Here is a 72,089-nt window from a genome sequence, read left to right as displayed (position 1 = left end):
CAGGGAAATACAAATCAAAACCACACTCAGATACCACCTCACGCCAGTCAGAGTGGCTAAAATGAACAAATCAGGAGACTGTAGATGCTGGCGAGGATGTGGACAAACGGAAACCCTCTTGCACTGTTGGTGGGAATGCAAACTGGTGCAGCCGCTCTGGAAAACAGTATGGAGGTTTCTCAAAAAATTAAAAATAGATCTACCCTATGACCCAGCAGTAGCACTGCTAGGAATTTACCCAAGGGATACAGGAGTACTGATGCGTAGGGTCACTTACACCCCAATGTTTATAGCAGCACTTTCAACAATAGCCAAATTATGGAAAGAGCCTAAATGTCCATCAACTGATGAATGGATAAAGAAATTGTGGTTTATATACACAATGGAATACTATGTGGCAATGAGAAAGAATGAAATATGGCCTTTTGTGGCAACGTGGATGGAACTGGAGAGTATTATGCTAAGTGAAATAAGTCATACAGAGAAAGACAGATAAAAATAATGCTTTGTAAAAATAAATGATATTAATAAGTTTTTTTTGTTTAAATGGACGAATGTGTCCAATATGGACAAATGGTCAAGTGTATTTCGATACTCTATGAATCAGGAAAAGTTATAACACTACCTATGACTAGCTAACACAGATCTCACATTTGTCCTTTTCTTCCTAGGTTCTCATTTTACACTCAAGGACTATTGCCATTTTTCTCTCATTTCCCTTACATCTATTATACCTAACACTTTCAGAATAACGTGCCAAAATGACTATCTGCTTGTGGCTCACACTCATTCCAAAAACATTAAGGAATCTCCATTGTCAACTGAATAGAATTAATTTTTTTAAAAGGCATTTAAGCTTCTCCCTGATCTGAGCCCCTAATCTATATTCTCACACTTAATTCCAAACACTTCCCATCCAACAGCCTCACTGCAGCTTAACTCTTAGCCATCTTGGAACGTACCCCATCAAGTTCCACCTAATATCTTTGCTTGCTATTTCCTCAGCCAGCAATGCCCTTCACCTGCCTACCTGCCTTCACTTCCAACCCCACATCTAAATGATGCCTTTGCTATCAACAACTCTTCAGCTCTTAGATCAAATGGCACCATATCCACTCTGGAGGAACAGGGACATCTTAGAATGGATTCACAAAATAGCCACAATGAGGGAGAGGGGCTTTAAAAACATGGCCTTTGAGGAATGTTTGAGGAACTTGAGATGTTTGCCATAGAAGACAGATGATTTAATGTTGTAAGAACTATTATGAGAAAGTGGATTAGACTTTCCTGTACCTGCTGCTCAGGTTCAAGAGCAAACACGAGGGCCAATGTTTGGGAATTAGAGGGAGATGTTTTAGGCCAAAACAACTAAGACATGTTCTACCAGTCAAAGCTGTCAAAAAGAAAACAATTAAAAAAAAATCTCTCCCTCTCTTTTTTTTAAACATATTCTCTGTGCCAGAGGCTGTGCTGTTAGCTCTCCATGCATCATTACATTTGAGTCTCTTGATGAGTCTGAGAGCTAGGTATTACAATCCCCATTTTATAGATAATAAATCTCAAGTTTACAGAGCTTGAATAACTTATCCAAGATATGATTGGTTGAGTAGCATCCAAACTGAGTTCTGTCTGACTTCGGGGTCTATGCAATGCAGAACCCACTATGTTGTCCCAAGAAATAGCGGACTGCTCTTTTTCAGAAATATAAAAGTAAAATCTGGATGTCACTTGGGAGGACAATAGAATGAGGTTCTAAGCAGCCGGTGAATTCAATGAGACCTTTGAGAATAATTCTGGCCTTCCCAATCACATGAGATGTTGAATTTTAAACAGTTTTATAACATGCAGTGATGAATGCAACAGGACATTTAAGATGGAAGCAACAGAACTAGCAAGAGCAGAATGTGAGTACTCTCTTTCTCCTGGGTACATGAGGATTAAAATTGTATCATAGTCTACCTTATATTAAAGCTCTTTGCATTGCATATCTTTCTGAAGTGGAGAAGGCTGTGAATACATGTTTCACAGAGACTGTAAGAGAGAGTCCTGAGAGAGATGCTTATTCTCATGGAATCAACTTCCTTGAGTCTCTGACACCAGGTAGTGAGGCTCATCACAACTGCTACATGGGTACCCCTTTGGCAAGTGACCATCCTTTCCACTAGATTCTTGAAACATCCCAACCCTTATCTCTGAGCAGTATCTAACACAGAGATAGCTCTCCCTTTCATAAAGCCTCTCTTCCCTTGGTTTATGCAGCATCTAAATATCTTCTTTTTTCCCCCTGCCACTCTAGTGGCTTTTTCTTAACTTCTCCTCCAGGGCCTTCTTGCTTTGTGGAGCCCTTAAACGTGGATGTTCCTCAAGCTTCTGGTTAAGTGCTCTTCTCTTCTAATCTTCCCACTATCTTTGAATTATCCCGTTTGTTCCTGTGGCTTTATCTTTCAGTGATGACTCCCAAGCCCATATCTCATGTCAAGTCCCCTCTTCTGAGTATAGGTCAGAAAGGATTTGTTGATAAATAATTAAATGTAGCAATGGATAGATAAGTATAGGAGAAGGATCTGGGCTCCCATATTTCAGACTAGAACCCAGTAAAATGCATTCTTATCACTGGTTTTCACATCAGGTAGAGCTAAGTTCAAGTCCGATTTCTGCCCCTTACTAGTGGAGTGATTTTAGATTAAAGAATTATAATGCCCACACCTTAGTTTACTTTCTCATTGTTGCTGTTAGTTTGTTTTGTTTTGTTTTTAACAATTCACAAAATGAGGATAATTATACCCATCCTGACCTACATTTCAAGTAGGGTAATTATGAGGAATGCATGAGTTCTCACATGGGAGAAGGCCTTAGGAATGAGAATTATTCTGACTAAACAGTATTGAGCTATTCAATCAAGAGAGACAGAGAGCAGGATGCCTATCAGTGTGCAAGACAGATGTTTTCTTGTGTTTATCCTGAAGGTCTGGGTAGCTGCTGGTGGCAACTATCCATAGCTCAGCGATAAACAGTTTGCTGAAGGAAGGGCATGAAGGATAAAGGGTGGTGGCCACATTAACTCTGGCCCTAGACATCTGCAACACCCCACCTGTCATGTATGGTAATGCCTCAGGACACAGGCCCAGCCCACACCTCAGTCAAAGTGCCTGGTCTCAAAGATGGAGGGAATATAAAAGCAACCAGTGAGACTGCCTCTTTAGTCAACCCAGAATGCCAAGGCTAGAGGCATCCTAGTCATTATTCCATTCAACAATCTCATTGGAAAAATGGAGACATTTGGGCCCTGGAAAGAGGAAAAGAAGTGTCCAAAGTCACCCAGCAAGTTAGCTGCAGAGCTAGAATACACATGTAAGCTACCTGTTCACTATACATTCTAACTGCTCCTGCTACAAGGCCATTATGATTATTTTTCACCCAGAAGGCTATTATAATTATTGTTTATTTTCTGTTATCAGGGTACAATTTACATGTACTAAGATATTACAGTATAATTTACATACAGTTTAAATTTACCCCTTTTATTTTTTATTTACTTATTTTTTTTAGCGGTGCTCATCACAAGTGTACTCCTTTATCCCTATCACCTACTTCACCCATCCATCCCCTCCCCCTGCCCCATAATTAGCAGTTTGTTCTCTATAGTTAAGAGTCTGTTTCCTGGTTTGCACCCTCCCCCCTCTTTTTTTCCCTTTGCTCATTTGCTTTGTTTCTTAAATTCCACATGAGTATTCCATTGTGTATAGTGAAATCACATTAAATTTACCTTTTAAAAATATTTTTAGTGTTTATTTGTGAGAGAGAAAGAGACAGAGTGTGAGTGGGGAAGGGCAGAGAGAGAGACACACATGGAATCCGAAGCAGGCTCCAGGCTCTGAGCTGTCAGCATAGAGATTAAGGCAGGGCTCAAACCCACGAACTGCAAGATCATGACCCGAGCCAAAATCTTAACCAAGTGAGCCACCCATGCGCCCCTAACTTTTTAATATGAAGTTCTGTGTCTTTTGCCAAATAGCAAAGCATACTCATGACATACAATGTCCCTCATCCGGAACAATTCCGTCAAGCTCATTTAGAGGAAGGCATTACCTACCTGCTCAATATATAGATCTGTTTCCTGTCCCTAGAGTTTTGCCTCTTTTAGAATATCATAGAAATGAAATTAGAATTAGACAGTACGCAGCATTTTGGGTTTCACTCAGAATAATGCACTTGAAATTCATCCATGCTGCTGCATGTATCAGTAGTCTGATCCTATTAGTGCTGAGAAGTATTTCTTTTTGTGAATGCACCACATTTGTTTACCCATTCACCAGTTGCTCAAGAACTTTGTCTTTGGGGCTATTACAAGTAAGGCCACTATAAATAGGCATGTATGCTTTTTGTGTGAACATAATTATTTATTTCACTTATTATACACCTAGGAATGAGACTGCTGGGTCATATGCTTAAGGATATATTTAATTTTATAAGAAACTGCAAAACTGTTTTTCTATTTTACATTTCCTCCAGAAATCCATGAGTGTTCCAGTTTATCTGTATAGTCTCTAGCACTTACTATGGTCAGTTTGGTTTTTTTGTTTTGTAATTTTAGCCATTCAGCTAGGCGGGTGGTGATACCTCACTGTGGTTTTTAATTTGTATTTCTCTGACAACAAATGGTGCAGAATGTATCTTTTTAAGTGTTTGTCAACCACAAACCTACTTTGATGAAATATATGTTCATATCTTTTGTCCTTACCTTTTAATCATGTTATCTTCCTAGTACTTAGTTTTGAGAATAATTTATGTATTCTGGCTATAAATCCTTTAACAGATATGTGAGGTTTCTCTACTCTGTGCTTTTTATTGATAGTGTCTTTTTATTGATAGTGTCTATATGGGAGGTTTCTCTACTCTTTACTTATTGATAATGTCTTTTTGTGTCTATGGATCATGTTTTTGGTGTTATATATAAGAAATCTTTGTCTAACTCAAGGACATAAAGCCTTTCCTCTATATTTTATAGAAATTTTAGAGTTTAAGTTTTTACATGTAGTAAAAATTGAAAAGACTACTGTTTCTCCACTGAATGACTTTTCTACCTTTGATGAAAATCAGTTGATCATTTAAGTGTGAATATATTTCTAGACTCTATTCTGTTCCATCAATGTGTCTATCCTTTCTCCAATATAATACTGTCTTAATTAGTGAATTTAATAGAAGCCTTGAAATCAGGTAGAATGACTCCTCAAACTTTGTGGGTTTTTCCCCAAAATTGTTTTAGTTATTCTAGTTCTTTGTCTTTGCATATAAATTTTAAAATCACTGTCAGTTTCTATATAAAACTACTTTGGAAAGAATTGACATCTTATGCTGTTTAATTATTTTCCCTTCCACATTGGACTGGTAAGAACCTCTAGTGCAATACTGCAAAGGAGCAATGAGAAAGGATATCTTTGTGTTGTTCCTAATTTCAGTAAAAAAGCATTCATCTTCCAATATTAACATACTTTTGGCTGTGGATGTTTTACAGATATTCTCTATCAAGCTGAATTTCCCTTTTATTCCTACTTCGCTGAGAGGTATATGTATTTAATGAATATTAATTGATATATGTATTTAATGAATGAATTTTACTACATGTAAAAACTTTGTTAAACTATTTCTGTCCTTATTAGGATGATTGTATGGTTTTTCTTCTTTAGTCTAGCCATATGGTAAGCTGCATGTATTGATTTTCAAATACTGAAAAGCTATGCTTGCCAGGTATAAGCCTTACTTGATCTGCTAGTATTTTCTTTGGGATTTTCATGTTTATGTTTCTGAGGGGTATTGATCTGTAATTTTCTTGTAGTTTCTGTTTCTGATCGTGGTAGATGGGTAATGTTGGTCTCATAAAATGGCCAAGAAGCACAATGAAATGTGCTCAGTATTACTAGCTATTAGGGAAGTGCAAAACAAAATAAAAATTAGACAACACTTGACATCTGCTAGAATGGCTAGAATTAGAAAGACATAGTAAAAAGGGTTGGTTATGATATGGAGAAACTGGACCCCTCATACAGTGCTAGTGAGAATGTAAAATGGTGTAGATGTTTTGTAAAAGTCTGGCAGTTCCTCAAAACATTAAACTTAGAGTCATCATATGACATAGCAATTTCATTCCTATGTATATACTTAAGAGAAATGAAAACATACATTTATTCAACACTTGTAAGGGAATGTTCAAGAAGTATTATCCATAATAGCCAAATAGTGGAAACAACCCAAATTTCTATTAACTGATGCATTATAAAACAAGATTCAGTATATCCATACATTGTTGAATATTATTTGGCAATACAAAGGAATGAAAGATGATGAATGCTACAATATTAATGAAACTTATAAACATTATGCTAAGTGAAAGAAGCTGGACACAAAAGGCCACATATTTTAGGATTACATTTATATAAAATGTCCATAGTAGGCAAGTCTGTAGAGACCAAAAGCAGATTCATGATTGCTTAGGGCTTGAGTGGGAGAGGATTAGGGAGAGGAGAGGAGGGCTGATCATAGGGATGGGTGTCTTTTGGGGGTAATGAAAAAGCTATGAAATTGATTATGACATCTATTAATGTACTTTAAAAACACTAAAATGTACACTTTAAATGGTTGAATTGCATGGTACATGAATTCTATCTTAATAAAGCTCTTTTTTTGGGGGGGGACAGAGAGAGACAGAGCATGAACGGGGTAGGGGCAGAGAAAGAGGGAGACACAGAATCGGAAACAGGCTCCAGGCTCTGGGCCACCAGCCCAGAGCCTGACGCGGGGCTCGAACTCACGGACCGCAAGATCGTGACCTGGCTGACGTCGGACGCTTAACTGACTGCGCCACCCAGGCGCCCCTTAATAAAGCTCTTAAAACATTTAGTTGGGAACTGTCCCCTCCTCTTCCATATTCTAAATGAGTTTTCTGTAGATCTGTTATTTGTTCATGGAATGTTTGATAGATCTCATTAGTAAAACTATCTTATTAGTAAAAATATCTTATAAAACTATCTTATTCTAGAGTTTCCTCTATTGAAAATTTTTATGGATTTCATTCTTTAATAGATATAGAACTATTCAAATTACCTCTTTCTTCTTGAATGGCTTTCTTCAGTTTGTGTCAAGAAATGTCCATTTCATCAAGGCTGTCACATCTATGGACATAGAATTGTTCATATCATTACTTATTATTCTTAAAAAACTGGGATCTATAGTGATGTTCCTTCTTTGGTCATGATATTGGTAGTTTGTGTCTTCAATTTATCTGTGCCTTTCTCTTTCGCTTTCCCTCTCTCTCTCATTGACAAGTCTGTCCAGATGTTTATCAGTTTTACTATTTTTTTCAAAGGGCCAGATTGTCATTTCATTGGTTTTTCTCTATTCTAAATTTAATGGATTTGTGCTCTTATCTTTATTATGTTAATTATGTTATTTCTTCTATTTGTTTTAAGTTTAACTTGCCTATTTATTTATTTATTTATTTATTTATTTATTTATTTATTTTTTAGTTTCTTAAGGTGGAAGCTGAGCTCACTGATTTCTTTCTCTTTTAGTACAAGTCGTTAGTGTCATAAATTTATTGCTAAGCATTGTATTAGCTGCCACCCACAAATTTTCATATGTTTATTTTTGTCCAATTCAAAATACATTTTAGTATATCTTTGGACATCCTCTTTCACTCATGGATTATATAGGACTTTTCGAATTTAACTTCCAAATATTTGGAAACTTTTGACATATTTGGTTATTTGATTCCTAGTTTGATTCCCTTAGAGTAAAGCAAACAAACACAAAACCTCTGTATTATTTCAATTTTCTTAAATGCATTAAGGATTATTTAATGATCTAGCAAAATCTATCTCGAATAATGTTTCCTTTGCAAATGAAAAAATGTACATTCCACTGTTAGGAGTAGAGTATTTTATAACATAATTTAGGTCAATTTGGTTAATACTGGTATTCAGGTTTTCTGTGTCCTTCCTGATTTTCTATCTGCTTGTTCTATCTACCACTGAGAGACTAGTTTTGAAGCCTCTATCTATAACTGTCAATTTATATATTCTCCTTCTTGTCAGTTAGTCTTTGCTACATATATTTTGAGGTTCAGCTGTTACTTGTATACACTTATAGGATTGTTACTTGTATACACTTATAGGATCTTCTTAATAAATTGATCTCTTTTTGATTGCGCAATGTCTTTCTTTATCTCTGGTAATATTCCTTACTCTGAATACTATGTTGTCTGATATTAATATAACCATCCCAAGTCTCTTTTGATTAGTGTTTGATGATATATATTTTTGCATTCACTTACACTTATCTTTGTCTTTATATTTAAAGTAAGTTTCTATGTACAGCATAGTCTGACAATCTGTCTTATTGTTGATGCATTTAGATTTATACTTAATGTAATTATTAATATTATTGTATCAAAATTCACAATGTTATTAGATTTTTTTTTAATTCCATCTATTTTTTCTTTTTCCCTCTTTTGGATTGAATGAGTATTTTTTATAGATCTATTTTATCTCTATTATTGACTCAATACATATGCCTCCTTCAATTAATCAGTTTTCCTTTAATGTATAGTTTTCGATTCACAGTTTGACAATTCATAGTTTTCAAATCATTCTTTATCCACTACCTCATTTGATACCAGAAAAACCTTGTGATTTCAGTTTTATTATACTCTTATCTGGCATAGATAAATTATATGTGACTGACATAGAAATATTTACACTGTGAATTTAATGCTAGGGTCTTCATAATTTAGGGTAACATGAGTATTTCCATGTGATCAATTTGTGCTTTTTTTTTTTCTTAAGTCCCCCTCATTCTATCCCATGTGCCAAAGTGAGGCATGACCAAATACCTATTCTGGAACGTTGCTTCACCTTCAGCCACAACTCCTGCTGCTAGAAAAACAAAAGCCACTGGACTTTTAAGTACCTTCCTTATTGATACTTGATCTCTTGGCCTGAGCTTTGGCTCTCATTCCAGTGGGGCTCCAGAATTACCTCTGCCTCTAGCCCCAGCTGTCCATTCACACATTTAATTAGCATCCATTGAATACTCATGGCATTCATTCAGCACTGTCTTACCAATCATGATTGTAGGCAGAGTATTTGAGGGTAAATAAGGTATGGCCCATGCTTGAGGAGCCTGTAGCTTAATGAAGGTGTCAAATATAAAATAATAACTATGACTCAGTATAATGCATACTATAATAGAGGTGTGTGCAAATAAGCGCACAGCAGAAGGGATTAATTTTGCCATGGATTAGGTCAAGAATGTGGTCACTATGTTTTTCTGAAGGATGAGTTTGTGGGAGGTGGATATTCCAAGTGAAACTAACACAGTGATGGAATAACTAATAGTCTGGAAGTATGGTCGGTAAGGCAAAAGGAGAAGCTGTATACTTAAAGAGTTGTGGGAGGTTATAATGCAAATAGTAACATGTATTAGACACACATTGTGCTAAGGTCTTTACAGCACAATCTCATTTATGCTGATAATTTTTTTTTATTTCTTTATTTTAGAGACAGAGAGCACAAGTGGGGGAGAGGGAGAGAGAGAGAGGGAGGGAGGGAGAGAAAGGGGGAGAGAGAGAGAGACAGAGAGACAGAGAGAGAGAGAGAGAGAGAGAGAGAATCTTAAGCAGGCTCCACATTCAGCACAGAGCCCAACATGGGACTCAATCCCACGACCCTGAGATCATGACCTGAGCCGAAATCAAGAGCCGTATGCTCAACTGAATGAGCCACCTAGGCATCCCATATGCTCATAAAAATTTTATGAAGCTGACACTCCTGTTATCTTCATATTCATGATGGAGACTAAAGTTTGGAGAGTACTAGCAACTTGCCAAATTTCACTGTTAGGAACTGGTAAGATATTATGTAATAAAATAAGGAATGTACAGAGACTGACCCTCCACAGTGGATGGGATATAAACAATTAGTGTGAGCATTTCAAGTACTTTCCAGGTAAATATTAGTCTTGATGAAGCCAGAAATGAAATCCAGGCCATCGGACTGCAGACCCGTGCTGTAAGACTTATTCTACACTATGACTAAGATAAAGTAGAACGATGGAAAATAAAACATGAAGGGCTTTATCCATCTGCAGTAAGCAATCAGGAAAATTAGAGAAGAGAAATGACAGAGAATGTAAACATAATTATGTTTAGAAACATAAAAGTGGCAGCAATGTTGGGGTGCTTGGGTGGCTCCATCGGTTGAGCAACCAACTTCAGCTCAGGTCATGGTCTCACGATTCGTGGGTTCGAGCCCTGCGATGGGCTCTGTGCTGATGCTCAGAGCCTGGAGCCTGCTTAGGATTCTGTGTCCCCCTCTCTCTGCTCCTTCCTCACTCGTGCTCTGTCTCTCAAAAATAAATAAACCTTTAAAAAAATGGCAGCAATGTTGAAGGGATGGGAGAGGCATACATTAGGAAGACGGGGTTGTTACTGCAACAGCCAAGACAAAGTCCCAAACTATGACACTTAACAGTGGAAATGAAGAGAATTTGATAAATTCGAAGGCTATTTAAGAAGAGAACTGATAGAACTTTGTGAACAAGTAAGTTTCATGGTGGAAAATGAGTTAAAGAAAATTAGCATTTCTAACTCTTATAATTGAATGGATGACAATGTACTTGTCTGAGATTGTAACAGGGAAATAACAGCAGAAAAACTAACTGTGAGCTTTAATACTTAATGATCTGTGATTTCTTACTCCTCCCAACATTTTCTGTTTTTTCTTCTCCCTCCCTCCCTCTCTCTGTATTATTTAATGTTCATTAATGAAAGCAAATTTCAAGATTCATCTAGCTCACTTTAATTTTTACTTCTAATAACACTCAAGAGTCTGAAGGTTCATTCCTGGAAATATGTTATGCTCTTCAAGCCTCTTTGTTTTTGTAGATGTCATGTTTCCTACCTGAAGCGTCTTCTCCACAACTTGCTTGCATAGTAAACACCCACAAACCTATTTTTCAATGCCCCAAACAAATGATGCTTCCATGATTGCCTCCCAAGACAATGTTAAACACTACCTGATAGACTCCCATAGGAATCTGTTCATAGCTCCCACAGCATGTCTCATATTTAAATTGTAATCATTTGGTTACATATTTGCCTCCTCAACAAAGGTGAGGTCAGAGACTGGTGCTTTGCATTTTCTTGTCCTTCGTGCCTAGCAGAGCACCTGGCAAATAGCACAAGCTCAATAAATGCCCATTGAATAAGAAACTAATAAGCTGACCAGTGGCATAAGGATCAACTAAGATACAAGCTTTGTGTAGAAAGGTGACAAAGACTATGGTGACTCCTCAGTACATGGAAACCATGCACAAGGAAGCCCTTCCTGAAGCCTCATGCATCCCTTCCAGGGTGGGTCTGAACCTTTACCTAGGGTGAACCAAAAACAAGAGAGGGGCAAATAATTTCCTCATGAAGAGCACAAGGGAAAAACATGTCCTGGATGTGACAGTAAAGAGAAACTGGGTCCTTCAATAACTTCCAACTTCCATTTTCGATATGTGATTTTAACTTCTCATATACTACCTTTTAATAATTTATCTGACCCCTCCTCCCCATTCCTGTCCTTCACTCTCTGATCTGGGGTGAAATGCAAGAAAACACTCTCGAGGGCCTATCCAGGTAGGGTTATCAGATTCAGCAAATAAAAGTACAGGATGCCCAGTTAAATTTAAATTTCAACTGAATAATAGATATTTTTTAGTATAAGTATGTCCCGTGAAATATGTGGGACATACTTATATGAAAAAAATTACTCACTGTTTATCTGAAATTCACATGTAATGGAACATCCTGTGTTTTATTCTATAGCCCTATCTCCGGTTTACTTTCTTCCAACGATTAAGAAGGCACTGTATATCCTGCACCTTTGACACATCAAACTGAGCTACAACAAAGGTGAATAAGGTGGTTCAGATCTTCATTCAGCAATCAGTGGGAAATCTAGAGACTAATGGGAAAAACAAAGCAGACACAGACAGATCTGTGAGCGAGCAGGCGAGTGCAAGCTTTCTTGTTTGACCTAGGCTTTTTGCCAGTAGCAGCCCTGAGCACATTCCCATGCAACACAATGTAATAGTTAAGAATATAAACTTTGAGGGGCGCCTGGATGGCTCAGTCAGTTAAGTGTCCCACTTAGGCTCAGGTTGTGATGTCATGGTTCATGGGTTCGAGCCCCGCATCAGGTTCCATGCTGGTGGTATAGAGCCTGGTTAGGATTCTCATGGTCCCCCTTCTCTCTGCTCCTCCCCTGCTCATGCTTTCTCTGTCTCTCTCAAAATAAATAAGCTTTTTAAAAAAAGAATACAAACTCTAAATTCACACATCCTTGAGTTTGATTCCTTGCTCTAGTTCATATATAATTTTGTAACCCTGGGCAAATTACTTAATTTCTCCAAGCTTGAATTCCCTTCTATAAATTAGGATAATAATAGCCGCCTCCCACATGCTTCACTGATATGTTGCATCTAAGGTGATACCTAACCAGAGAATCAACATTGGCCTATTATTATTAACCCTAATGCTGCTTGCATGGCTAACTGTCACTACATCCTCTGGGACAACTCAAGGTAGAAGAGGATAGGACAAGACAGGAGAGAGGAGCATAGGATAGAACAGGATAGGATAGGACAGGATAGAATAATAGGATAGGAGAGGGTAGAACAGAAGGGAATGGAATAGAAGAGAATAGAAGAGAATGATTAGTCTACCACTTATGTTTTACTTAGTATGTACAAGGCACTGTGCTAACTGTATGCATGTATTTTCTCCTGTGATCCTTGTAACACCCCTGAGAGATATCATTACTCCTATTTCATAGATACTGGATCCAAAGCATAAATAAATTAGGAAATATTTCTAAGGTGGTAAGTCACACAACTTGTAAGTGGCAAATCTGAAACTCAAACCCAGTTCTGTCTGATCCCAAAGCCCATGCTTAACCTGTAGTAACACATACATCAAAATCTTTCTGTGGGATTTCCACTCTACATTGCAATTCTTTTCTGCACTAAGAACTCTGATGACTTTCATTTATGCATGGAAATGTCCATAGGAATTAAAGAATTCCATATTCCTTTCATTCTCGTATCTTCTCAGCAAGGACCAGGGGAAGGTCCTTATCTTCCTCTTCCCAGCCCGGATAAAACCATCTTTCATAATCTCAGTTTCTCCTCTACCTAAAGGCAAATTCATTTGCTTATGCCAATGAAGGATAAGTCACAGCTTCTTAATTGCTATTAATATGGCACACAATAGGGGCACCTGGGAGCTCAGTTGGTTAAGCGTCTGACGCTTGGTTGCAGCTTAGATCATGATCTCATAGCTTGTGGGTTCAAGCCCCACATTGGGCTCTGTGCTGACAGCACAGAGCCTGCTTGGGATTTTCTCTCTCTGTCTTCCCAGCTTATGTGTGTTCACTCTCTCTCTCTCAAAATAAAGAGGCAAAATTAAAAAATATATATACATGGCACACATTGAAAGCTCCTTATTTACAATAGTCAGGACATAGAAACAACCTAACTGGCCATCAGAGGATGAATGGATAAAGAGGTTGTTTTGTACACACACATGTGCGTGCGCGCACACACACACAAATATACACACAGTGGAATGTTATTCAGCCATAAAAAATAACAAGGAAATTCTACCATTTGTAACAACATGGATGGAATTTAAAGGCATTACGCTAAGTGAAGTAAGTCACACAAATTATTGTATGATCTCACTTATATGTGGAATTTAAAAAACAACACCAGCAAAAAAACCAAACTCAGAGGAAAAAGAGATCAGGCTTGTGGTTACCAGAGACAGAGGCTTGGGTGAGGGAAAATTGGAGGAAGGTGGTCAAAACATACAAACTCCCAGTTATACTAAGTACTAGGGACATAATATACAACGTGACTATGACCAACACTACTATAACACATAGGAAAGTTAAGAGAATAAGTCCTATGAGTTATCACAAGGAGAATTTTTTTTCCTTTTTTCTTTCTTTTCATTGTATCTATGAGAAGATGGATGTTGGCCAAACCTGTTGTGGAGATCATTTCACAATACATGTAAATCAAACCATCATGCTGTACATCTTAAACTTATATAGTGATGTATGTCAATTGTATCTCAATAAAACTGAGAAAACAAATAAAGTTTCTTTATGGCGTAGCAGGTATTTTATCTGTTATCTCCTATATCCTTAAATAGTGCAGACAAATAGGCACAAATTATAATATGTCCCAGTTTTACAGATGAGGAAACTGAGTGGCATCAATCATTTGCCAACATCACAGATATTAACTGATAAAACTATCACACAAGGCCAGGCTTCTTTTCTCAAAATTATTCTTTGATTCATTTCTTTTGTTGGGTATCTTCTACTTTAAGGTACTATTCTGGAAACCAGAGCTGTCTCAGTGAACAACATAGACCAGAATCCTTCCATCCTGGATTTTAACATCTCCTGGGAAGAGAGACATTAAATAATCAAACAAACGAGTGAAATGCTAAGAAGGAGGAATACAGGGGCACCTGGGTGGCTCAGTCGGTTCAGCATCCTACTTTGGCTCAGGTCATGATCTCGAGGTCTGTGGGTTTGAGCCCCGTGTTGGGCTCTGTGCTAACAGCTCTGAGCCTGGAGCCTGCTCTGGATTCTATGTCTCCTTCTCTCTCTGCCCCTCCTCTACTTGCACTCTCTCTCAAAAGTAAATAAACATTAAAAACTTTTTTTAAAAAAGAAGGAGGAATACAGAGTGTATAAAAGATTATGATAGAGGGATCTCAGATTAGAGAGTCACAGCTTTCCTCAAAAAAGAGGCATTTTAACTGAAATCTGAAGCTAAAAGGAATAAAGCAACAGAAGAGATAAAAAGCACGGCAAACTGAGTATCAGACTAAAGTCTGAGTATCAGACCAGAAGGTATTTAGTCAGGATCACACAATGAGTCACTGACAGTCATAGAATCCAGCTACCCTGACCCTGAAAGTGGTGTTATTTCCTTGACACCAGACCACTGAAAGCTGAGTCAGGAACTTGTCTGCATGCCCATTTAGATGGTATCCTTCAAAAGCTCTCTCCCAGGCCTCTCTCCCAGGTTACAATATTCAGTCTTTGCTCGCCTGTACAGTGTTCTTTTTTTTTTTTTTTAATTTTTTTTTTCAACGTTTATTTATTTTTGGGACAGAGAGAGACAGAGCATGAACGGGGGAGGGGCAGAGAGAGAGGGAGACACAGAATCGGAAACAGGCTCCAGGCTCTGAGCCATCAGCCCAGAGCCCGACGCGGGGCTCGAACTCACGGACCGCGAGATCGTGACCTGGCTGAAGTCGGACGCTTAACCGACTGCGCCACCCAGGCGCCCCTCGCCTGTACAGTGTTCTTATGGTGAATTAGAGCCCCCTGAGGGCTCAAAGCTTGTGCAAAGCAGTAGGCAATGTTAGCCCTTCCCATGTGAATACAGTCACATATCGGGGCCGATGGCATGGCTAACAGAGGAAGCTTGAGTGTTATTTTCCCACTAACACTACAGGACAAGCACAATGCTCAATCTTAAGTAGTGACTCTGAAGGCATAAATCTAACTTTTGAAACCTTCCTACTACGGACTACTATCTCTAGATCACAACCCCTTGCATAGGAGAAACAGGATCAGAGTCTTTTTAAGAAGATAGGTTGGAGAGACCTGGAAGGGTCCAAGCAGAGCCCTGATGGCTTTTAAGAGCAATGTGTTGCCTTGCAGGAAGTACTAACCTGGGAGTCAGAGGGCTATGTCCTAGCCTTGGTTCTGTGACATCAGACAAGCCTCCGGTTTCCACACCTCAATTAATATGATAGGGCCCTCTGATACTCACAGTGTATATGTTTTGGTCAATCTCTAAGTTTAGGAAGTTTATTTAGTTCCTAAACTAAGGCCTCATCCCAATTAACTAAATTTATCAGGATAAATTATCAGGATTAGCAGTTATCAGGATAACCAATGTCATATAGACTTGAACCAAATTTTACCCCATTGAGCGCTTGTATTCCATAGGGATAGTATTTTGCACCCGAAATCCATAGTAGCATCTCAATCCCAATATTCCTTTTCACTGAGTGCAAAAATTTTTCTTTTCTTTTTTTAATGTTTGCTACATGCATTGAGTGACATGTATTCAATTCTGAAGAAGATAGTCTTGACCCTAAGGAACCTACAGCGTATTGGTGGAGACGGTAAACACACACCTATCAGGCACAGAGCAGAGTGTCCACCTCTGCCGGGAAGAACCACAGCAAGCTTCCCAAGGACATGAAGTCAAAGCTGAGACCAATTAGAAAATCCATACTAAGCCCCTTGAAGACTCAGGAGTGAATAAAACACTCTGCCCTTTGATACATGGACCAAAGAAGAAGAGAACTCAAATACTTAGTTCTCAAACAACATGCCAGGGTTCTAGAAGGCAAATGATAGAGTCTGGAGTGGGGTGGAATCATCATCATCAGGAAGGTTTCCCAGGGAAGGGGGCATGTAAACCTGAGCCAGAGGAATAAGTAGAAATGCTCTAAGGGAGATGATGGGGAGGATGTCCAGGGAAAACTAAAGAACATGAGGTAAAGACATGAGGGTGTGAATGGGCGTGCCCATGTGCGGACAAGCAATTAGTTCAGAGGATGGGAAAATAAGCAGAGTGCACAGGGAGGGGGATAGGGGAGGAGGCACACCTCACCAATCTGATTTGTTGCTTCCTCCCTGGCCCTGCATTGTAACTCTGCCTGATAACTATCGAATCATCAATGCTGGCACTGGAAGTCTCTCTAAAAGAGTTACTCCAGTGCTGTTTATAAAATACACAGTAGAAAAATCAACAGGGGTTTTCTTCCCCTATATGAAAAACTTTGGTTTAAAAGACAGGGCAGGGTTCATCAGTAGAGATCCAACAGCAAGCTGCGCAGATATCTTGAGCAACAACCTAAATTCCATAGCAGGTGATGTCACCTATAAATGCCCTATAAATGGAGGAAGTCTTCGGGTGCATCTGAATGATTTATCTGCACAGATACCCAGTGCTACAAGCATGGCTGTCTCAGCACTACGGCTGACGATTGTCCTGGGACTACTGGTCTTAATCCTGACTTGCCAGGCAGGTAAGTGCTTCTGACCGCAGCTCATACCTTGTGCACTGTCAGCCAGGATTGCAGGGAGGTGGCAGCACTGCTCCAGAACATAAAGGGGAGAGGGGGGGAGGGGACTGTGGGCAATGCAGAAAGAGCACTGGACTAGGAGACAAGAGGCAGATCTTCTAGATTCTATATTGTTTATTTCTGCTCTGATCTTTATTATTTCTCTTCTTCTGCTGGATTTAGGCTGTCTTTGTTGTTCTGCTTCTATTTCCTTTAGGTGTGCTGTTAGATTTTGTATTTGGGATTTTTCTTGTTTCTTGAGATAGGCCTGGATTGCCATGTATTTTCCTCTCAGGACTGCCTTCGCTGCATCCCAAAGCTTTGGATTGTTGTGTTTTCATTTTCATTTGTTTCCATATATTTTTTAATTTCTTCTCTAATTGCCTGGTTGACCCATTCAGTCTTTAGTAGGGTGTTCTTTAACCTCCATGCTTTTGGAGGTTTTCCAGACTTTTTCCTGTGGTTGATTTCAAGCTTCATAGCATTGTGGTCTGAACGTATGCATGGTATAATTTCAATTCTTGTATACTTAAGAAGGGCTGTTTTGTGACCCAGTATGTGATCTATCTTGGAGAATGTTCCATGTGCACTGGAGAAGAAAGTATATTCTGTTTCTTTGGGATGCAGAGTTCTAAATATATCTGTCAAGTCCATCTGATCCAATGTATCATTCAGGGCCCTTGTTTTCTTTATTGACCGTGTGTCTAGATGATCTATCCATTTCTGTAAGTGGAGTGTTAAAGTCCCCCAAGAGGCAGATCTTCTAACAAAAAGAAAGGATTTTTATTCAAATGTGCTTCAATTACAGCCTCTATCCTCAGTGAATGAATGAAGTTTGGAATGACCTTTTTTCTTATGTAGTCATGTGATACCGTGACACTATCATATTATAAATTTCTTGACAGCCGGGAGGGGAATTTATTTTTTGATGATTCTAACTAATAATGTTTGGAGCGAAAAAAATGTATACTCTGGAGTAAGACTCCTAGGCCTGGTTCTACCATTAATCAGAAATCTAACTTCAGGCATGTTAGTTAACCTGTCTGGGCCTCACACGTTGAAGGGAATATCAATAGTTAACTTTCTCATAAAGTTATCATGAAAATTAGAGACAAAAACTGTAAAAACATCTGGTCCCTAATAAGCACCCAATAAATATTAACTGCCATTGTTATCACATATTATCTCATTTGATTCTCATAATAATCCTCTTAAGTAAAAATGCCAAGTTTTATCATGCTCCTTTGGCAGGCTGACAGACAAAACTTGCAGAAGGAAAGTCACTTGGGCATAGACACAGGTAGACGTGGCATGCCTGAGTCTGAAATCCCCAGTCCCTCCATTCTGTCCGTTATGATTAAGTGCCTACTTCTTATTTAAAGATTTATTTTTTTAATATTTATTTATTTATTTTGAGAGAGAGAGCAACATCAGGGAAAGGGCAGAGAGAGAGGGAGAGAGAGAATCCCAAACAGGTTCAGCACTGTCAACACAGAGCCTGACGTGGGCTTGATCTCAAACAGTGAGATCATGACCTGAGCCAAGGTCAAGACTCAGATGCTTAACAGGACTGAGCCACCCACATGCCCCATGCTTACTTCTGTTATGCCCGTTCCAAGGATATAGGGGACCACAAGGCAGCTTGCAAAATTCTCATTACTTTTGGCCTGCAGAATATGGTGAGCTCTTGACTGGTCTCAATTCAGAAGGATAGGTCAGAAAACAAAGCCAGTGTAAATATTTAGTAACAGAGCCTTTTGCTTTTCTAAATGTAACTTGGCAGAACTCAACACCCTCAGCCACCCACAGTCCACCAGCACAATATACAGACACACACTCTAATGAAATTATCACAGGGGCACCTGGGTGGGTCAGCTGGTTAAGTGTCCAACTTTGGCTCAGGTCACGATCGATCTCATGGTTCATGAGTTCAAGCCCCACGTTGGGCTTCTGTGCTGACAGCTCAGAGCCTGGAGCCAGCTTCAGATTCTGTGTCTCCTTCTCTCTCTGCCCCTTCCCCACTTGTACTCTGTCTCTCTCTCTCTCTCTCTCTCTCTCTCTCCTCTCTCCTCTCTCTGTCAAAAATAAATAAAACATTAACAAAAATTAAGAAAAAAAGATTTATAACAGAATTACCAAAGAGGTGGCCTCAGACACTACCGCGTCCATCAACTCCTTAAGTAATCAACACAGCAAAGTGAAAGGTGAGATTTATATCCTAAGGACCAGTCCCCAGCTCTGTCTCTCATAAACCCTAAAACTGGTTAAATCAGTTCACTGCTTTGAACCTCAGTTTCTTCATCTGTAAAATGGGACAACAATCAACTTCACCTGGTCAAATGAATATGCCTTTATAATCACTTTGTAAACAATAAATACTATACAAATATCAGCAGCACTGTATTTTTTTCAGAACTTTATAATTACATTGACTGAAAAACTCAACCAAGTAGTTAATGTAAATAAAGGCCAGTCCATATTATATTTGAAAAGAAAAAATATTCTGCTATTAGCTTTAATAGTTTGTTTACAGTATTTCAAATTTCTTTGATTTTTATTGTTTGTTTTTCTGTTTTTCAACATTTTCAATTTTCTTAATATTTTAACCACTTTTTTAAATTTTCATAATCTCCTAAAGCACTACAGAAAAAAGCTAATATTAATCATTTTGTTGCTACTATTATTAATATTAACATATTATTATAGTTCATAATATAGGTACCCATTATTATATATTATATATAATTTATTATATATGCACCCATTATATTATATATAATATATATTCATGATAATACAGCAAGCATTTATTGTGGACTTACCTTGGGCCTGGTACTGTGATAAGTAGTGTATGTATGTGTGTATATATATACGTATATATATACATACATATATATATACATATATATATACACATTTCATAGATATTTTACATGTGAAAGATATATAAAATATCTTTCAATATTGACAATAACACAATGAATAAATTGAGAGACAAAGTATTTAAGAATTGTGTGCAAGGTTCCATGGTGGATTTTTTTTTGTTGAAGACAAAAATCAAACTCAGGTATACAGGACTCCAAAACATATGGTCCATCATACTCTAAAACCTCCTAATATAGATGTGGTTCAAGGACTGGGGCCTATGATCCAATCTTCACACATATTCCAAACTGCTCTTTGCATATTGACAGGCTAGCATTTTGTGTCGTATTAAAATAAAAAGTCAATAAAATTAACTTATTATGCAAGTAACCATATAGCAACATGGGAAAAAGGAACTCACTTTTCATGCAAGGAATTGCTGTTTTGTACCTGGTAAATGTCTTCAGGGGAAACTGCTTGAAGATAGTATTATATCATGTAGATAATGTGCTCTGTGGAGTTAAAACAATTTAGGTTCAAACCCTGGCTCAACCACATTCTAGATGTGTGATTTTAGGTGAGTCATTTAACTTCTCTGAGCACCTGTTTTCTCTTCTATAAAACTGTTAATACCTTCACTGAACTAAATAAAGATTAAGGCACATCATGAAAACACAATCCCAGTACCTGCTCAGTTGGCATTATCTTTCCTTCTTCCAGTGATGAGAACAGAGCAATTCTGGTCACTGAGGTGGCCCTGCACTTTATGTAAGGATCATGTCTAGTATGTTCATTCATATCTCAACTCTTAGCATATGCTATGTACCTAATAGTAAGCTGAAAAAAATACTTACTGAATGAAAACATTAACAGCTGAATGAATAAGTACTTGGTAATTGGTATACTGATTTTGGTTATAGGTCCCAGTCTGGTGCTCCTACATGTTTTGACTAAGAGTTTCTATTTTAGGATACAATACAGATGCAAGCCTTCTAACATAATTTTTGACAGCCTCCACACTAAAAGCTAGTTATGTCTCCTTCACTCAGAGTCGGGAAACAGTGCCTAGATGTTGGAACTCTTTGAATCAAAACTTGTGGTGGGGTTACCATGTGAAATACAGGACACCCAGTCTAATCTGAATTTCAGATAAACAATGAATAATCTTCTAATATTTACTTATTTTTGAGAGAGAGAGAGAGAGTGAGCAGGGGAGGGGCAGAGAGAGATAAAGAGACACGGAATGTGAAGCAGGCTTCAGGCTCCAAGCTGTCAGCACAGAACCCAATGAGGGACTCAAACTCACAAACCGCGGAGATCATGACCTGAAGTCGAACGCTTAACCCACTGGCCACCCACATGCCCCACAATTTTAGTTTAAATATGACCTAAATATTGCATGGTCATTCTTATACCAAAATTAAAAAAAATTGTTGTGTATCTGACATTTAATTGGGTATCCTGTATATTTATTTACTGAATCTGGCAACACTATGTGTGAGGCTACACTAAAACTAAAAGACAAAAATCCCACTTTATCCTGGCACCAGCGTCCAGAGGGGAGTCCACTTGAAGCTACTAACTGCCACTCTTCCATTACTTTTAATCTCCTGAACCAGTGAGACCACTAAGCAAAGCCAAAACGCCCCAAAGGAACTTGCATGTCACCAACATCACTTCCTGGACCCTTGGTCCTCATTGCAAAAGGCACCTGATTAAAAGTTAAGGGTACGAAACCTGAATTTATAGTTCCATCTTCTCTTGCTATTTGCGAGGTCTCTTGCAAGTCACTTAATCCTTTCAGTTTCTTAGTCCAGTGAACTAAGAACTGCATCCCTCGTAAGACTGGTCAAGGGTAAAATCACACAGCATTTACAAAGTCATTATTAACAGAACTATAAAATGATGTACAAATGATAGAATTTCTCCTTGTCATCATCCTTATTATTCTACTTTCAATCTTACACTTGTGGTTAGATCATAGCTTTGCCGTCAAAGGCTATTCAGCTCATTTTTGTTGTTGATAACTTGTATTTTATAAGTAATCTCTGTGGTAGAAAAATTAGACAATATAAAGAAACAAAGATATTTCTATCATTAATAAGGTGGGGGGGCATTATGCAGTTCTGCACAGAGTGCTTACAAATCCAGATTTTAGTACTAGTCAGACATGGGATTGAATTCTGTTTTGGCTGCTGACTAACTCTGTGACTTTGAACCAGCTCGTAAACCTCTCTCAACTTCCACTTCTTGAACTTTAATTTGAGATAAGAGTTTTGCCTACCTCACAGGGCTGCTGTGAGAATAAAATGATGTAACAACATATTAGCTTGTCTGACATAGGTATATGCTCAACAAATGCTACCCATTATTATGCCATCATTATTCTCATTACCGCTTGCCGGGATTGCATGGAGAAAAGTACATTAAAATGGGCATTCTGTATTTCAATGCTGGAACTGGCTGCTTAACTGTGGACAAGTTACTTAACTTCCATGAGCTTCAATTTTCTCAACCAGAAAGGAAATCAATGTCTACCTAAGTATCGACACCTGTTGTTTTTAGGAACAACTGAGATGATGCATGTGATCACTTTGGCCAGGCAGGCATTAAATGTTCAACAAATATAACTGTACGAGGCTGTATAATTAATGAAAGGGGGTAAAAAGGGGTCTAAGGGTTCCCTTCAAAGAAAAGAGGCTTCCCTTTCTTGTTGCAGAAAATCACTTCTGAGATTCTGTTTTGTTTTTCAGATGACAAACCAGATGACAAGCCAGATGACTCAGACAAAAAAACAGAGCCAGATTTTCCAAAATTCCTAAACCTCTTGGGCACAGAGATCATTGAGAATGCAGTGGAGTTCATCCTCCGCTCCATGACGAGGAGCACGTAAGCACTGTGACAAACCTTGCTTTTGTCCAGTTTGCTGTTGGTAATGACCGCATTGCATTAAAATGAATGAGAAACAAAACTGTGGTGCATGACAATGTATTATTTGAGTTGAAAAGTATTGCCCTATCTTGAGATATATTTGCATCTGAATGAATTTCCCTGAACTCTTTTGGAGTGTACGCATTTCCAACAAGTGCTTCTGTAAAATATTTTTAATCTCGAGACCAAGTAGGAAGGAGGAAGTGCACTGGACCAGGGAACAGAATGCCAGGTTCTGGTCTTGACACATGTGCTACTTGGCTGGGTGACCTTGAGCAAGGCCCTCCCTCGCTGAGTGCCTCAGTTTCCTCATCTGTAAAGTTAAAGGAATAAAGGACCCACCCAGGGCAGGCACTGTAATTCTTTGGTGAAAGGTGGTGGGTAGTGATGTGTTCATTAGTGATACATGTGGTGAGTCCCGCCTTTATTTTCTAGTTTGAGAAACTCAAGAGGGTTAGAGAGACTAGCTGATCTCTCCTCAGAGACAATCTGGAGAACCTCTCATACGAGTGTTGATCATGAAGGATTGCCATGGTGGCAGCGCATACAGCCCATAATCTTCCCAATGTTCTCCACCTGCTTCCGAGCCCCTGCACACAACTCCTAACACATCTTACTCCAGTCTACACAGGCTCTGATTTTCACATCTACTTCACCCTGTTCTTATTTGCCCCACAGTAATCTCCCCACTTTCAGCTCTCTGGGATCCAGTTTGTTCTGAATTGCCAGGTGCTTTCAATCTCCACCTCATGGAGTCTCTGCCTCTAATTCTCTCCTTCCTAGATCCCTAAGCAGAGTTTGACAATGTGTGGTCTATACTCTCCTGGAGAATTTATACAAAATGAGTTTTCCTTCATCCCATTTGTGTCTTCCTAGGACAAAGCTAAGGGTACACTTGAGAACAAGCTTTCTGCTAATTCTGATATCCCATCAATTTTGAAATGCTCTGGACTACAATGCTGGGCCTTGATGGTCTGCATACCCTTTAAATTTTTATTCACATTTTGTGTAAGTGTGCATCTTTGCATTTTTCTAAGGAAAATGCTTCTGACTTTTATTAGATTCTCAAAGGGGTCTATGACCAATAACAGATTAAGAATCACTTCTCTTTAGAAATCATCAGGGGCCATGTTGTAATCTGTGATCTGCTTAGACCAATATATTATCATGTGGATGGGCAGGATTCTGCATACCATCATTATGCACAAATTTTTTTTATTCACATTTTGTGTAAGTGTGCATCTTTGCATTTTTCTAAGGAAAATGCTTCTGACTTTTATTAGATTCTCAAAGGGGTCTATGACCAATAACAGATTAAGCATCACTTCTCTTTAGAAATCATCAGGGGCCATGTTGTAATCTGTGATCTGCTTAGACCAATATATTATCATGTGGATGGGCAGGATTCTGCATACCATCCTTATGCACAAATTATTGAAACTCACAGATATTTATTTTTGCATTGTTATTTTTCTATTGTGGTTGCTTTTGCAACTGCTGAGTTACAATGACTGTTAATGTAAACAAGAAGAAACTGACAAGCAAGCAGGAGCAACGCCCACTATGTACAAAGTACATATTACACTCAAGCTGAATTCCTATTGTTGTAAATCAAAACAACAGCAAGCAAGGAGTTGAAACAATATTTCTTTTTATTCCTTCCCTGCGGAATTCCCCAGACATGAAATAATACTGCTTTTATTATTCTCTGTTAACCCCGGAAGCTCACTGTTGGAAATACTGGAGAACTGCTTGCTGTCAGCTCAGGGTTCAGGAACAGCAACTCCACTTCAACCATCTTCTCTGTTCCTCGTTGTTTTCTACGTAAATGATGTTTTTCCTGTTTCTGGAACTTAAAACCATCTCAGGCTGTCTGACCTTGCTTTCGTTTCTGCCTAAAAGGCTCTTCCCTTCTCTTGTAGCTAGTGCTTGTCCTGCAGCTCATCTAAAAGTCACCTCCTCAGAGGGGCGCCTGGGTGGCTCTGTTGGTTGAGTGTCCGACTCTTCATTTTGGCTCAGGTCGTGATCTCGGGCTCCGTGCTGGCAGCATGGAGACTGCTTGGGATTCTTTCCCTCTCTCTCTGCCCCTGCCCTGCTGGCGTTCTCTCTCTTTCTCTCTCTCTCTCAAAATTTATAAACTTAAGAAGTCACCTCCTCAGAAAACAATTCTATAATCACTCTTATTAACACTATCTTCTTTCATTCCCTAGTTTTCTATTACTTTATCTTGTGCAATTATAGTGCAATTATAACAAATATCACCACCTTTATTTTCAATCATGTGGCTATATGAAAATAGGGACCAGATCTAACTAGCTTCTGGCTCTAACACAGTACCTTATAGGTTAAGTGAGGCACTTAGTGAATAATTGTTGAATTGATTAATTAAGGAAAGGTATCTTCAGGATCAGATATAAAACCTATTACTGCAATTTGACTGAGAAATCCTGGGGGATCTTTGTTGGAAGACATAGCAGTCCTTGCTCAGGGGAAAAATCTAGCTGTCCTTTGTCTAAGGGAAGACCATAGATAGGATGGGGATGGGGAGTGGGAGGAGATCATCAAGAAGTATTTCTAAGCACTTAGTATACACAAAGTAGGGGCAGAAATTTGAAGGAAAAAACTCAAATGTAAATCCCTTCTCAAAGATTTGCAGTCCTTATGGTATGATGACCCAGCAAAAGCAGTAATGACTAATATGCTAAATAAGATAAATGTCAGCAAAACATCACAGGCAATTTCTACAGAAAGGAGCTGTAGTTGATACCAGGACGCTTAGGGGTATGTTTATAGCAAAGATGAGATGCAATTTGGGTCTTAAAAGACTCAGTGAGATTTGAGTAGAAAGACAGAATGACAGGAATGGGGTACTTGATAAAGATGAGAATTGTCTTTATTTACTCCATATCTTGATGCCTAAGTAGTGTGTCAGGCATGTAAAAATACTAGATATGTGCTTTCAGGACAGTGAATACAATAGCTCACCTTCTCCACTCTGGATTACTTTAGAGCCATGTGAACTGGATTCTGGTCACCATTGTTCTGAAAAATATACATATTCTTAATTCTTCTGACCCCCCCCCCCCAAGGCTCCAATTGTTGTGAATTTCCCTTCACCTGCTGGGTTTCCATGACATGGCATTTTCCTGTTTCTCTCCCTACCTGTAGCCACTCTTTCTCATTCTTTTTATAGGGCTTTTCTTTATGTATCTTCCCCTTAAATATTTCTCTTCAAAGCTCCAAATGTAACCTGCATGGGTTTTCACATGGGTAGTATTGGAATCCAATGACTTCCAAAATCAGATGTCTATTGCCTTCTTTTTTCTGAGCTACAGACTGAAATGATTAATTGCTTGCTACAACTGCTCCCCAAACCCATCACCCCACAAACTTGCTCCTCCTCACATGTTCCTTATCTCCTCACATGTCACATCCCCACCCACCTGGAATCCAGAAACCTCAGGGTCCTTGTGGATCTTTCTTGCTTGTCACCACCTTCATCACATTGCTGAATATTCTACTTCTAAATTTTTCTCCTGTATCATTCCTTTTCTTCAACTCCACTGACCAGTTGGCCTGGTGGAGTCCTTCATCACCTCTTTACTGAGTTCTTTTTATTAGATTTATGGTGAGTTCCACCGTTTCTGTCTGTCCTCACTGCAAACCATCCTCTACTTATTACCAGAGTTATACAGTAAAAACACAAGTTAAGTTCCATCACCGTCATTCTTGAAACATTTTTCTTGAATTTCCACAGCCTACAAAATCAGAACAAATGCATTCAACTGTTGTTAAATGTTCTTCCCTGAAGCCAATCAATTGCATATCTCACTCCTGAAGTCAAACACCCGATGCCCCTAATGACAAATGATTTGTTTCAGAACCGGTCATGTATGTATAAACCCCTAACATGTTTGCACATGGCTCTTCCGTCTGCCAACAAGGTCTGGTCCCCAACTCCAACTCCATTCTGTTTACCCAGAAAGTCTAATCATTTTCTAAAGTCCAATTCAAAGACAAGCTCTATGAAGACATCACAGACCCCTACAATTACAACATGCAGGTATTCATACTTTGGATTTCATTATGCTTTGTAGGAACTTTCACATCGATTTTCTTTCCCTCTAGTTGTTTTAAATTACTTGTATCTGATTGTGTCTATTTTTTCCACTAGACTGTAAACTCCTCACAGGCCACATTTTAATCATCTTTATCTTTTCAGTACAATGGTTCTAATACTAACCTCAGATCCTGAAGATCCCAGTTTTAGACTTTGCTTTGCCATTTATCAGCCATGTGTCTGGGACAGGTTGTTTAATCTCTTTGAGCTTTAGAAGTTTTTTCATATACCATATGAGATGAAAATTAATTTATTTATTTAATATTTAATTCCAACATCTATTCATTTATACTATATGCCAGGCACTGTTCTAGTTACTAGGGATATATTACTAAACAAATACACCAAAATATCTGTCTTATACAATTTATATGTGAATAGACACCCATGAATAGATTTGTTGGCAAACTGAAAGAGATAATCATGCATAAATAGCTTGCAAACTACAAATGTTATGGAAGTCTTAAATCTTATTTTATTTATGACATAGGAAAATCTGCAGAAAAAAATAGTGGCTCAAACATTATAAGACATTCTAGTGATCATTCTAATATTCTTGCTTAATCTCAATCATAATCCACTTTTTTCTCTTTCTTTTATTTTTCAAGAGGATTTATGGAATTTGATGATAAACAAGGAGAACATTCTGCAAAGTGACTTCCCAGGTGATTCTTAACTTACAATTTACAACTAAAATAATAGAATATTTAACAAAGAAAAAGGATCTGTCTTATTTTATTCAATTGATTTGGGCACCCCCATGCCTACTTATAAGCAGAAAAAGCGGGGTTGTTTTGGTTTGTTTTCGCTTTCGTTTCTTTTTTCAATTTTTTTTAAATGTTTATTTATTTATTTTGAGAGAGAGATCACAGAGAGCAAGAGCATATGCAGGGAAGGGGCAGAGAGAGAGGGAGAGAGGGAATCCTAAGCTGACAGCACAGAGCCCGATGTGGGGCTCCATCCAATGAATTGTGAGATCATGACCTGAGCTGAAATCAAGAGTTGGACGCTTAACCAACATCATTATTGGTTGGACTGTCCCCTCCATTCAGACAATCTTAATCACAAACACGTACATTATTATCAGGATACTGAGGTTTCTCATTGAATCCCAAGAGCTCCCAAAGGACTAGAGCTACATGTGTTGGACTTCTAGACCTGTACTGTCCAATAGGTGGACAGGCGCCCCTGCAGTAGTTTCTTAAAATTAATTTTAAATAGAAGTATTTTTTATCACCATAAAGTCACTGACCTAATAAGATTATCTTAAGAGAGGAGGCCCAACTATGGGAAGAAACAAGAAAGCACTGGGAGTTAGGAGACCTGGTCCTGCTACAATGCTATCAGTAACTTGCCTTGCGCACATAGCACCTATGACGTGAGGGGAGTGTGTGCACTAAAATAGAAGGGCCCATGTAATCGTGCAATTAGTTACTCATGAGAAGAGTGAGCTCTGCTGAACCTCATTCCAGGAGAAAAGACTAACAAGCTCTCTAGTCCCATATAGTTGTATTTAGAGTAGTCCCCCCTTATCTGTGAGGGATACACTCCAAGATGCCAGGGGACACCTGACACCGTAGACAGTACGAATCCCATATATATGTTTTCTCCTCTACATACTTACCTATAATAAAGTTTAATTTACATATTAGGCGCAGTAAGAGATTAACAACAGTAACTAATAATAAAATAGAAGAATTATAATATGCCGCAAGAAAAGTTATGTAAATGTGGTTTCTCTCTCTCTCTTAGAAAATCTTATTGTACTGTACTCCCCCTTCCTCATCTTTTGATGATGTGAGATGATGAAATGGCTACATGATGAGATGAAGTGAGGTGAATGACACAGGCACTGTGATACAGTGTTAGGTTTCTGTTGATGATCTGACATTATATCAGAAAGAGGATCTGCTTCCAGACCTCTGTTGACTGTGGGTAACTGGAACTACGGAAAGCAAAACCACAAAAAAGGGGGAACTACAAATAGTATAGTCTGAGCGCTCAGAAACACCTGCTTTCTCCTTATTCTATTCTTTCCTGAAAAGAAAGAAATATCAAAACAGAAATGATATAGCTGGGAAGGTAACTATTATATCAGCAGCTAGCATGAACTGAGTACTTACTCTGTATTAAGCATTAAGCAGAGTGTTATGTATGTAGTACCTAATTTAATTCAAACATCACTATGACATGGTATTCTTCCTCTTCTTTAATTTTGTAAGTAAAGAATGTGACCAAGTCACTAACATGGCCATGTTAGTAAGGGAAGAGGGAAAGATGTGAATGTAGGCAGCCTTATTCTGGGGTGTGCCTTCTGTTACTAAGCAGTTGTGCTAGTGGAGAGCAGAGACCATTGTAGGAGGAGGCACTTGAAAACACTATGTGATCTTACACAGGCCTTCAAGTTTCCCATAGAAATAAAACACTACACCTTTGGTTAACTGAGTTACCTTACATGCATCTCCAGGAAGCATGGCCTTTCTCAACTTCTATTTCGTATCTTGTCTAGGAATCCTCCTTTTCCCTACTGTCTTCATTTCCTAACCTAGGTCTTAGTAATGTAAGCTCAGCAACCTACTATCAGATTACTCAGGGACTTAGTCCACTCTTTTCCATGAGCTTCTAAGGACAGAAGTCAGTCCTGGGCATTAGAATCAAAACAAGCCCAACCCAGACACATCTGATTCTCATGCCAAAGCCAGCTACGTTTCTAAAAACATTCACTTATGTTTGCAAGTTTCTGTTTCCATCATCTCAGGGAATAGCCTACCTCTTGTTGCAGGTGTCCTGACCCTTAGCTGATTCATTCAGGCTGCTGGGATGCACCTCTACCCATTGGTACCCACACCCTTAATCTTTAGAGTGCTACCCTAGCAGTTCAGTGTATAAGCCAGTCCAACAGACAAGGCAATATGAAGGGTTAGAAAGAGCAGAAGACACAGAGAAAAAGTAAGTTCAAATTCTAACTTGGCTACTTACTGGTTGTCTATTGGCCTCCTTGAGTTTCACTTTACTCCTTATGAAAATGTTAAAAATCTTGGGAACTTAATTGTTCCAGATCTTAATGCCAGATTTTTTTTTAACTGTGTATAAAAAAAAACTTTGAGTAGATTCATGAAGCAATTATAGATGCTCTAATGGGCTGGGAGGAATGGCTCAATTTAGGGATATTAAAAAATTGGGCTAGAAAGAAGGAAGCCTCTAAGGCAAAGATTACATTTTGAATGGTTTGGTCAGGAGTGTCTCTTTAAACAATAGTGACTGTGCATTTAATAAGTAGCTTTAAAAGTTGCACATGTATGATAATTGCCACATCTAATCAAAATCAAGTCACCACTTTAGAATTAAGTGACTCACAGCAATGCCCCAGCATACAAAATGTGGCCAAAGTTCTACATATTCCCTAAATTAAGATAGATACATCGATACATAGATATCCTATCTTCCTTCTACAACATATGCCCCTTTCTTACATATTTTATTCTTTTAGTGCTTATTTAATCGGTACCTACTATTCTGCCAGTACTATCAAGATAAATAATGATGTCCAGTCATTGAGAAGTCGATAGTCTGGGGTATCAGGTGGGACAGCGTACCCCAGGACTGTGGAGGGTAACGGTACAGTTAGGTATAAAAGTGCCTTGGACATGCCTTGGAGGAAGGAGATAAGGAGAAACACCTGGAAAAAGGAGTGGGCATTAAAAGATCTTTACCAAGAAGGTGAACTTCTGCACACATTCTCAGATGATGAACAAAGTGGGGCAAGGTCTCAAAAGCAAATCATCCAATAGACTGGACACTTAACTAATCTGAGACCCTCCCAACCTCTGCTCAATCACATTGGTAAAACTTCTTTATCTTAATAGACTTAAAATCATATTTCCTGTTGTCCAGCATCACTTGAAATGAATCATAGGGATTCAAGTTCCCTAGTGTCTTAAGTCACTAGACACCTTAAGGTATAAATTACCTTTCTTATTTAAAAAAAAATCTGAGGAACCTCACTAGGCTATTATCAAAAGAAGTAAAAATTAGGAAAGTACTTTCTGAATCTTAATTTCTAATTACATGTTTTCAATTAAGAAAAAATATACTATGGACCCGGTAGATCACATGTTTAGACTTGCTGAGTCAGAACTTCCAAGGGAGGGACCTGGGAATAAATACACTGGGCGTGTGTGGGGGCAGGAGGAGGGGGGCACTAAATACATTTAATGCTCATGCAGCTGATGAGCAAAACTGCAGTTGGGCATGACTTTACTTAATATCCACTCCATGATGTCTTATGGGAAAAGCTTCCTGCAGAATTTAGAGGAAAAAAAAAAAATTGTCCTCCCTAAAAACTGCTTCTTTTCTAAGATTTTTTGTCGCATGGTCTATTTCTTTCATTTTCTTTTCATGTCTATCCAGAAACTCAAAGTGAAACTGATGACTCATTTCATCTCTGAGTTTAACCTGTGAGCATTCTCCCTTCATCCTTGTTGCTCATCCTTACCACATATATCTTGTATTTTCATTTTTGTCGTTGTTGCTTATTTCCTCAAATATGTATTATAATTGATTTCATTATAAATCATCTCCCATTTTAAAGTGTGGAGGCATGCAAATGTTAAAGATTAGAAACTCTGTATTTTTCTTAAATCTTAAACCCTCTATAGCTGGTAATTGTTTCCCTCTATCTGGCTTGTATTTCTAAGGACACACCCAACATGGCTCCAGAATAACCCAAGGGCAGCAAATCCTGCTTTTCCAGTTTTGCTTCAGGAGTCCGAGGCCCCAAAGCAGCTCCAAGCAAGTTCTCAGGATTCAGGACCTGGCTCAACCAAACACAGCTTATTCTGAACATCCTGATTTTGCCTTCTTGCCTCTAGAAGTCAGAGGACTGTGTCCTCTTAGGGGTCACATACCCTATTTAAATGAGATTTTTGTTGTTGGTGGTAGTAACTTTCCTGAGCATCCTTAAAGTTTTTAATGATGCAAAAAATATAAAATATATAAAAGTGATTATTGGCCAGAATAATCAAAGAATGGTTCAAAATAAGAAAGTCAAAGCCCAGATAAAGTAACAAGTCCAAAGTCACACAATCAGTAAATGACAAAAAAGGAATTTGAAACGGACTCCAAAGAACAAACTCTAACTCCTAAAAACATATGAAGTTCCAGAGTTAAAAGCTTCATCTATCCTTTTGCAAAGTCTTTCAAATACATCTGAGCCTATTCTGGGCTAGGTAAACTAAAAACCAACATTTTTTTAAATTAACTAGATTATTACTGTTCCAGATAGTCTTTATAATTCTCAAAGAATAGCATAGAGTGTCAGGGATGGAAGAGTCCTCGAATAGTCTAGTGCAGCTCTTATATTTTGCTCACCACCTCATCACACAGAGGCAGGTCCCCAGTAGCCATTGCTGTCACTCTTGCCCACTAGGTCATAGAGAATCGAATGCCTGTAAAACTTGACCCAGTGGAGCCAGAAAGATTCTCCCAGAATTATTGATGTGGACAGTTAAGACCAGACTGAAATCATGGAGCTGATGATAATTACAGATCTAGAATATAGGATCTCTGTACTACTGCTAATGAGTTCTCACAAGCTGTCCTGAGATTGGCCCTTCCAAAGCACTCCGGCTCTGAAAGTGACTCCAGTGTTTCAATAAATCTTTTGTTTGTCTTGTTTCCTATTTTAATAGCCAGAATATGTTCGCATGCAACACAAAGAGCCTTTAATAATATAGGTAATTAAACAAAGAGTGAACACCTACAAAATACTGAAAATACACTCTCGGCAATAAATTCAGACAAGCCACCTTCTGCATTTTCCAGAGACTGTGCCAATTTCTTCTTTTTTTCCAGCTTTACTGATATATAACTGACATATAACATAGTGTAAGTGTAAGGTACAAACGTGATGATTTGATATACATATATATTGCTAAATTATTATAAGCATAACCTTAGTTAACACATCTATCACTTACATAGTTATCATTTTTTTTGAAGTGAAAATGTTTAAGATCTACTCTCTTAGCAACATGTAAGTACATGATACAGTATTGTTAACTACAGTCACTATGTTGTACATCATATCCCCAGAATTTATTGTTCTTATAACTCGAAGTGTGTACCCTTCGACAACCTTCACCTATTTCTCCCATCACCTCCCTATTCTTGGCAACCACCAATCTACGCTCTATTTCTATGAGTTCCATTTTTTTTTTAAGATTCCACATGTAAATGAGATCATACAGTATTTGTCTTTCTCTGCCTGACTTATTTCACTTAACATAACGCTCTCAAGATTCATCCATATAGTTGCAAGTGGTAGGATTTTCTTTCTTTTAGGCTGAATAATATTCCACTGTGTGTGTATGTCTGTGTGTTACATTTCTTTATCCACTAATCCATCAAGACACTTAAATTGTTTCTATATCCAAGCTATTGTAAATAATGGCTGCAGTAAACATGGGAGTACCTATATTTCTTCAAGATAATGATTTCATTTCCTTTGGATATATACTCAAAAGTGAGATTGCCAGATGGTAGTTCTTTCTGTAATTTTTTAAGGAACCTCCATACTGTTTTCCACAGTGGCTTTACCAGTTTACATTCCCACCAGCAGTGAACAAGGGTTCCCTTTTCTCCACATCCTTGTCAGTCCTTGTTATCTCTTATCTTTTTTTAAATTTTTTTTTCAACGTTTTTAATTTATTTTTGGGACAGAGAGAGACAGAGAGAGACAGAGCATGAACGGGGAGGGGCAGAGAGAGAGGGAGACACAGAATTGGAAACAGGCTCCAGGCTCTGAGCCATCAGCCCAGAGCCCGACACGGGGCTCGAACTCACGGACCGCAAGATCGTGACCTGGCTGAAGTCGGACGCTTAACCGACTGCGTCACCCAGGCGCCCCACTTACCTTTTGATAATAGCCATTCTAACAGGTGTGAGGTAATATTGTGATTTTGATTTGCATTTCCTTGATAAATAGTGATGTTGAGTACCTTTTCATATACCTGTTGGACATTTATGTATCTTCTTTAGAAAAATGTCTATTCAGGTCCTTTGTCCACTTTTGAATCAAATTACTTGTTTCATTTTTGCTATTGAGCTGTAGGAGTTCCTTATGTATTTTGGATATCAACCCCTTATCAGATACAGAATTTGCAAATGTTTTCTCCCATTTCACAATTTGCCTTTTTATTTTATTGATCATTTGGAGACTGTTAACTTCAAGTATTACATCCTCTTAAGCTAAATTACCCAAGATTTCTATTATAGTCATCATCTGACATGCAGACTGCTTTTCCACAACAAATGTGACCCAGAAATCCCTTTTCAGATTCTGGGTACTTACTTTGTGCCTCGGAAATATATTTCTTGTAGCTACAATAATCAGTTTACTGCCTTTTTTTTTTTTTTTTTGAGAGGCATGTCCTATCAGAGTTTCTTTGTCTTTATATTCACTCATTTGGTATACAATTTAAAATCACTCTTCCATACTGATAAAGAACAAAACAAAAACGAAACCGATGCCAAATCAGTCTCAGATTGGATGCACTGCTGAAAAATACTTGTCCCAGATCTCCAGCAAAACACAGAGATTTTGAAAATTTCTCTATTTGCTTTACAATGTATGCTTGCTCCTTCTACCTTGTTACCTTCTCTTCCTACCCTCCAATAAGACCCCTCTCTGTAGCCAGCAAGCACCCTGTTTTTGAGGATCAAGAATCTCTTGCATCTGTATAATATTTTTCCTTTATGTTCTCTTCATATATTTTTCTCACTGGGAACTCATATGCACAGTACAATTGAAGTAAGATGGTCAGGCATTATTTCCTTCATATGACAGGTGAGGAAACTGAGGCTGGGGGAGGTTAGTTGACATTACGCCTCAGATAGGATTGCTGATAAAGGATGAGTGGAAACTCCAGCCAGGTTTGGCTAACCTGCAACACAGTGCTCCCTGTGACACCCTGATGGCACAATCCACAGTATCACTAACTCCATCCTCAATTCCAGGGTACCTACCATGACATCACTGCTTGAGGGAATTTACACCTTGCACTGTACAGAAGCGCTAAGCAGAATAAGTACTTCTATTAAAATATAACTTGAATCCTATAAATTCCTTCTACTTTCCGACTTTCCATCTCATTCTGAGCAAAAGCGATATTTTTAAATTTCCTGAAAATGGTGCATCAGTTCTCACCGGAGCCACCTGCTTCTCACCTCTTCTCCTACTACTCATCCCACCACTTCACCCACTTGGGATCCTTCCCTTCCTTAAACACTACAGGCATACTTTCCGCACAACCTTGCAATTACTCTTCCTTCTGCCTAAAGTACCCTTCCCAAGACAGCCACATGGCATGCCCATGCACTTCTTGAAGTTTTTTTTCTCAGAGATCACCTTCCCAGTGAGACCTTTTTGAGCACTTGACTTAAAATCAACTTTAAAAGTCACCCTTTGACCCACCATTTCTTATCAGCTTTGGCTGCTACATTTTTCTTCTCCACCTCACTCTCTTTTAACAGTGTTAAAACACTTTTCTCTGTTTTGTTATTTTTTCTCTCTAGCCCCAATGGAGTGTAAGCTCTGTAAGGCAGGAATTTTGCCTCTTTTGCTCAATGTTCCTAACACAATAGTGAGCAGTTAGAACAGTGTCTGGCAGATAGAAGCTGATCAATAAATATTTGCTGAGTTCTGTATTAAGTAAAAAAAAAAAAAAAAAAAACTGAGAAAAGAGAACATCTACCTAAGAACAAGAAAATAAGGATGCAAAATTGAGTGTCTCATGGTTTTGGATTTCAAGTAGCTCACAATCTTGATATAGAAGATACAAGCACATAATTAACAAACCACATTCAGCATGGCATGATATAAAGGAGGCACAGACATGGCAGCATGAGAACCAGGACAAAGAGCCATTATTGCTCCCTTGAGAGATGTGGCAAGACTTTTCAGAAGTAGCGATATTTGAGCTATATCTTGATAGATGAGGAAGGATTTGGACACATGGAGAAAGAGGAGGAAGGGCAGAGTGGACACTTTAACTCAATGCTCAGACTGTAATAATGCCTGTCATTCAAGGATGGCCCCTCAAAAGCTACCTAACATGGCAAAGAAACAGATATCATTGGGACATTTCCCATGCTTGGTCCTTCATCTGTGTTACCTCACTTAATCCTCACATCAAGTACAAAAATCAGACATTATTACTCCTCTTTTAAAATAATGCACTCAAGGAGTGTCTGGGTGGCTCAGTTGGTTGAATGATCAACTCTTGATTTCCGCTTGGGTCATGATCTGAGGATCGTGGGACCGAGCCCTACATCGGGCTCCATATGAGAATCTCCTGCTTGATATTCTCTCTCTCTCTCTGAAACATAACATATAAAATTTAAAAACATAATAATAAAATAAAATAATGCATTTGAGAACCTGGAAGTTTATAGAACCCATTTAAACTGCTCAGATTATTAATGCTGCAGTGTTTAAGAGAGAAGGAAACTGTCTAATATGGATTGACAAAATGTTTTCTTCAAAATTCCACTTCAAAAATTATTAAAGTAGCATATGCTCACACCAATGGGAAAAATGAGGGGGACAGTAGAAAAATATATATATTTTTAAAAGCTAACCATCTCCCACTCTAACACCATTATCCCTAAACCAGCCCTCCCAGCAACTAATATTGACTCCATTCTTCCTGTCCATTCAAACTTATCCAAATATAGATATAAATGTGTAGGGAAATCAGGGTGTGCACTTTACTCAGTAGTTTGCCTTTCTTATTAATGATATCTCATGGTATTTACTTTAGGTAAATAATACAAATCTTTAAGAATCTATTGAGGTGTGCCTGGCTGGCTCGGTCGGTGAAGCGGATGACTCTTGATCTCAGGGTTGTGAGTTGAAGCCCTATGTTGGGTGTAGAGACTACTTAAAAATAAAATCTTTAAAAAAATTCTACTTGAGAGCTCATAATTTAAGATATCATAATTTCCCCATTGTTGGGGCATTCATAATTCATATTGCTTCTATTTTGGGGGGGTGTTTTTTAGAGGCTGCTGCAATAAACATCCTTAAACATATAACCTTGTGCACTAATGTATTTATTTCTTCATAAAAGATTTACAAAAACTGAATGGCTAGATCAAAGGACATTTTTCAAATTTTTAAATATTGTAATAGATACTGTCATAACACTATCAAAATGTAGTAATTCTCTTACTGACCCAAACTGACACTATTGACAAAAATTAGTTTAGGTCTATAGCTCACAGTATATAAATAACTCCTCACAACTTTATTGGGATACAATTGATATATAATTACTCCACATATTGAAAATATACAACTTGAAGTTTTGGCATATGTATACACCCACAAAACCATCCTTACAATCAAGGTAATGAACACACCTGTTAGCCCCAAAAGTCTTCTCTTGTCACTTATAATAATTCATTCTTCCCTCTCATCATCCCCTATTCTATCCACAGTCAGCTAATGATTTGCTTTTTGACACTACAGATTAGTTTGAATTTTCTAGGATTATGAGATAGACTTTGAAGTACTTATTTGACAACCCTGTCTCATACACTGAGGACAATACTTGGCAGTCTCATATTCTTCATTGGCTTATGTGGGTGCTAAGCTAACTTGCATGAGCCAAATCTACTGATATACCTCTAAGTCCAGGTAAAGTGGGAAGGAAATAAGGGAGATCTCTGGATTTTCATAACATCAGTACCTTCTTCTTACCAATGTGGATGAAGAATGTAGTGTTAGAACTTCATATTAGACTGATACTAGAAATCTAACTTGAGAGTAATAATGTCTCCTACCCTTTGTTTAAAATTCTATTATTCTTTAAAAATTCTATTTTTTCCTTTATTGTTCTTATCATAATTTATAATTATTTATTTACCATTTTTTACTTGCAAATTTTCTGTGTCTTTCTTTACACTGCAAAAATCTCTGGGGGTGTGGGTCATGTTTATTTTGTTTATCACAGAATGCTCAACTTCTAGCAAAGATACTGCAATCAATATTTAATTATCATTTGTTGAATTAAAGAAATATATATACATAGAACACAATGGCCATTAACTATGCCTATGATTATTATTCATATTAGTCACATTAGGCATTATCATCATCTGATCAGGAAACAAATTCTTATTTGATAAGATACATACTGAGCTAGTAGCAGAGCAAAGGGAAAAAAAATGCATTAAAAAGAAATGCTCAAAATGAAGCCAGAAGAGCACAGAATGAAGGACCATCAGGTTATTTTTGTCTATTTGTTTCTCCTGGTGAAAATTTTAATACAATCGAAGCTGCTGAAATTTCTTATTATATATCTTGAGCATATACGTACAAAAAAAAAAAAAAAAAAAAACCTTCCTTGGTGTTGCTGACAACCTATGAGCGCCCCCTGCTGTTTTTTTTTTTTTTTTTTTTTTTTTTTTTTTTTTTTTTTTTTTTTTTTTTTTTTTTTTTTTTTTGAAGTTTATTGCCAAATTGGTTTCCATACAACACCCAGTGCTCATCCCAAAAGGTGCCCTCCTCAATACCCATCACCCACCCGCCCCTCCCTCCCACCCCCCATCAACCCTCAGTTTGTTCTCAGTTTTTAACAGTCTCTTATGCTTTGGCTCTCTCCCACTCTAACGTCTTTTTTTTTTTTTCTCCCTTCCCCTCCCCCATGGGTTCCTGTTGAGTTTCTCAGGATCCACATAAGAGTGAAACCATATGGTATCTGTCTTTCTCTGTATGGCTTATTTCACTTAGCATCACACTCTCCAGTTCCATCCACGTTGCTACAAAAGGCCATATTTCATTTTTTCTCATTGCCACGTAGTATTCCATTGTGTATATAAACCACAATTTCTTTATCCATTCATCAGTTGATGGACATTTAGGCTCTTTCCATAATTTGGCTATTGTTGAGAGTGCTGCTATGAACATTGGGGTACAAGTGCCCCTATGCATCAGTACTCCTGTATCCCTTGGGTAGATTCCTAGCAGTGCTATTGCTGGGTCATAGGGTAGGTCTATTTTTAATTTTCTGAGGAACCTCCACACTGTTTTCCAGAGCGGCTGCACCAATTTGCATTCCCACCAACAGTGCAAGAGGGTTCCCGTTTCTCCACATCCTCTCCAGCATCTATAGTCTCCTGATTTGTTCATTTTGGCCACTCTGACTGGCGTGAGGTGATACCTGAGTGTGGTTTTGATTTGTATTTCCCTGATAAGGAGCGACGCTGAACATCTTTTCATGTGCCTGTTGGCCATCTGGATGTCTTCTTTAGAGAAGTGTCTATTCATGTTTTCTGCCCATTTCTTCACTGGGTTATTTGTTTTTCGGGTGTGGAGTTTGGTGAGCTCTTTATAGATTTTAGATACTAGCCCTTTGTCCGATATGTCATTTGCAAATATCTTTTCCCATTCCGTTGGTTGTCTTTTAGTTTTGTTGGTTGTTTCCTTTGCTGTGCAGAAGCTTTTTATCTTCATAAGGTCCCAGTAATTCACTTTTGCTTTTAATTCCCTTGCCTTTGGGGATGTGTCGAGTAAGAGATTGCTACGGCTGAGGTCAGAGAGGTCTTTTCCTGCTTTCTCCTCTAAGGTTCTGATGGTTTCCTGTCTCACATTTAGGTCCTTTATCCATTTTGAGTTTATTTTTGTAAATGGTGTGAGAAAGTGGTCTAGTTTCAACCTTCTGCATGTTGCTGTCCAGTTCTCCCAGCACCATTTGTTAAAGAGGCTGTCTTTTTTCCATTGGATGTTCTTTCCTGCTTTGTCAAAGATGAGTTGGCCATATGTTTGTGGGTCTAGTTCTGGGGTTTCTATTCTATTCCATTGGTCTGTGTGTCTGTTTTTGTGCCAATACCATGCTGTCTTGATGATGACAGCTTTGTAGTAGAGGCTGAAGTCTGGGATTGTGATGCCTCCTGCTTTGGTCTTCTTCTTCAAAATTCCTTTGGCTATTCGGGGCCTTTTGTGGTTCCATATGAATTTTAGGATTGCTTGTTCTAGTTTCGAGAAGAATGCTGGTGCAATTTTGATTGGGATTGCATTGAATGTGTAGATAGCTTTGGGTAGTATTGACATTTTGACAATATTTATTTTTCCAATCCATGAGCAGGGAATGTCTTTCCATTTCTTTAAATCTTCTTCAATTACCTTCATAAGCTTTCTATAATTTTCAGCATACAGATCCTTTACATCTTTGGTTAGATTTATTCCTAGGTATTTTATGCTTTTTGGTGCAATTGTGAATGGGATCAGTTTCTTTATTTGTCTTTCTGTTGCTTCATTGTTAGTGTATAAGAATGCAACTGATTTCTGTACATTGATTTTGTATCCTGCAACTTTGCTGAATTCATGTATCAGTTCTAGCAGACTTTTGGTGGAGTCTATCGGATTTTCCATGTATAATATCATGTCATCTGCAAAAAGCGAAAGCTTGACTTCATCTTTGCCAATTTTGATGCCTTTGATTTCCTTTTGTTGTCTGATTGCTGATGCTAGAACTTCCAGCACTATGTTAAATAACAACGGTGAGAGTGGGCATCCCTGTCGTGTTCCTGATCTCAGGGAAAAAGCTCTCAGTTTTTCCCCGTTGAGGATGATGTTAGCTGTGGGCTTTTCATAAATGGCTTTTATGATCTTTAAGTATGTTCCTTCTATCCCGACTTTCTCAAGGGTTTTTATTAAGAAAGGGTGCTGGATTTTATCAAAGGCCTTTTCTGCATCGATTGACAGGATCATATGGTTCTTCTCTTTTTTTTTGTTAATGTGATGTATCACGTTGATTGATTTGCGAATGTTGAACCAGCCCTGCATCCCAGGAATGAATCCCACTTGATCATGGTGAATAATTCTTTTTATATGCTGTTGAATTCGATTTGCTAGTATCTTATTGAGAATTTTGGCATCCATATTCATCAGGGATATTGGCCTGTAGTTCTCTTTTTTTACTGGGTCTCTGTCTGGTTTAGGAATCAAAGTAATACTGGCTTCATAGAATGAGTCTGGAAGTTTTCCTTCCCTTTCTATTTCTTGGAATAGCTTGAGAAGGATAGGTATTATCTCTGCTTTAAACGTCTGGTAGAACTCCCCTGGGAAGCCATCTGGTCCTGGACTCTTATTTGTTGGGAGATTTTTGATAACCGATTCAATTTCTTCGCTGGTTATGGGTCTGTTCAAGCTTTCTATTTCCTCCTGATTGAGTTTTGGAAGAGTGTGGGTGTTCAGGAATTTGTCCATTTCTTCCAGGTTGTCCAATTTGTTGGCATATAATTTTTCATAGTATTCCCTGATAATTGTTTGTATCTCTGAGGGATTGGTTGTAATAATTCCATTTTCATTCATGATTTTATCTATTTGGGTCATCTCCCTTTTCTTTTTGAGAAGCCTGGCTAGAGGTTTGTCAATTTTGTTTATTTTTTCAAAAAACCAACTCTTGGTTTCGTTGATCTGCTCTACAGTTTTTTTAGATTCTATATTGTTTATTTCTGCTCTGATCTTTATTATTTCTCTTCTTCTGCTGGGTTTAGGCTGCCTTTGCTGTTCTGCTTCTATTTCCTTTAGGTGTGCTGTTAGATTTTGTATTTGGGATTTTTCTTGTTTCTTGAGATAGGCCTGGATTGCGATGTATTTTCCTCTCAGGACTGCCTTCGCTGCGTCCCAAAGCGTTTGGATTGTTGTATTTTCATTTTCGTTTGTTTCCATATATTTTTTGATTTCTTCTCTAATTGCCTGGTTGACCCACTCATTCGTGAGTAGGGTGTTCTTTAACCTCCATGCTTTTGGAGGTTTTCCAGACTTTTTCCTGTGGTTGACTTCAAGCTTCATAGCATTGTGGTCTGATAGTATGCATGGTATAATTTCAATTCTTGTAAACTTATGAAGGGCTGATTTGTGACCCAGTATATGATCTATCTTGGAGAATGTTCCATGTGCACTCGAGAAGAAAGTATATTCTGTTGCTTTGGGATGCAGAGTTCTAAATAGATCTGTCAAGTCCATCTGATCCAATGTGTCATTCAGGGCCCTTGTTTCTTTATTGACCGTGTGTCTAGATGATCTATCCATTTCTGTAAGTGGGGTGTTAAAGTCCCCAGCAATTACCACATTCTTATCAATAAGGTTGCTTCTGTTTATGAGTAATTGTTTTATATATTTGGGGGCTCCGGTATTCGGCGCATAGACATTTATAATTGTTAGCTCTTCCTGATGGATAGACCCTGTAACTATTATATAATGTCCTTCTTCATCTCTTGTTACAGCCTTTAATTTAAAGTCTAGTTTGTCTGATATAAGTATGGCTACTCCAGCTTTCTTCTGGCTTCCAGTAGCATGATAAATAGTTCTCCATCCCCTCACTCTCAATCTAAAGGTGTCCTCAGGTCTAAAATGAGTCTCTTGTAGACAGCAAATAGATGGGTCTTGTTTTTTTATCCATTCTGATACCCTATGTCTTTTGGTTGGCGCATTTAATCCATTTACATTCAGTGTTATTATAGAAAGATACGGGTTTAGAGTCATTGTGATGTCTGTATGTTTTATGCTTGTAGTGATGTCTCTGGTACTTTGTCTCACAGGGTCCCCCTTAGGATCTCTTGTAGGGCTGGTTTAGTGGTGACAAATTCCTTCAGTTTTTGTTTGTTTGGGAAGACCTTTATCTCTCCTTCTATTCTAAATGACAGACTTGCTGGATAAAGGATTCTTGGCTGCATATTTTTGCTGTCTAGCGCCCTGAAAATCTCGTGCCAATTCTTTCTGGCCTGCCAAGTTTCAAAAGAGAGATCAGTCACGAGTCTTATAGGTCTCCCTTTATATGTGAGGGCACGTTTACCCCTTGCTGCTTTCAGAATTTTCTCTTTATCCTTGTATTTTGCCAGTTTCACTATGATATGTCGTGCAGAAGATCGATTCAAGTTACGTCTGAAGGGAGTTCTCTGTGCCTCTTGGATTTCAATGCCTTTTTCCTTCCCCAGTTCAGGGAAGTTCTCAGCTATGATTTCTTCAAGTACCCCTTCAGCACCTTTCCCTCTCTCTTCCTCCTCTGGGATACCAATTATGCGTAAATTATTTCTTTTTAGTGTATCACTTAGTTCTCTAATTTTCCCCTCATACTCCTGGATTTTTTTATCTCTCTTTTTCTCAGCTTCCTCTTTTTCCATAACTTTATCTTCTAGTTCACCTATTCTCTCCTCTGCCTCTTCCATCCGAGCTGTGGCGGTTTGCATTTTGTTTTCCATTTCCTTTAAAGCGTTTTTCAGCTCCTCGTGCCTGTTCATTAGTCCCCTGATGTCTGTAGCAAGAGATTCTCTGCTGTCCTGTATGCTGTTTTCCAGCCCAGCGATTAATTTTATGACTATTATTCTAAATTCACTTTCTGTTATATTATTTAAATCCTTTTTGATCAGCTCATTAGCTGTTGTTATTTCCTGGAGATTCTTCTGGGGGGAATTCTTCCGCTTGGTCATTTTGGATAGTCCCTGGTGTGGTGAGGGCCTGCAGGGCACTTCCCCTGTGCTGTGGTGTATAACTGGAGTTGGTGGGCGGGGCCGCAGTCCGACCTGATGTCTGCCCCCAGCCCACCGCTGGGGCCACAGTCAGACTGGTGTGTGCCTTCTCTTCCCCTCTCCTAGGGGCGGGATTCACTGTGGGGTGGCGTGGCCCGTCTGGGCTACTTGCACACTGCCAGGCTTGTGATGCTGGGGATCTGGCGTATTAGCTGGGGTGGGAAGGCAAGGTGCACGGCGGCAGGGGGGGCAGGCTTAGCTCGCTTCTCCTTAGGTGATCCACTTCAGGAGGGGCCCTGTGCAGCCGGAGGGAGTCAGATCGCTGCCGGAGGTTTGGCTCCGCAGAAGCACAGAGTTGGGTGTTCGCGCGGAGCGAGCAATTTCCCTGGCCGGAGCCGGTTCCCTTTGGGATTTTGGCTGGGGGATGGGCGGGGGAGATGGCGCTGGAGAGCGCCTTTGTTCCCCGCCAAACTGAGCTCTGTCGTCCGGGGGCTCCGCAGCTCACCCTCCCTTTGTCCTCCAGCCTTCCCGCTTTCTGAGCAGAGCTGTTAACTTATGACCTCCCAGACGCTAAGTCGCGCTTGCTGTCGGAACACAGTCCGTCAGGCCCCTCCGCTTTTGCAAGCCGGACTCGGGGGCTCTGCTTGGCCGGCGAGCCGCCCCTCCGCCCCGGCTCCCTCCCGCCAGTCCGTGGAGCGCGCACCGCCTCGCCGCCCTTCCTACCCTCTTCCGTGGGCCTCTCGTCTGCACTTGGGTCCGGTGACTCTGTTCTGCTAATCCTCTGGCGGTTTTCTGGGTTATTTAGGCAGGTGTAGGTGGAATCTAAGTGATCAGCAGGACGCGCGGTGAGCCCAGCGTCCTCCTACGCCGCCATCTTCCACTCTCGCCCCCTGCTGTTTTTAACTTGCTTAAAACCTGAGAGCTTTTCAACTGGGTCCTTTCTAAAATTATAAATACATACATACATACATACATACATACACACACACATACATACATACATAAAATTTTTAGAAAATGCAGCAAATAAATTTTACTGACTTATATGTTTGTATGAGCTAACTTAAATATGAAGTCCAGAAAAAAATATGATTTTGCACCTCCTGACCCTCCAAAACATGGTAAAACAGAATGCATTGTTTTCTCAAGTAGAATGAGTATACCCTAGCCATTGTCTTGGGCCCCTAATCTCATCTTTGGGAATGGAACTTCTCTAGACTCAATCACTTCAGATCCCCACTACTGTTTCCAATGGAAATTTGTTACTAGCTTTCAAAATTTTAAACATCGTATAATTCTTGGCACTGCACTTCCAGTTTCAAGACTTTTGTGAAGCGATACAGACATGAATGCAAATAAATGGACGTTTACCATACTACTCATTATAATAAGAAATAAATATTACTAAAAATAATTTAAATATTTGCATAAATCAAAATTTAAGTAAAGTATGATTCATTTATATGTGCTTTTTATTTCTTTATTTTTAATTTATTTTCCATGCACTGATCATCTTTTATTGAGGTTTTTTTCTTTTAAATTTTTTAATGTTTATTTATTTTTGAGAGAGAGAGAGAGAGAGAGAGAGAGAGAGAAACAGCCTGAGTGGGGGAGGGGCAGAAAGAGAGGGAGATACAGAATTGGAAGCAGGTTCCAGGCTCTGAGCTATCAGCACAGAGCCCCCTGCAGGGCTCAAACTCACCAACTTGGATATCATGACCTGAGCTGAAGTCAGATGCTTAAGCGACTGAGCCACCCAGGTATCCCTAGTGGGTGTTCATTCTCAATTAAAGGATTCAAGGGGTTGTGCACCTGAATGGCTCACTCAGTTGAGTGTCTGATTTCGGCTCAGGTCAAAATCTCATGCATGGTTCCTGGGTTCAAGTCCCACATTGGGCTCTGTGCTGACAGCTCAGATCCTGGAGTCTGCTTCAGATTCTGTGTCTCCCTCTCTCTCTGCCCCTCCTCTGCTTGTGCTCTGTCTCTCTCTCTGTATCTCAAAAATAAATAAACGTTAAAAAAAATTTTTTTTAATTAAAAAAAAAAAAGATTCAGGGGTGTGAGGAACAAAGTAGTTGAAAAGCACATACGCTGTCAGCACCATAGAAATCCCAGGGATTCCTTCCTTTGAAACATTCCAGCCACGCCTTAGGAAGAAATCCCCCAACAGTATCCAGCTTGGCAGCTCTCCTAGTTTGACATCCATCAACTTCTCCTTCACTGGTATGACGGACACCATCTTGGAGTCCTGGGTGTCCATATATACTTATTTTTTTTTTTATTTTTTTTCAACGTTTTTTATTTATTTTTGGGACAGAGAGAGACAGAGCATGAACGGGGGAGGGGCAGAGAGAGAGGCAGACACAGAATCGGAAACAGGCTCCAGGCTCTGAGCCATCAGCCCAGAGCCCGACGCGGGGCTCGAACTCACAGACCGCGAGATCGTGACCTGGCTGAAGTCGGACGCTTAACTGACTGCGCCACCCAGGCGCCCCTATATACTTATTTTTAAAAGTGCAGAAAACGTCTTGAAAAATCACATAAAGTTGTTAGTGGTTTCCTCTAATTTGGGAGATTTATGGACTAAAGGAATGAAAGTTACAGGTATACATACATATAATTATTTACATACATATAATTATTTACATAATTATATGATTATAGTTATATGTAATTTATATTAAATTTTATATAATATCTATTTCCACATTGTCTTCCCAATGTTTTTAATTATACTTTTTTATTTTGACATTGGTACATACAAGAAACAAAACATTTCCATTACCACAAGGATCTCTCATAGCCCTTATATATCACACGCACTTCCCTCTTACTCCTACCCACTCCTAACCCCTAGAAATCTCTTATCAATTTGTATAATTCTGTCATTTTGAGAATGCTATGTAAATGGAATTATACAGTATTTCAGTTTTTGGGTTGGCTTTTATTCACTTAGCATAATTCTCTAAAGATTCTTCCAGCTTGTGTAGATCAATTGTTTATTCTTTTTTATAGTACTCCATCCTATAGATGTATAACAGTTGGCTTAACCATTCATCCACTTAAGGGCAACGGGGTTATTTGCAGGTTTGGGTTACTACAAGTAAAACTTCTATGAATGTTTGTAATAAGTTCTTGCATAAACATGTTTCATTTCTCCAGATAAATGCCCAGCAGTACAATTAGTGAGTCATATGGTGGATGTATGTTTAGTTTTTCAAGAAACTGTCACATGATTTTCCCAGAGTAAGTTATACTATTTTGCATTCACACCAGCAATTATGAGTGATCCAATTTTTCTACAACCTCATCAGCATTTGGTGTTGTTACATTCATAGTAAGTTTATCAACAATTTCTGCCATAATGTTTATCATCAGTTTCTGCCTAGTTTCTCATGGTCTGTCCTTGGATTCCTTATTAATTCAATCCTCTTTTTGATAGACTCCCAGAAAAACCTCTACTCCCCAAAGATTGCCATATTAAATCTATTACTCAGTTTTCTCTATTTAGCAGATTGAATGAAAGCATAGAGAGTCATCCTTCTCAAATATGCCAAATGCACCAAGCTTGGAATGAGAGCAATGAATAGCTTAATAATATGAATGATGCAAGAGAACAAAAGGGTCACCCCAACCAGATAAAACCTAACAGAAAATCTACCCATTCAATAAACCAAGCCCAACACAGACTATATTCAGGCTCTGTGCTATGTGCTAAGGATTATCAACATAAATAAGTTTGAGTTCCCCTCCATTTGACTTCAGAATATAGAAAGGACACTTAGAAATAAGTATGAAAATAAGACTGTTGAAATATGTGTTATGAATATATCTGCTGGTTTAGAATAGCATCTGATGTTTTTTTCAAGCAGCAATGAAACACTATCAAGAAGTCTGAAGCAGTGGTGGAGGGGGGAGAGGTAAGAAACCACCTTTTCTGCTGTGTGGCTAATGGATTGGAAGGGATCGGCTCTGGGAATACAGAGGACATTTGGGAGACTAACACAGTAGTATGGTGAGAAATGACAAGGTTTGGGGAAAATAAGTAACAGGAACAATAATGAAAAATGTATGTACAGATGTAGAAAAGTTTTATAATAAACAGAACTTTCTTAGAGATTAGAAAGTAAGGCTGAGAAAAAGGCATACTGACAATGATTCTCAACTTTCTGACTTAGGCAATCAGGAAAATAGTTGTACTATATACTGAGACAGGAAATTAGAACATGGTAGCATGTTTTGAGAGATACTGAGTTCAGGTGGAGGTGAATTCAGGTGAACATAAAAAAGGACTTCTGCTGGAAGTGTGTAACAGGTAACAATCTCTTTTCCTCAAAAGAGAGATATGGAATATAGCTATAGATTTTAGAGCTCCTAACATGGAAATTATATTGGCAGCTGTGGGAATGCATGAGACTCTCAATGAAAGCCATACACAAAGTGAAAAGAGAAGAGAAATAAATATTCAGAGGAATCAGGATAATAATGGCCATTTAAAGAAACTGAAAATAATGGGCAGAGAGTAAGAAGAACACTAGTGGTGGAAGGAAAGATAATCCAACAGAGCAGAAAATTTCAAGTAGAATAAAGTATCTCAGGTGGCAGCTACTCTGAAGTGGCCAAGTAATATGATAAATGACATTATGTTTCCTAAATGAGTCAAGCATAGTCATGTGACTTGGTTTGGCCAATGAAACAGGACTATAAGTGATGTACATCACTTTCATGGGAAAGTTTTAAAAGCCTATGATTCACTGAGTTCTCTTTTTGCATATGACATGATGATCAGAAATGCTCAAGATAAAGACTATTCCACCAGTTCCTGGTCACAGAATTCACACAACATGAAGAGAACTCTAAGCAACTCAAGATGATCAAACAGTGTGAGAACAAATTAAAATGTTGTGGATATAAGCCTCTGAAATTTGGGATTATCTATTATTGTAGGTGAGCAATCTAGTCTATTCTTACAGACTTAGGTGAAACAAAAAAGGAAAACAGAAAGTTTCACAAAGTGCAACTATTTTAGTTGAAAAAAAAACACGGGGCTCAAAAAATAGCAGGAAATCAAGATAATCTTCATAGAGATGTCAGTTAACATTATGTTAATCAAGAGCCAACCAGAAAACATAAATGACTTTAACATTTGGAACAGAGGGGCTATAATGCACAGAATTGATTCAATAGATGATAGAAGATCTAAACAGTCAAAGAGGTGATGGTAAGGCAACCTGGAATGGATAAAGCAGGAAGCCATTACCAACTTCAGCTGAAGAGCAAAAAAAAAGAGGTGGTGTAACCACTGCCACTGGAGTCGCCTGGCAAAGGCTGGAACCAATGCAGACCTATCCAGCAGGACATGGAGTTTCAGATGTGATATTTCTGGGGACTTCTCCCAAGTAGAAGGGTGAGGAGGCTATACTCAGGATTTTCCCACTTCCCACCTCCTATGTCCTGCCTGAACCCCCCAGGGTCAGAATGCAGCTCAAAGGTCAGCTGACCTGGAAACCCGGGAACCCAGACAGGGAACCTGTAGAGGTTAGCATCACAGAGCCAAGCAGGGGAAGGGTGGGGAATGGATCTGAGGAAAAATAGTCCCAAGAATGGCACAACCTCAGGTCTGAAGGAAGAACAGAGCAGACATTCTTAATGGGAAGAAAGACATTATTGATTTTTCATTAAGGCATAAAAGTGCAGCAGCAAAGAGATTTAATTATCTTCTTAGGGATAGGGCTAGAGCACATGTCACAAAAGGAATAATGAAGGAAGGAAGGAAGGAAGGAAGGAAGGAAGGAAGGAAGGAAGGAAGGAAGGAAGGAATATTGACAAGACAAGACATGTAAGCAAAGGCCAGGTCATGAAGGGCCTGTAGGCCATGCTAAGGAGCTGGACATCCATTTTATAGGTTATTGTATATCACTATAATTATATCTTGAAAAGATAATTCTAGTATCATAATAGATGGTGGCATGGGGAAAAGGAAAGGACAGTTCAGAAACTAGTTGCCAAAGGATGATGCACTGAAGGCCTAACTTGGTGGCAGGGTCTGTAAGACCTATGGATTGGCCATAGTATAGCCACAAACTTAAGAGAAACTCCCACTCTGATGATGTAGACTCTAAACCAGTGAAAGACCGTAGGCTTGTCAGACAATACTTTGAACACCCTTTTCATTTTATATTTAAAAATATATTTAGCCTGGGTGGCTCAGTTGGTTGAGTATTTGACTCTTGATATCAACTCAGGTCATGATTTCACGTTTTGTGAGATCAAGCCCCATGATTCTCTCTCTCCTTCTCTCTCTGCCCCTTCCGTGCTCATGCTTGCTCTCTCTCTCTCTTTCTCCCTCCCCCCAAATAAATAAATAAGTGTTATTTAAAAAGCTTCTTTAGAAACAAGGGCATAGGAACTTGAGGTGTCTGGAAACATCATCGAAGAGCAGTTGAAGAAAATGAAAATGTTTAATTTAGACTCAAGCAAGAGGGGAAGACATGATTATGTCTTCCTGAAAATGTAGGTTCTCTTGATAACAACAGGCTCTCTGGAGTTTATGACCCAAAAAATTATCTACTTAGGCCCTTCTGAATAGACAGACTCCAGAAATAAACATAGGACACAATGAAATCTATTCATTGCTTTATTCATTGTTTTCAGGGGTCACCACATCTTAGGCTGGAATGAGTTCCAGCCCGCAAGAAGGGGAATACCTTCCCCTTCTCCTCCATCAGAGCTTAGTGCTGTCATCACACCAAATGCGACAGGGCCTCCTGAAAGGCAGAAGGACGAGAATAAAAATAAAGCAGCTTACATGTACTTAGCATGTTTCCAAAAATAGGCATCAACCTATTTAACCACCATTTTGCTGATGTGGAAATGGAAGCTCAGAGTGGTTAAGTTTCAACAAAGAATCCCTAAGCTGAGAAATATAGTCACAACCAGAACACAGGTCTCTTTCATTCAAAAATTCCTTCTAGAAAAGTAGATGTTGCACCTTCCCTGAGATGCCTGGACATGCAAATTTATATGAGTATAGTCAGTAAAAGGGAAATACATGTCTGGAGGTGAAAACAGAGTGGTTGGGAGAGATGGGGGGAGAGACAAATTAGCCCACAAGCTATAGTTACCAGAAGTTTCTTCACTGCCTCAGAGGCCTCTGGTCCCAGCTCATTCACACACTTTTTTAGCCCTTCTACAAGGTGCTCAACAGAAATGCCCAGAGTTTTCAGAAGAAGCTTTAACGGATCCAAAAAGGGGAGAAGGTCGTCCACAGGTAAAGGTAAGGCATTGTTGACAGCTTGTGGCAAACTGTTGGCAAGGAGAGCGGTGGCTGCAGGGCAAAAGGAAAACCACGTGAAACAGGCACATCTGATTCTTATCTGTTACTGCACTACTTTCCACTGTGTCCATCAATGGCTCCATTCCAGCCCCAATTGACTTCCCATGAAAACTTTTGCCTCAGGGCTTTTGCACCTGCTGTTCTGCCTCCTTAAGCTGTTCTTTCTCCAGATAGCTACGTGTTTCTCATCAAATATTACCTCCTCAGAAAGGTAGCTAAAATAGCATCACCCATCTCTAACTTCATTTTTTCTTACCATGACCTAAAATAGTAAATATCTGTTTATTTATTTCTTGCCTTCATCCTCTTACTAGTATGTAGGCTCCATGAGAACAAGGAGTATATGTTTTATTCACTTGTCTAAAACAGACCCTGGCATGTAGTAAGCACTCAGTAGATACTGGTGGTTGACTGAATAGGTATATACTTTGCATGTGGCTATCTCCACAGCCCATGGCTTTGAGGCCAAAGAGTAGATTCCATAATGAATCTTCACTTGGGGATATGCATGTCCAGGGAGTCCAGGGAGTTTCAACTTCAACTTCCAACTAATTCAACTTCACACTGCAAATATAACTGAACTCCAACTCTTTAAGAGTTAGTGCAGATGCATAGTTGAATAAAACAACACTATTCCACTCAGAGAATTTACACAGTCTAGTGGACAATAAAGATCTGTGTATGCCACAGTGAGGCATGTGCTGTGCTAACATTATGGATTAAGCTCAGCGGAAACATAAGAGAAGGGATGACTAATTCTAATGTGGTAGAGTGTTGGAGCAATCTTCCCAGAGAGATGTTGTTGGAGTCATGTCTTTAAGCAAATTCCAGGATCATAAGGTAAAGAAGGGGAGGTGAATTATAAAAAGGAACAAAATTAACAAAAGCACTGAAATGTTAAAATGAAAGTGCATACACACGCTGGTGAGCCTTTCAGAAGTGGCTGGAGTGCAGACTTCTAGTGAGGCATGCTGAGGTGGGGAAAGGAGGTAAGGCCGCAAAACTCAGGTGAGGTCAGATTTTTCAGAGCTTTGAATGCCATACTAATGAGTTTGAGACTTTTTTTCCCCAAGGGTAATGGGGAGGTATCAAGGCTCCTTTATGGAACAATTGCATTTTTTATCTTTGGCTTTAGAAAGATAACTCTCACATAGGAACGCCTGGATGGCTCAGTCAGTTAAGCGTGCAACTCTTAGTGTTGGGTTCAGGTCACAATCTCACAGTTTGTGAGTTCAAGTCCCGTGTCGGACTCTGAGCTGACAGTGCAGAGCCTGCTTAGGATTCTCTCTGTCTTCCTCTCTCTGCCCCATCCCCTGCTTGCATGCACTCTCTCTCTCTAAGTAAATAAATAAAAACTTAAAAAAAAAGAAAGATACCTTTCACATAGAAGATGAATAAGAAGGAAAATGTAGAGAATGAGAATATATACAATATATATTTTTACAAAACACATGGTGCAGATATGTAAACCTACATATGCATGAGCACACATATAAGAAAAAAGACCCTGCCCTAGTTTATTTTCCTTAGGAGTCCTTTTCATTTCCCCACTCAAATCATACAAGAGGAGCCTACGCATCTACTTCCCTTCATCTGCTACCACCTATTTTCCTTCCAAAATTCTCCCCCGGAGGAGGGATATTTATTTCCTCCAACCACCTTTCAATTGCCACCTCTTTCTGTAGATATTTGACACTAGTCACTAAAGACAAACAAAGTAGCCAAGACTGGTTAAGTTACAAATTGATCCAAAATTTCAGTAAAAAGTACAAGCCAAAGTTGCCAATGTGGGTATGGCAGCATCCAGTTTCTCATGATTAATCTCCCTACTTATTTTTAAGGCTTTGGTGAATGTCTTCTCTGTATATACTTATATACTTCCAGGGGAAGACCCTCAAAGCCTCCTGTTCTTTGAATGAGCAATGGTTATCACAGTGCATTTTGCAGATGTCAATATACCTCCAAAAAGAATGGATTAGTTCCCATTCTCCTCTAAGAATCCAACTTCTATACCCCACCTAGAAATTGAACTGTTGGCCTCTTAGTCCTCTCACAGAGCTGTATGTCTATATGTCTCTGTGCATTAGTCTAGCATCGTAGTAACTTCTGTCTGGAGAAGACTTAGCTCCCCTGTCAGATTAAAAGAACCTTGTAAACAATCTTTGTGTCTGATTCATATCTATATCTTCCCATGTTTATCCAAATGCCCAACAGGTTGTAGCCATTCGGCAACTATCTGTTAACTGTGTGAACAGATAAATGTAGAAATGTCTCAGGAGAAACAACCTGGCAAGTGACTACAGGTGACAGAAAAAAAAAAAATGAACTCCATACAGTTTCAAAAGAAAGAAGTTACAAAGTGAGATTCTGACTCAAGATTAATGAAGATAAGAAAACTAAGGGGACAATGTTCAACAATGTTGATCTTTAGTGTGAGTTGGCTAACTTTTTTTTAAGTTTATTTATTTTGAGAGAGAGAGCATGAGCAAGAGAGGAGCAGAGACAGACAGGGAAAGAGAGACTCCCAAGCAGGCTCCCTGCTGTCAGCAAAGAGCCCAATGTGTGGCTCTATTTCTCAAACTGTGAGATCATGACCCTAGCCAAAACCAGGAGTTGGACACTTAACCAACTGAGCCACCCAGGTGCCCCTGGCTAACTTCTTCTGTAGGATTCATTAAGGATAGTATTTTTATTGGGTTATAGCTTGGTAGGCTGGGATGGGGGTAGGGGGTTGCTGTATCTGAAATCCCTTCCAACCTTTCTATTCCATGGTTCTAAAACTCCCTCCACCATATTCCCCTGGGAGCCTAGGTTTACTAGTTATGTTCCTATTAACAGAAAAGTAGAGGAATATATGTTCAGGCTACTTACCAGAGTAACTGCAGATGCTGAGGGTCACCAGCAAAAACACAGTTACCAGCTTCATGATAGGTTTTCTGCGATATTTACTTGGAGTTTAAAAATGAATTGCAAACGGCAGTGAATACACTGAGCTAGTGGCTCCACTTGCTGTGCAGTGTGACAGCTACTTTTTGCACATGCACATATTTATATACCACCCATGACCTAAATTTCAGTCACTACCACTTGACTCACCCCAAAGAAGAAGAGCACGAAGGTCATATTTCCTCACTAAACAAATTGGAGGTTTTTCCGCTTTTCCTCATGTTCCCATGAGAAACAAAGCCTTCACTTGAAGCATTCTCAAGGACCTCTCATAAAAGCCCTTCCTTGCCCAGAGATGCCAGCAGGAGCAGAGAGCTCTAAGAGTTCTTCTCTTGAAATAATATTGCAAAAAGGGGAAGTTTAATATTGAGATTAAATAAGGAGCGGATGTTCTGTTTTCCTCCAGCTTTCTATTCATTTAAAGTTGGCAGAGTCACATCACTTGATATGCTACCCAGCTGTGGAAGCAATCAGATGGTCCCATCAGCTGTGGTATATACAGACTCAGCTTCATTGCATTTAGTGCCATATTACTCTAGAATTTACCTCCACCCACCCCATCCCCACTCACACATCTACCATGGCAAGATCTCTTTTCTAGTATCTCACAGTTATTTTGAGAATCCCTAGGGTGTGCCTTCTTTGTGCTATCACATAGAATAATAGGCTCAGGATCTAAAAATCAAAATGCTTTTGGGCGTCTGGGTGGCTCAGTCCGTTAAGTGCCCACCTCTTGATTTTGGCTCAGGTCATGATCTCATGGTTAATGGGATTGAGCCCTGGGTTGGGCTCTGGCTAACCATGTGGGATCTACTTGGTATTTGTTCACTCACTCTCTCTCTCTCTCTCTCTTTCTCTGCCCCCACCCCCTGCTTGCACATGCTCTCTTTCTCTCAAAATAAACTTAAAAAATGAATAAAATAAATAAAAATCAAAATGCCTTTGTAAAAACCTAGGATTCAATATTTACTCTTGGTATAATCTTGGATTAGACTTTTTAAAATCTATAGTATCGGTCTCCTCACCTACGATGGGGGTGTGTGTGTGACCCTGAGGCAAAAAATCATTGCAAGACCTTGTCTACATAAATAACTTAGGATACCAAAACATGCATTTCAGAACCATTCTGGCAATCCAATTTCACACAATCACACAAAGGAAATACTGGGCCAGCCACAGGAGCAATCTGCCTGCAAGGCCGCACCCCTAGAATCAGGACTTGACCACGGGGCTCCAGGACATCCCTATTTGTAAGCACAAGCCCTGGAATTCCTTTAGCTTCTGGCGCTTCACATGCAAGAAAGAGGGTAAGAATGAACCTTGAAGGAGAAAAACAGGAATCAGGATGCAGGTAGATGCCAGTCCCAGGTCAAACAGCACTGCTGGTCTCAGTCATCCCCACCATGAAAGAAGGACACAGAACATTTTGAGGAAGATATGCCAAGGCATGAGCCCTAATAGTGCACCAGCCAGGAGTTGGAGCTCCAATTGAGGGTGTGGTAGTGTCAGGAAAATTTAGTAAAATTGTGCAGAGAATGTAACTGCAGCAAATCAGGATTAGTACTTAATAAGTGTCATCTGTTATTCATTCTTGTAAGGTACTGCATTGTAACTGCCATTTGTTTATTTTTCTGCTACTTTATAAACTGCGTGAAGGAGATCATGAATTACCACCATGCTAATTCTCTCCTACGACTTCTGCTGTGTCTGTCAGAGAGTGCTTCCATTTCTCCTGGGTATTAACACCTAGCCAGGGATATCGATGTGCCAAAACCCTCAGAGGGCCAAGGCTGTGTGGTAAAGTAGAAGTGAGTTGATGCCATCAGTTACTTTTATGTTGAGGGGTGGCTGGCTGACTCAGTCAAGATCGAGAGCATGCAACTCTTGATCCTGAGTTGTGAGTTCAAACCCCATGTTGGGCATGCAGCCTACTTAAAATTAAAAAATAAATTAAATAAATAAATATTTTTATGTTGTGGTATCTTTATGGGATACTAATCAGCGATGCCCTCATCTTTGCTTGTCATTTTCCAGGTTCCTTTCAGATCCTTTCCCTGCACATCCCCTCCTCTGCTCTGTCCTAGAGGAAGCTGAGTTCTCCAAACTGTGGTTTCCAGACTTGCTTGCCAAATGTGTCTGGTTAGGTCTAGCTTATGGAAGGCACTGGGAGAGGATTCCAAGGGAGAGAATGGGAGAACCCAGGGTATTTCTCCCTTTCTCTGCTTCAGGAAATATCTTGACCAGTGACTCCATCTTCTCTGTGGCTCCAGCTCCTTCCAGTAAGGCCCTGTGCTTGTGGTCCCACCCAAGTCAGGCTGACACACCACTGTTCCAGCTTCTATGGCATGGCCTTAGCCCTCAGTCCAAGCTCCTCATTCTCTGACTCAGTCAAGGAGACAGGAGTCAGTAGTAGCTTCAAGCATTTTGTAAGATCAGGATTGTCTCACCTCCCTGCTTCTTGCTTTAACTGCACTTCTAGCACCTTGTAAATTATCTTCCAAGTTAAATTCTTCCTATTTGATCACCTGGTATGGTTTTGATTTTCTGGCTGGAAGATAACTAATATAGCATTCTAAAATATTAGAGAGATTTCGCTGAACACAGATCTTTCAGTTTTTAAACAGTTTCTAAACAGAGGTGTTTGTCTCACAGGTATCAAGTGATAGATTCACGAAGGGCAAGACCAAGACTCCTCCAAGAGAAATAAAGCATCACACACACAAAGCTGCTTCTCTTTTCCAACCTCTAAGGCGTCTGATAGTGTCTTGAGCTTGTCTGCTGGCCCGACAGGGTGAGTTCTTCTCTAGGAAGGCCCGTGTGCTGGATTCTAATAGGCCTATCAAACAGCCTGCCAGACATGCAGTATTGGCTGAAACCTGGTAGTAGACATGGCTTGGACTAAAGGCTGGAACCTGCTCCATGCAAAACACACACACACACACACACACACACACACACACACACTCACAAACACCCACATTCTTACACATGCAAGAACACTCATCTGTGCCTGTGCACACATACACACACAACCAGCAAGTACTACTGTTTTCACTCACTCATTCAACAAACGTTTGCTGATCATCAACTGTGTGTCAGGAATTAGAACTGGAGCAGTAAACCAGACAAGCAAATTTCTCGCCTTCCGGGAAGTGACAATATGATAAACAGAGAATGAACAAGTAAGCAAAGAACAAATGATAAGAGGTAAGAAGCAAAGAGGATGCAGTGATAGGGAACAAGTAGACTGGGTTATAGTCAGAGTTGAAAAGAAACTTGGACTTGACTACTTCCATGCTTCTTAAGTTCTGAGCCACTGCAGTCATCATGTTTTTTTATTCCATATTTTTGATGCTTTGAGATCTTGGGGACTTGTTGACCTTGGAGGTATTGCCCTTCCCAGGCCTAGGTAATTCCTAGAGATAGCAAATGACACCTTTCATATCCAAACCAACCAACACAGGGCCCATCAGGCCAACTACCTCCTTTATGGAACTCTCATACTCTAGGCTACTACACCTCTGCCCTAATCACCCAAGGCCAGGTACGAAACAACCAGAGATAGTCCCTAATCCCCAGAGCCAACAGAAATTATTCAAACTAGCCAATCCTCAACCCGCTTACCCATCTTATCCATCCCTTCCCACAGAAACCGTAATAAAGGCTCTTGCCCCCTTTCCTCCCCCCAACCTTACCCCTTCACCCTCCTGACAGATCGGGTGCTTCCCTTGTGACCCCCGCCCCCCCCGCCCCATCATGTGGCCACAAGGATCTGAGTATAACGATCTATCTTTTTGATGGCAGTCATCTCCTGATCTGTTGGCCTGAAAAATAACAAAACCTATATTTTAAAACAGGAATCTAGGCTTTTCTTGTGCCTTTGTGATGCTACTGATACTGTCTTTCTTTGCAACATAATTATTTGAACTAATGTCTTCTTTCCCAGGACTACTTTGTAAACATCCTGATGGGGCTTGTCTTGTTCACGTCTGGATCCTAATGCAGAGCCTTACACACTTGATAATATTATTAGGGACCACTAATCAGTGCCAGGCACTACACTTTGCAAAAACTATCTACTTCATCCTCACAAAATCCTTGACCATAAGGGCTTTTATGCCACTTCACAAATGAGAAGTCTGAAGCCAGGAGCAAGAATTGATTGCCAAGATTACTTAGATAATAAAAAATGCAACCATCATTGAAGTCCTTTCTTTTCTGATTTGTATTCCTTTACTTTTAGACACTTAACTAATATTAATTTCCATTAAGCATTTGTAAAATAGATTACCTCATGAAGATGAATAAAAAGGAAATAAGTGCCAGTGTTTCTAAATTAATTTTGGATGTGCTTTTTTTTTTGTTTTTAATGTTCATTTTTGAGAGACAGAGACAGAGCATGAGCAGGGGAGGGGCAGAGAGAGAGGGAGACACAGAATCCAAAGCAGGCTCCAGGCTCTGAGCTGTCCGCACAGACCCAGATGCGTGGCTCGAACTCAAGAACCACGAGATCAAGACCTAAGCTGAAGTTGGACACTCAACCAACTGAGCCACCCTGGCACCCCTGGATGTGCTTTTTGAACGAATTTTTTGTGGAGACAAAATTTGTACTCAGGAGTGGAAATTCATTAGCCATTCAACAGTGATTTACTGACCATGTTTGGTATTTTGGCTCTGTGGTAGATGCTGGGAATACAGCAGGAGCAAAAGCAGGAATCACTCTTGCCTCATTTAAATTATATTAAAGAAAACTGTTAGAATCAAATCAGTTTTTTTTTCTCTGTAAGAGGAATGGCAGTTATAAAGAAGCCAACTGAATTTAGATATGAGATACTGATCAGGAAAAAGAAAAGAATCAACCTGAGATTTCATTCAACACTCTTCCTTCCAGCTGCAGAGGACACAGTCAGTCACCAGGAAATCACACTGAAAGTGTAGAAGTAGAGCTTGTTATTTTCCTTCTTCTCCTTGCTATGACTGGATGGTCAAAAGTAGCCTAAACTGAAGGCTATCTAAGAAGGGGAATCAGTCTTAAAATCTGTCTTTAAAAACACAACCACATAAAATAGAATTAGATGTCAGCCCAGGGAAGCCTGAGTGGCTCACTTGGTTAAGTGTCTGACTCATAATTTCGGCTCAGGTTATGTGTTTTGTGGGATTGACCCCCACATCGCTTGGGATTCTCTTTCTCCCTCTCTCTCTCTCTGCCCCTTCCCTGCTCATGCTGCTCTCGCTCTCTCTCTCTCAAAATAAATAAACTTAAAAAAATGTCACAACAGTATATCAACCTCATAAGGATTGGAGAAAAGCAAAAACTCTGTTCCTGGCTCCCTTCCATATTGACTAAATCCTATTCAGTGAAAATCAGGCCATTGTCATTTGAGGCTTTTAGTCCCTTTCTAGACACTACAGGGAACCCCAAATGGAACGTGAGCTGAGGATGATGGAACACAGGAAATAATGGGTAAACCAAGACCAACTTGAAGCAAAATGTGAGGAGCATTGGAAGGGGTGACAAGTGATTGGTCTAGGGTTGATTTTTCAATGGATTTCAGTGTTACCTAAATGCAAAGACATGAATAAACAGAGAAAATAAGAAATAAAGCTACAATTTGCAATGTTTTATGTTAGAAAACAGAGATGATTACGTGGGCTGAAAAGAAGGAAGTGTGGACAGTGTCTCACCTCTCCTTGTCTAGCAGTGTTTATTCACATTGTCTGACCATGGCAGATTTCAAACAAAAGTTTAGTTTGCAATCAAACAATGAGTTGGGTCACATGAGTTAGATGAGAAGATATGGCTGTAAAAGGCTAAATTCTGATAGCCTGAGTGAGACTAGTACTTGATCTAGCAAGATTTTTTTTTGAAGTATAACTGACATACAACTTATGCTTAACTTCACATGTACAACATAATGATTCAGTATTTGTATATACTGCAAAATGATTGGCACAATAAGTGTGGTTAACATCTGTCACCATACATAGTTACAGAAATTTTTCTTGTGATGAAAAATTTTAAGATGTGCTCTCTTTAAATTTAAATATGCAATAGAGTATTATTAACTATAGTGGCCATGCTGTACATTACCTGTGCATGACTTATTTTATAGCTGGAAGTTTGTGCCTTTTGACCCCTTTCACCCATTTTACCCACCTCCACCCCCCACCTCTGGCAACCACCAATCTGTCAATCTGTCCTCTGTATCTATGAGCTTGTTGTTGTTGTTCTTTTAAAGATTACACGTATAATTGAGATCATACAGACTTTGTCTTTCTCTAAGTTACTTCATTGACCATACTGCCCTCATAGTCCATCCATGTTGTTGCAAATGGCAAGATTTCCTCCTTTTTGTGGCTGAATAATATTCCATTATATATACACACTGTATTTTCTTTATCCATTCACCTATTGATGGGCACTTGACGTTGTTTTCATATCTTGGTTATTGTAAATAATGCTGCTATGAACATGGGGTTGTGTATATCTTTTTGAGTTAGTGTTTTCATTTTCTTCGAATAAATATCCAGAAGTGGAATTACTGGATCATATGGTGGTTTTATTTTCAATTTTTAAAGGAAACTCCATACTGTTTTACATAGTGGCTGCACCAATTTACATTCTCACCCACAGTACATGGGTGATCCCTTGTCTCCACATCCTCACCAACACTTCTTATTTCTTTTCTTTTTGATAGTAGCCATTCTAACAGGTATGAGTGATATGTCGTTGTGTTTTGGATTTGCATTTCTCTGATGACTAATGATGTTAAGCATCTTTTCACGTACTTGTTGGTCATCTGTATCTTCTTTGGAAGAATGTCTAATCAAATCCTGTGCCCATTTTTTAATTGGATTGTTTAGGGATTTTGCTATTATGTTGTATGATTCCTTTACATATTTTTGATATTAACCATTCAGTAGGTTGCCTCTTCATTTTGTTGTTGTTTTCCTTTGCTGTACATAAGCTTTTGAGTTTGATGCAGTCACACTTGTTTATTTTTGCTTTTGTTGTTTATCTGGCAAGATCTGATCAATAGTGAGAGATAGGAGTTCTTATACAGAAGGCAGTCTGGTCACAAGGTTTCTAAGCAGATTAGTATAAAGAGAGGCAGAAAGACCTTTCAGCAACGAGGACAACTCTGGGCTCAGATGAGCACATACTGCCAATCTATGGTATACTCCCACATTCACCGTTAATGTCACTGTCTTTTTAGGGAAACAGGGGAGCATTTGCTACATTTAGTTTCCAGCAAAAATGTCAAACAGAGAGGAGGGGAGATCTTCACAGAGGGGAGATCTTCAATGTCCAGCACACATTCTCCACACTGTGATCTTATCCTAAGTTGGCTTTCAACTGCTCTACCCTGGCAACCTTGCAGAGATCCACTCAGGCAAAGGGTCAAACTGTAGCTTATGTGAGTCTTGGGAACACCTGTGATTCTCTTGGAACCTGAACCTGAGAGGACGGGAGACCTGGACCAGCTACTGTGAGGTCATCTCCCCACCCCCCACCCTTCCACCTCCCCTGGAAGGCTGTCTTAAGACATTTCTCATTGCCTCCCAGGTTCTCTGAGACATGAGGCTTCCTGCCCTCCCCCTCTCAGAACAGAGCTGCAGAATGTAAAACCAAAACCTCTTTGCTGTAGTCTAGAATGGACACCTCAGCAAGAGGGTAGCCCACAACTCATGCTGCGGTCATCCAACCCCTTCTGGTCAGGTATCATCCTTTTCGCTGTATGGGACAAAGAAGACAGGAAGCTGGCACTTTTGGTTTGTCCTTCTCTTTGCTGTTTGTGTGTTAAACCACCTAATCTAAAAGGGCCTCCTGTCTTTTTAGCAGGTCAATCAATCAGGCTTAGCTCTGCCTTGTCTTCAATGTGTGTTCCTGACACCTTTCCAATAAACAGACAAACAGCACGTTCACCATGTGGGTGTGACTCAGGAACATGAAAAGTTCATGGTGCACTGTGCCAAGTTATAGGGCTTCACTCAGCGTCTCAGCTATAAATCATTTCCCTCTTTCCAAACATTTACACTCTGACTCTATTGACCAGCGGTACAGTTTGCAGGGGCATTTTTACTAAGGTGAGTGAGCCCCTGGCAAGACTTGTACAAATGGGCACAGTTGATGATGTTTGCTCAACAATGTCTCCACCTTCTCCAAATCTTTCCATTGTTTTGAATGATCTTTTGTTCCCTGAATGCCCTTATTCTTCCTTTAGTGATCAAGAGCACAGGTCCTAGAGCCAGCCTGTTTGGATTCATGTCCTAGCTCCTCCACTGGGGGAGTTACATTATCTCTCTGGGCCTCAGTTTTATCAAGTTATAAAATAAAGCTAACAAAATGACTTCTTATAGGATTGTTAAAAGGCGTAATGAGTTAATGTATGCAAAATGCTTACAAAAATTAGTACCTCAGCATGGGCAATCATCATCATCATCATCATCATCATCACCACCAACCTCTCCTCTTTTAGTTTTCCAGCTTCCTAACCGTCACCTCCAACACAGCAGCCACCAGGACCAACAACTTCATGAACCCTAGTCAATTACTTAATATTGAGTGATATTTGGGAAGTTTTATTTAAAATTTTCTCTTTAAGGAATTCCATATTTCTTTAGCTTGCTCTTAAGAATACAAGGAGGGAAATGGATAATCACTGTATCCACTAACCAAATAAGAGAGGATGTTTTGGTGTACAGTTTTAAATAAGAGACAATTTCATAGCTATAGAAAAGATTTGAGTACCAGTACAAAAATTTTTTTCAGGATCATTTGAGAGTAAATTGCCGATCTGATGTTCTATGACTTACAAACATTAGTGCATACAAGCAAAGACATTCTCCAACATGCCCATAATCAGGAATTTAACATTCATGCATTGCTACCATCTAAGACTTAGACCCAATTCAGATTTCATCAACTGTCTGAATAACGTCTTTTACAGCAAAGGATCCGGTTCAGAATCACGTATTACACTCAGTTAACAGGTCTTTTAGTCATCTTTGGTCCGGAAGACTTCCTCAGTCTCTCCTTAACTTTCATGACCTTGACATTTTTGAAGATTACAGGCCAACTTTTTTGTAGAATGTTGCTCAATTTGGGTTTGCCTGACATTTCCTCATGGCTAGGTTCAGGTTATAAAAGAAGCCAGGCTGAGTTCCCACTGGATACCATCAGTTGGCACAAGGTTTGTTCCCTTACTGATTTATGGTGTTCATCTCAACCTCTTGATTAAGGTGAAATCTGCCAGATTTCCCAACTATACTTTATTCCTGTTGTAATTAACAAGTGTTTTTGTGGGAAGGTACTTTGAAACTATGTAAATATACCATTCCTAATACAATTTTCAATTTATCATTTAAATATCAAAACTATGTTAAATGGATTATAATTCATTACTAATTTTTAAAATTTCTTTTCATGTTTTATTTTTGAGAGAGAGAAAGACAGAGTGCGAACGGGGGGAGGGGCAGAGAGAGACAGAGACACAGAATCCGAAGCAGGCTCCAGGCTCTGAGCTGTCAGCACAGAGCCCGACGTGGGTCTCAATCTCCCAAACTGTGAGATCATGACCTAAGCCAAAGTTGGATGCTTAACCGACTGAGCCACCCAAGTATCCCTCATTACTAATTTTTTTTAATGTTTATTTATTTATTTTTGAGAGAGAGAGAGAGAGGGTGTTTGTGCATAGGTGGGTAGGGAGAGTCAGAGAGCGAGGGAGAGAGAGAATCCCAAGCAGGCTCCACACCATCAGCTCAGAGCCTGACACAGGGCTAGAACCCACCAGCTGTGAGATCATGACCTGAGCCTAAACCAAGAGTCAGATGATTAACCAACTGAGCCACTCAGGTGCCCTAATTACTATAATATTTTATTTGATAACCAAATTGTCCCAAATTTTGAGCCCCTTTGAGCTGGCCTCTTTGCCTTGGGCTGTGTCCCCAAGATTTTTTGTGCACTGCCTTAGTTTCTGGTACTGCCAGATGTTCTAGTCTTATCATCAAAATCCTCTGCCCCCAGCCCTGAATAAACCCCTTCCCTAATGAATGACCCTTAGTCCTTAGTATAAGAGTAATATTGTGGGATCATCCATGTACTAGGTTGCTCATTTCAACTGGGGTGTCAAAGATTTGTTCTTATTCTGTGTTTATGACTCAGTTTACTAGATCCATCCATTTGTTGGAATAGAAAGAACTGACATGGGTCAGAGAAGTTTTAATCAAGCCCAGTCTCTCTCATTTAATTCCTGTGGCAAATCATTTCACCTTTCTGAATCTCAGCTTATTAATCTATAAAGAAGGGTCACCAATGGGGCACCTGGGTGGCTCAGTCAGTTAAGTGTCCGACTTCAGCTCTGGTCGTGATCTTGCGGTTCGTGGGCTTGAGCCCTACATCGGGCTTTGTGCTGACAGCTCAGAGCCTGGAGCCTGCTTCAGATTCTGTGTCCCCCTCTCTCTCTGCCCCACCCCTGCTTGTGCTCTGTCTCTCTCTGTCTTTCAAAAATGAATAAACATTTAAAAAAATTTCTTTTTAAAAGGGTCACTAATGCTTACCATATAGAGTTGTTTGGATTAATTTAGATGGTATATGTTCAGGCCCTTGGTTCACAGTTAGGTATTACAATAATAAAAATCGTATCATTCATTCCATCTAGTCTAGAAAAAGAATTCAGGTTCTGTCAATTGAGCATCTGACTGTTGATTTCAGCTTGAGTCAGGATTCCAGGGTCGTGGAATCAAGCCCAGCATTGGACTCTGCACTGAGCATGAAGCCTGCTTGGGTTTCTCACTCTCTCTCCCTCTGCCTGTCTTCCCTTTTGCGCACGCACACAAACACACACACACACACACACACACTCTCTCTCTCTCTCTCTCCCTCTCACTCTTTCTCTAACTCTCTCAAATGAAAAAAAAAAAAAATAGAAAAAGAATTCAGGACTCAGTTCTTGATTGCCAGAATAGGGAACTGAGAAATAAGACATCAGTTCAATAGTCTTTCTTTTTAAGTCAACAGGAGCAAAAGGTGTTCTGGATCTCCTAATCGTTTTAAACTCCACAGGTTATGAAAACATAGATATAAACATCTACTAGAATTAAACAAATGTGATCAAAATTAAAGAAGAAAAAAGCTCATTTTATTGATGGTTGTTATTCACAGGCAACATATTTAAATCTGAATTCAACACTTTGAAGCCATTTGCAAAATCTTAGCAGTTATTTCAGGCAGCACAACAAATTACTCCAAAACGTAGTGGCTTGAAACAATCCTAATTTATTATTTCTCATGATTCTTGGAAATGACTCTGTTCTTCTGCTTCATTGATGTTTATTGGGACATGGGGTGGTGGGTATGCAAACCCTGGCATTTGTGCTTGGTTTTGCCTAGGAGATCAGCAAGAGCTGTCCACAAGAAGTCTCATTGTCCATAAGTTCAAGAATGTGCATTCCAGGGGCGCCTGGTGGCTCAGTCAGTTAAACGTCTGACTTCGTTTCAGGTCATGATCTCATGGTTCGTGAGTTCGAGCACTGCGTCAGGCTCTGTGCTGACAGCTTGGAGCCTGGAGCCTGTTTTGGATTCTGTGTCTCCATCTCTCTCTTCCCCTCCCCTACTCTCTCTCTCTCTCTCAAATAAATAAACATTAAAAAAATTGTTTTTAAAAAGTGCATCCCAAAACATGAAATTTGAAACTGTAGATGTCTTAATGTCTTAGCCTCAACAAATACACAGCATCTCTTATGCTACATTTCATGTTTATAATCAAGCCATAGGATGAGTCTAGATCTGAGGAGACAGGAAATAGACTCTACTTGGTGGAAGTTATTACAAAAAATACGTGGCCATATTTAATCCACAATAAACCCATAATAAGAAGGGTGTCAAAGGCTTTCAAAGGATCATATGAGAGACAGTTCATGAATGTTGGAACATCAGCCTTGAGATAAGATGAATCAAGGAGACCTTACAATATTATTCAAATACTTGGAGGGTTACATACTGAAAGAATAGACTTGGATACACAATAAAATTTTAAGAGTTCTTTTGAAATGCATTCTTTACAAGAATGTACAGTTTAGTGATTCAGTACTGAAACCAACAAACAGTGGTTGGCTAATGACTGTAGAAAAGTTCATATATTAGGTGACAAGATGGATTACATCACCTTCATTACTTTTCCCAATTCTATGATCGTGATTCCAACAGCTTCCTTAACCTGAAGCTTAATTTAAGAAGAAACCCTTTAGAAATTAGTGAAGCTTTGGGTCACCAGGGTGGCTCAGTCAGTTGAGCCTATGACTTTGGCTCAGGTCATGATGTCAAGGGTCATGAGTTCGAGCCCCATGTTGGGCTCGCTGCTGTCAGTGCAGAGCCTGCTTTGGATCCTCTGTCTCCCTCTCTTTCTGCCTCTCCCCCACTCATGCTCTCTATATCAAAAATAAATAAAACATAAAAAAAAAATTATGCTTCTCACCTGCCATTTCTAGGACTCTGCCACAAACAGAATTCCTCAGCGCAATAAATGCTGATGCACAAATGACTTTTTCCTCTGGGTCCCAATATTTTTAAGATTTTCGATACAAGATAAATGAAGATATAATAATTTAAGTCAAAAGCAAAGCCAGTTTGAAAGCTCAGCACCAATTTAAATACTTAAAATATTTCTCTTCTGAAATATTTAAAATAGTTTGTACTGTCTTACCAGTACTTTAAAGAGTGACACTATCATAGGTCCTGAGAGCTGGGGACCTTCAGGTTGACAAGCTGAATTAGATTAGGTCCGACATGTTTCCCTGGTCTGGAAGTCCCATAACTACATTTTATTTCTTCCAGGGCAGAATGAAAGGAAATACTATGGGAAACCATGGGGTTTGTGAAATTTTCAATGAATCATTTTTAAAATGGTTCACCAGTGTCCTCTTGTGGCCAGGTCAGAGATGGCGGTACGCTTGGTCTACAAAACAAAGCAAAGCAAGCAACAGACAATAGCTTAGTGAATATCTTTGTGCTAGGCAGGCCTGCTGGAGGAAAATAAGCAATTGCTAAGTTAAACAAGGGAAGGAAGGGCTTATTGGTTTTGTGTTTTGTTCTACTTCTCACATGATAAGCCAGCTAAAAGAAAAACTCTCAAATGTAGGAGAAGGTGTGGAAACCATTACAATGGGTTTGGGTGTGTATGTGGGTGTGTGTATCTGGGGGAGAGGGTGTGCATGGAGTGATGGCAGAGTAATCAAATTGACTAAGGTACCTGGAAGCCCTGGAAGCCTCTAATCCTGAGATTTTTACGGCATCCCTAAGTACTTAGCAGTGTAGAGGGAGACCTTCAAGATCTGTCCTGCCAGAACCTTGATAAACAACAGACTTCTGGCTGAACACAGGCTGCATAGACATTAAGTCCTCTCGGCATTCCTTAGCATGGATGCCAGATCCAGGGTTTTCAAGACATTATCATCAACAATAGCAGAAAGCATTTAGAAGGGATAGAGCCGTTTTTGGTTCCAGCGTAAGAATCTTAAGTTGACACTCTGTCCTAACAAGTAAAAAGCTGAAAAATCAACAACTCTTCTCAGATCCGTAAGACAAACTGATGCTGCAAGACTGGAGAGACAACGAGGAAATTACAGGGAATCACGGCTTACCAGGGCAGAGACTAGTGAGTGGAAACTGCCATGGGAACCAGTGCCAGGGCAGGAAAACCTGAGCTGTAACTGGTGAACAGCTGGAAGCTCAATGCGGACATTCTGAGTGTTAGAACTCCAGGGGACCCCATAATATTTTAACATTCACTTCCAGGTGTTTGACAAGATTGCCATAGTAGGTATCAGAAAAATCCCAGGGCGCCTGGGTGGCTCAGTTGAGCATTGGACTCTTGATTTCAGCTCAAGTCATGATCCCAGGATTGTGGGATACAGCCCCACATTGGACTCTGCGCTGACTGTAGAACCTGCATGAGATTCTCTCTCTTCCCCACCCTTGTTCTCCATCTGTCTTTCTCTATAAAATAATAAAATTTAAAACTTAAAAAAAAAAAAATCCCTTGAGCTTCCAGCAGAGGAAAGGAGAAAAGGGACCATTTTAAACTAAGCCAAGCATTCTGTTCTTAACAAGGTATGCCCTTAGGGGAAACTGTTTAACCAGAGCCTAAACAGCTATTATCCCAACCTAACTAATGTGGGTGGGGAAGAGAAATACCCAACTATAGGCTACCCTAGCCATGCTGTGCCCTCTAGATGGGGAGAACAAAAACTAAGAAACACTTGTGAAGTTCATAGTCCAGAGGCATAGGCTCACTAGGACTGAGACCTGATCGTAGGGCAAGGAACACTTTCCATTCCTGACACTTCATCATCACATTACTAAAGTCCTATTTACAACAGTTCCTTTGACCCAGTACATCATATTCAGGTATTAAAAAAATTATAAGGCATTCAAAGTCAAAAAACATAATATGAAGAGACGGCAAAAGTATCAGAACCAGACATGGCAGGGATGTTGGAATTATCAGACCAGGAATTTAAAACAGGTATGAATAATATGCTCAGGGCTCTAAGAGATAACGTAGATCGCATGCAAGAAGGGCAATGCAAGCAGAGAGATGGAAATCCTAAGACAGAACCAAAAAGAAATGCTAGAGATAAAAACAAGCAAACAAACAAACAAACAAAAACACACTGTAACAGAAATGAAGAATGCGTTTGATGGGCTTATGAGTAGACTGGACATAGCTTAGGAAAGGCATTCTGAACTAGTGGATATATTACGACAATCTCTGAACACTGGAAAGAAAGAGAGCTAAAATTGAAAAAAAAAACCCCAGAATATCCAAGGACTTTGGAACAACTACAAAAGGTATAATGAACATGTAATAGGGTAACAAAAGGAGAGGAAAGAGAACGGAACAGACGAAATATTTGAAACAATGACTGTGAATGTCCCCAAATTAATGTCATACACCAAACAACAGATCTGGAAAGGTCAGACGACACCAAGCAGGATGAAGGCCAAAAAACCCTACACCTAGGTGTAATATTCTCCAATTAAAGAAAACCAAGGGTAAAGAAAAAATCCTGAAAGAAGCCAGGGTTCAGGGGAGGAAACCCACCTTACCTATAGAGAAACAAAGATAAAAATTACACCTGACTCCACCTCAGAAAATCACGCAGGCAAGGAGAGGAGAGAAATATTTAAAGTGTTCAGAGAAAAATTCCACCAACCTAGAAGTCTGTACCATGGGAAATTATCCTACATGAATGGAAGAAAAATAAAGACTTTTTTCAGATAAACAAAAACTGGGAAAATCTGTTGCCAGTAGACCTGCCTTATAAAAAGTATTTTCAAATAGTACTTTAGAGAGAAGGAACATAATATAGGTCAGAAAACTGGATCTACGTAAAGTAAGGAAGAGTACCAGAGAAGGAATAAGTGGAGGTAAAATAAAAACTTTTATTATTTTTAAATGTTTAAAAAATTGTTTTAATGTTTATTTTTGAGAGGAGAGAGAGAATGTGCACAAGCAGGGGAGGGGCAGAGAGAGAGGTGGACAGAGGATCTGAAGCAGGCTCTGCACTGACAGCAGAGAGCCAGATGTGGGGGATCTGAACTCACAAACCATGAAATCACGACCTGAGCTGAAATCAAAGTTGGACACTTAACCAACTGAGCCACCCAAGTGCCCCTTATTATTTTTATTCTTAGCTATCTAACAAATAACAGTTAAAAATAGTAAGAGCCACCATGTATTTGATTATGCATACTCATGTATAATATATAATATAATATATTATATATAATTCGAATTATATAATATATAAAATATAAATATAATATATAATTATAAAATATAATTATAATTAATAGTATATGTAATTATATATATAATTATATAATTTGATATATAACATATAAAATATAACTATACTATATACTTACATGCTTATATATGAGTGGAATGAAGTACAGCAATGATACAAGGAACAGAAAGGAATTAGCATCATTTTATTTATTTTAAGGTATTCATACTACCCATGAAGTGGCATAGTGTCATTTGAAAGTGAACTTAGATTAGTCTTATATGTATATTGCAAACTCTAGGATGACCACTAAAAAAAGTTAAAAAGTATAACGGATATGCTAAGATATGAGAGAAAATGGAATCAAATAAAACGTTCAGTTAAAACCCCAAAAGGCAAGAAAAGAGTGGAAGACAAAAGTAGGAGCAAAGAAGAAGACCAACCAATAGAAAATAGTAATGAACATGGTAGATTTTTTTTTTAAGTTTATTTATTTTTGAGAGAGAAAGAGAGAGAACACTGTGGTTAGTTGCCATTGTAAAGATCATAATATTATTCATTCAATTTAGTTTAATCAGAGCCTAGTTCCATGTAGTCAGAGCACTAAGGAAACACATAGAAAGGACTCTAAACCCATGTGTGGGAAGTTGGGGGTAAGTGAAAGATGGCTTCCCAGAAGAAGTGAAATCTAAACTGAGATGCAAGTGAACTGGTTCCTAAGCAAGGTGCGAATCATAAATGATCAGTGATGCATTTTACCATAACTGCAAAAAGGGGTCAATAAAAACGTTTAATCAAGAGAGTTACATGATCATTCTGCTTCCAAGGAAAGAACAGATCAGAGGATTAAAAACTGGCAGGAGAGAAATAGCTGATTCTAGAGCTGAGCCAGGGGAAATACAAGATGACTCACAAGCATCTTAGAGCACCTGAAATTAAGGAACTCATCAAAAACAAAAAAAATAAAAATAAGAGCATGCCACATGGCTATTGGGGCTGAACTCACTCTCCCTGGCAAAAGCTGGAACAATTTGACAAAAAAATAAAATAAAATGTAGTATTGAATTATAGCCAAAATAAACAATATCCATGAGACTTTGTGTGTGTGTGTATATTTGTACATAGAAATTTGTATTTATATATTTATATATTTGTATTTCTATATTTGTATTTATTTATTTATATTTGTGTTTATATATATATAAATTTGTATTTACATATTTATATTTATATGTATTTGTATTCGTATTTATATATATTATGTATTTATATATTTATATTTATACATATATAAGTTATTGGATACATGAATAAATAAATACAGGAAAACAGATCATTCTTACTTACAGAGGAATTCATAACAATTTACATAGATTCTTGTGGGGAATAGCTTAGGAATTCCCTGAACCTGCACTGATGGGTTAACAAGGCATAAAGAATTAGAAAGCCATAGGATGAATACACCCAGATTTGGGCAAACAAGATTAGGTAAATGGGGCAAAGGTCCCCAGTATAGGACAAAGGTAAAGGACAACAACAGAAAGCTGCTTTCACAGGAAAAGAAGGACCAAATTAGGTAAAAGGTAAATAGGGCTACAGACCTCAGTGGGGCAAAGTTGCCCAGAGCAGAGCTAATTAGCAAAAGAAAGATGCCTTGTTGACCCTGAGGTAGCTTGCTCTTTCTTGTCCCCTAGGCCAGTTTAAGTAAACAGAGGTGGGGCCTCATATTTGCTGTCAACAACCTTCCACCCAACACCAGAATCTTGTTTTATATTGACCCAAACCCCTAACACCACATTATCTCCAAAACCCCCTTTTCCTCAAGCCCATGAGTTAATGTTCACAGTTTCACTGTCTCTCTATGCACACCCATTGCACTTGTAGGCCTTCTGATCCTAATAAAAATGGAGTAACGACCCTTACTCAGGACTCTTGTCTTCTCCCGGACATTAGCCTCTCTCACATTTTCAATCTTGCAACATGCTCTCTTGGTGGACAAGAGAGAACTCCAAACCCACAGTCTACGACAAATTCTTCACTCTCAAGGAGATACAAATAAACTACCTTTCTTCCCAATGTGGGCCACATTTACTGACTTTGTTCCAAATAACAGACTATGAAAAGAGGTAAAAGATAACTCTACAGTTGAAGAAAGTGGCAAGCACTACCTGAACCAATAAACACATTTAACACCAATATGGCAAGTCATGTCAATAGCATGCACTCATGGTATATGGCGAGAAGGGTTTCTCCTTTCTGTGATGCTCTCCCCCCAAAATCCTTAGCTCCAGTCTAACCATGAGAAGATACTGAAAAAAAAAATTGAGGGATATCCTGGCTAGTGTTCCACAAAACTT

At 39.2% G+C, this 72,089-nt stretch overlaps 2 protein-coding genes across 2 annotated transcripts; one reads left to right on the top strand and one right to left on the bottom strand.

Moving 5' to 3' along the window:
* Positions 1–17,100: 17,100 nt before the first annotated feature.
* CUNH5orf46 (chromosome unknown C5orf46 homolog) lies at positions 17,101–27,779 on the top strand. Its single transcript, XM_047074611.1, has 4 exons — positions 17,101–17,170; positions 22,648–22,656; positions 22,825–22,960; positions 27,731–27,779. The coding sequence occupies exons 1-4, from the start codon at positions 17,101–17,103 to the stop codon at positions 27,777–27,779; spliced, it is 264 nt and encodes an 87-aa protein (XP_046930567.1).
* A 22,622-nt stretch (positions 27,780–50,401) lies between these two features.
* Positions 50,402–53,920, bottom strand: SCGB3A2 (secretoglobin family 3A member 2). Its single transcript, XM_047102875.1, has 3 exons — positions 53,866–53,920; positions 50,783–50,985; positions 50,402–50,425 (listed from the first exon to the last, which is right to left on the bottom strand). Exons 1-3 carry the CDS (start codon positions 53,918–53,920, stop codon positions 50,402–50,404), a joined length of 282 nt encoding a protein of 93 aa, XP_046958831.1.
* Between the last annotated feature and the right edge of the window lie 18,169 nt (positions 53,921–72,089).

The sequence above is a fragment of the Lynx rufus genome, unplaced genomic scaffold (assembly GCF_022079265.1).
Source record: "Lynx rufus isolate CCGP_SWC_20201006 ecotype Redwood Valley unplaced genomic scaffold, mLynRuf1.p SCAF_1, whole genome shotgun sequence".
Lineage (NCBI taxonomy): Eukaryota > Metazoa > Chordata > Mammalia > Carnivora > Felidae > Lynx > Lynx rufus.
This window is presented reverse-complemented; position numbering and strand designations above follow the sequence as displayed.

Excerpts from the sequence above, each read along its gene's own strand:
- CUNH5orf46 (XM_047074611.1), top strand. The coding sequence starts at position 17,101 with ATGGCTGTCTCAGCACTACGGCTGACGATTGTCCTGGGACTACTGGTC. Across the intron at positions 22,961-27,730 it reads CGCTCCATGACGAGGAGCAC|AGGATTTATGGAATTTGATG; the intron begins GTAAGCACTGTG and ends TTATTTTTCAAG.
- SCGB3A2 (XM_047102875.1), bottom strand. The coding sequence starts at position 53,920 with ATGAAGCTGGTAACTGTGTTTTTGCTGGTGACCCTCAGCATCTGCAGT. Across the intron at positions 50,986-53,865 it reads CAGCATCTGCAGTTACTCTG|CCACCGCTCTCCTTGCCAAC; the intron begins GTAAGTAGCCTG and ends TTTGCCCTGCAG. Across the intron at positions 50,426-50,782 it reads AGGCAGTGAAGAAACTTCTG|GAGGCCCTGTCGCATTTGGT; the intron begins GTAACTATAGCT and ends TCTGCCTTTCAG.